This window comes from Magnolia sinica, chromosome 19 (genome assembly GCF_029962835.1).
Source record: "Magnolia sinica isolate HGM2019 chromosome 19, MsV1, whole genome shotgun sequence".
NCBI classification, from domain to species: domain Eukaryota; kingdom Viridiplantae; phylum Streptophyta; class Magnoliopsida; order Magnoliales; family Magnoliaceae; genus Magnolia; species Magnolia sinica.
Genome location: NC_080591.1, coordinates 16,088,515 through 16,160,603, shown reverse-complemented (window position 1 = coordinate 16,160,603; position 72,089 = coordinate 16,088,515). Strand labels below are relative to the sequence as shown.

At 41.1% G+C, this 72,089-nt stretch overlaps 1 protein-coding gene across 2 annotated transcripts; it reads right to left on the bottom strand.

The window, feature by feature from the left end:
• Positions 1-43,133: 43,133 nt before the first annotated feature.
• On the bottom strand, positions 43,134-46,749 carry LOC131234506 (transcription factor TCP8-like). Of its 2 annotated transcripts, none has more exons than XM_058231440.1 (2): positions 44,911-46,749; positions 43,134-43,407 (listed from the first exon to the last, which is right to left on the bottom strand). In XM_058231440.1, the coding sequence occupies exon 1, from the start codon at positions 46,427-46,429 to the stop codon at positions 44,927-44,929; it is 1,503 nt and encodes a 500-aa protein (XP_058087423.1). In that variant the 5' UTR covers positions 46,430-46,749; the 3' UTR covers positions 43,134-43,407; positions 44,911-44,926. The 2 variants fall into 2 exon arrangements, with proteins under 2 accessions (XP_058087423.1, XP_058087422.1); XM_058231439.1 differs by lacking the exon at positions 43,134-43,407 and adding an exon at positions 44,513-44,737.
• Positions 46,750-72,089: the final 25,340 nt, after the last annotated feature.

Below are 72,089 nucleotides of genomic sequence, written 5' to 3'. Positions count from 1 at the left end.
TTGCCTTTCTTTATGTATGCTTTCAATTACTCTTTTCATGTTTGATACACACTGGTAACCTGATTAACCACCAACTGCGAGTCGTTGAATACGTTGAGATGAGTAACACCTAGACTAGCTGCAAGTCGGAGGCCGAGTAATAAGGTTTCATATTTTACTGTATTGTTCGAGGCTTAGGATCCAAGTCCTAAGGTATATTGCATGTAGGTTTGATTGGGAGTTTTCAAGATGACTCCTGCCCCGTTTGCCTTAGAGTTGGATGACCCGTCGACATAAAGCTTCCAAGGGATTGGGTCGGGCGATGAATCGAGAGAAGTAGTCGTCGATTATTCGGTTCCAAGCTCGGAAAGTGAATCGGTTTGTGGAGTGACTTCGGCGATGAAGTCGACCACGGCTTGTCCTTTTATCGCCATTCTCGGCTGTAGTGAAAGTCGAATTCACTAAGCTCGATCGCCCACTTCGTTAGTTGCCTGGAAGCTTTTGGTTTCTGAAGGATCTGACATAGTGGGAGGTCGGTCATGACAACGATAGTATGAGCTTGAAAGTATGGACGAAGTTGTCACGAGGAGACGACTAGTACTAGGGCCACCTTCTCAAGAGACAGATATCTCTTTTCTGCTGGCAACAATGCTTTGCTGACGTAATACACCAACAATTGTTTTCCTTCATGTTCACGTATCAAAGCTGAGCTAACGGCTGTGTCAAAAACCGTCAGGTACAATAGCAAAGCTTCCCTAAGCTCGGGTTTCGATAAGACAGGTAGAGATCCAAGGTATGACTTTAATTGTTAGAACGCTGCTTCACACTCTTCCGTCCACTCTACCGTTTGTCAACCCTTAAGTTGTTTGAAGAACGGGAGGCACTTGTCGGTAGCTCGGGAGAGGAAGCGGTTGAGTGCGGCTACTCGTCCAGTCAGCCTTTGTATATCTTTGATTATTTTTGGGGATTCCATGTCTAGTAATGCTTTGGTTTTCTCTGGGTTCGCCTCAATTCCTCGCCGGCTGACCAGAAATTCGAGAAATTTACCCGAACCGACCCCAAAGGCACACTTGCTCAGATTTAACTTCATCTGGTATTTGCAAAGAATGAGAAACATCTCCTCTAGGTTGGCAATATGATCGGCCGCGTGTATACTTTTAATGAGCATGTCATCAATGTATACTTCCATGGTCCGGCTAATTTGCCGAGCAAACATTTTATTTACCAACCGTTGGTACGTCACTCTTGCATCATTTAGACCAAATGACATCACACGGTAACAGTAAAGTCCTTTGTCGGTGACAAAGGTAGTTTTAGATTTATCTGATTGATGCATTATAATTTGATTGTACCCAGAATAAGCATTCATAAAACTAAGAAGTTCATGTCTGCCGTGCTATTCACCAGTTGATCGATCCGTGGAAGAGGGAAGCTATCTTTTGGGTAGGCTTTGTTTAAGTCGATATAGTTAATACAAACTCGCCACTTCCCAATGGATTTCCTCACGAGGATGATATTGGCTACCCATTCTGGATAGTAGATCTCCTCGATGAATTTAGCCTTAAGGAGCTTGCTGACCTCTTCTTCAATGATGGCGTACCTTTCAGGGCCGAACGAACGTCACTTTTGTTTGATCGATCGGTAAGTCGGATTGATGTTGAGTCAGTGAGTCATCACCAAGGGATCGATCCCGGGCATATCTTCATGACTCCATGTAAATATGTCAACGTATCGTTGGAGTAGTGATATCAGCTTATCTTTTAGAGGCGACTTCAGAGACGATCCAATTTGTACTATTTTGGACTTATCTGTCCCGAACAAGAGTACTGGAATAAGATCTTCTAACGGTTGATCTCGCTCGTAGGTCTCGGCCCGAGGGTCCAACGATTCAATCGTGGTTAGCTCGGCCAGAGCTTTCACAGTTGTTGCGTAGCAACCCCGTGAATCCTGTGGATCGCCTTTTACGACTCCTACTCCTGACTCAGTCGGGAATTTCATAGAGAGATGGTACGTTGATACCATAGCTTGGAGAAGGCTAAGAGAGGGTCGGCCGTGTATAGCGTTGTAGACCGATGGTTGGTCGACTATCAGGAAGTCGACCATTACTGTTGTCTGGTACGGAGAGTTACCAGTAGTGAGTGGCAATGAGATGATTCCTTCGGAGAGTGTTCGTCCACCAGAGAAACCAATCAAGGGGGTGTGAACCAGCCGTAACGCTGATTGTTCCACACCAATTTTATCAAATGCCTGAGTGAACAATACATTGGCGGATGAGCCTGTATCAACGAGATTGCAAAATACCTTACGGTTCGCTATTGTGAGGGTGATGACCAATGCATCGTCGTGCGGATGATAGATACCCCGACCGTCTACATCAGTGAACATTATGCAATATTTCTCCCTTTTCTTTTTTCAAAGGCCAAGCTAATTTTAGGATCTCGGACTCGGGCCGACCGATGCTCCTGGTGTGGTTTTTCCAAGCATTGTTTAAGTCACCTTTACCTCGGAGACCACTGACAATGGTTTGAATTTCCTTCGTGGGTCAGTTGTCACCCGAGCGTTCTTCCGTGGTCCCGGTTCTCTCAACATGCTCTATGAGACGACCTTCTCAGATGAGTCGCTCGATTTCTTCTTTCAAGTGATAACAATCACTTGTGTTGTGCCCATGATCGCGATGATAATGATAGTACTTGTTCTTGCTCCATCAGTTCGGATTGCTTCGGAGTCTATCTGGCCAATTGATGAATCCTTTGCCCTTAATCTCCATCAAAACCTGCTCTTGCGGTTTGTTGAGCGAGGTGTACGTCGAAAACTTGCAGTCTGACCGTTTTCCCGACTTACGAGCATCTCACGTTCGATCATCTTTACGCTTCTTCTCACTGGTCGAGTCAACTTCTTTCTTTGCTGACTCTTTGGCTGGAGCTTTTGCGTTTTGGGCAGCTTCACGCATGATCCGAGTTTCATCAGCATCCGCGTACTTATCTGACCAGTCCACGAACTTGGCCAGAGTAGTAGGCGGGTTCTTGTCCAGAGATGCTAGAAATAGTTTGTTTCTAACGCCTTGCATGATTGAGTTGAGTGTCGTTTTGTCTGAATGTTTCCGAACCTGGAGCGACTCAAAATTAAAACGCTTGATGTAATCTTACAGCAACTCTCCCTCTTTTTGCACTATGTTGTTCAGGTATGTAGGAGGCTTCAACTTTTTCTTCCCACCGATGAAATTGGTGAGGAAGGCATCACTGAGCTTCATGAACAAGCTAATGGACTTTGGTTTCAACTGCTTGAACCAAAGTCGAGCTACGTCGGCTAAAGTGAAGGAGAAGGCTCGGCACATCACGACATCCGAGGCATCGTGCAACTCCATATATGTCCGAAAGGATTCGATGTGTTCGGTAGGATCGGTCTTGCCGGTGAAGGGCGTAATCTGTGGAAGACGGAACTGTTCCAGCAACCGAGCCTGCATTATCTCCTCTATGAACGGAGACGCTTTTACCTCGGGCCTCGTCTGATGTATATCACGACCCTGCTTCATATCTGCAATCTCTTCCCATACTTCTCTCCTAAAGTCTTGAAGGTCGGCTTTTTAGGGTTCGTCACTATCAGCCTTGCCCTCAACCGGAGGCCTGCTGCAACTCCTCCGATCTATTTCATGTCGTAGATCGGAGGCTGGCAACGGGGCGGTCACGAAATGAGCAGGCATAGGCTCGGCCGAACTCTGGTGCTGACTCAGCTGAGGGATAGATTGCGGAGCGGTAAGCTGAGGGTCAGCGAATTGTTACGGAGCATTCGCCCAGCCACTATCACATTGGGGCGGAACTTGCTGGCGATGGATCTACTCCAGCATCTGCTTCATATAGTTCAGATCGATCCTGAGTTCTTGGACTTCCCTATCTAGCCAACCATTTCCTCAGTTCCGTTGGTTTTGCCTGGTCGAAATAGAGGATACTGGACAGGGGGGCAGGGCCTTGTCGGTTGTCGGGTTGGGTCTGAGCCCCTTGGGCCTAATTCGTACCTGACGAACCTTCAAGTGCTGTTGGTCGAGTAACGACCTCAGCAGTCTCGTTTTGAGCAACTTTTCTAGTCTTTGCCATTGGAACTTGTTTGAAGCTAAAAGATAGAGCTTGGAAAACGACTTTTCGTATCGCTTCCCAAAGATGGCACCAATCTGTTGATGCAAAAAACTGGTGAGTCTTCCTTCGATCTATTTCACCTGCATAGGAATGACATAAAGGTGACCCTGGCTAGAGCTAGGGACTCTCCGATGCTAAAGTTAGTGATTGGACAGTATAGGAAGGGTTTTAAGAGAAGTTTTTTGCGTACCTTTCCTTCGTGGAGCTTTCCTTTATTTATAGGAATGGGAGGGTCCCGTCGTATAGGGATTATCTTCCTGATATCTTGGAGATTTGATTTCAATCCGTTTTGAGTCTCCATCCGATCCCGAGATCCTCGGGGTCAGGGATCTTTTATGAGATTTTCGGGACATTGTTTTCACTCACGCCGTCTTTTCCTTAGCCCAGTCCCGACCGACTCTAATAATGAGCTAGTCTGGGCCAGCTTTATGGATTAAGTTGGCTCGCCATCTGTCGGGCGAGATAGAACCGATCCGTAACCAACATCCTCTTATACTCCGATAGCCGACCTTATAACCGACTTAGTTGGGTCGGTTTTATGGTCGGTTAGATGGCTTCTAAGCTTCAGGCTTTAATCGACTTTTTAGATGTTGCTGCCTCGTCTTTCGAGTCAACTTCATGCATCTTATATCCTTTGCCTTTGGCTCGTGACTTTATAGATCTTAGGCGGTGTTTATTCCTTACGATCCGAGTTAAGTCTCTCCTTTAGACTTTTCACTTCTCTGACTCGGTTGAACTTAATGCCTCGAAATCCCGGGCAGTGTCAGTAGAGTTGGTCCATTCCATAACTGAGTCTTCGGACTTGTCATATTTTTTCCCAACAAAGGTCGAAGATCAAACCCACTTACTGGCAAGTTGGGTCAATTGGACCCTTTTACACTGATCATTGGAATCAATGGGGAATCGACGGTCTGAATTACGTGTGGCCCATCAAATGAGTGGCTACGGCCTATTTTTTCAGATGAGAGAGCGTATCGTTTGCATGGGAACATTGGACGTAGAGCATTACAATAGTACTTGCACACGTATGAGACTCGAACCTTCCCGATGAATGGGATTGCTACGTTTTTAGCCAGCATTAGTTAAGAGCGTCACCCTTAGATGGCATGGATCATCCACACGTGCCACAACGTGGAATCGTGTGTGTTGAATGCCTTCCACACGTGCATATGTACCCCAGACATTTTAGTTCGATTGGCACGGTTCATTTTTTGTAGCACATTTTAAAATAAGCTTGCAAAATGGATGGACGATTGGATTTCTCACAAACATTGCAATCGGCCCCAGCTAGCATCCCAGCACAGGAACTTCTTAGGAAAGGTTTTGGCAAGTAATCCGTGTCCATCAGCCAGATGAACCGTCTGGATCATTGCCTGGTGGGGCCTTTCGCTTGGGTAAGCTCGAGAGAGCCTCCCAGCAGAGAATCTAGAGTCAAGGTGAAAGAAATATAATCTCCGACCACCATCCGTCTAACTCACGTCTGACAACGTGTACGGATCAGATCAGTTGTACAGCGCATTACCCACGTGCAAAAAGCAGTACCTCACCTCTCTCTCTTGCAAGGAAAGAGGCGGGAAAGCAGGGAAAAGAAAAGAAAAGGGTGAGAGAAATACTTTTATACTCTAGCAAAGTGTGGTAGCTGATACACAGGCATTAAAAATTGCATACATGGAAAAAATAAAATTAAAAAAACCGTCCAAATTATGGGCAATAATTTAGATTTATCAAGAACTAAAAAATACTCTTATTTGATGATCAAAACATTAGATTAATGGATATTTATTAGACGGTTAAAATGTAAAACATCCAATGGTCTTATTTCGAGAATCAAGTGTTCATGAATCAGAGGTTAGGATTGTTTAACCAATCTGATTTTTAGATATTACTTTAGCCATAGTGGGTTCCAAAGTTTATTTGACTTAACTTTAGTTAATATGTTCCACGTGTATCATTTCTAAGCGCCTGTGTATTAAGCGTCATACGCAGCCCGAGCATCAAATAACTCCCAAAAAAATCGAATTTTTTGACCTGCTAGGCTGCAGTTAGGAACCGATATTCCTCATTCTTTCCGCTGGGTGGGAAGCCACGACCAATCATAGCCAGACACGTGTCACTAAAATCGAAGTGGGGAGCAGCAAAGCTGATGGATATGAAAATGAACATGAGAAACAAATGCTCCCATCTCGCTCGCGCGTCTGATCGAACGGTCAATTCGCGTCACATCTACCTACGTGGCATGCGTGTAATGGATCTTGACCATTAATCATGTAAATGCAAATTTCATTTATAAAAAGGGGGCCATCTTACTCATCATCTGACACAATGATGAACGCCACTGACCGTACTTTTCACATACATATGTCTTCTCTAATGAAAGGACCGTTTTGATTGGTGATTTATTGTACGATCCACAAGATGAATGGCTCGGATCTCGTGGATCGCGAGAGTATATTCTCGCGAGTAGCCACAGGAGGCTTGAAGGGTAAAATCGGAAAAGAAGGAACCTGTCACTGTTAGCTCCGTGATCCTCGAGGCCAACCTGTTCCACTCACCAACCACTGCATCATCTCGTGTCGTTTCCATAAAAGGAAAGGAGATTTGAAGGCAGTGACGAAAATACCCTCCCTATAAAATGATAGAAACTACACAAATTTCAAAAAGAGTTTTCATTTTTACGCTGGCGTCACGTGGCTTCGAAATTGTGGGGCCACCTCTCAGCTGTCCAGTTGTTTGAAATGGATTGGCTACTCCCCCTGCCACCAGCCAATGCCTGATGGTCAGTGCTCTGTGGGCCCCACTATGATGTATGTGTTTCATCCATGCCATCCATCTATTTTTTCAGATCATTTTATAGTATGAGACCAAAAATGATGTATATTACAATCTCAAATGGACCACATTATGGACAACAGTGTTGAATGAGCGTCGACCATTAAAAACCTTTTGGGAGCCATAAAAGTTTTGGATCAAGCTGATTTTTGTTTTTTCCCTTCATTTGGGCTTGTATGACCTAATCAAGGGATTGGATGTCAAATAAACAGTACATTGGGGCTTAGGAGGATTTTAACGCGGATATCCAATCACTATTTTTTTTTTCCTGTGGTGTGGTCCATATGAGATTTATATACCTCTCATTTTTAGTATCAAGTCTTAAAATTATCTGTAAAAATGGATGAACGGAATGGATGAAACTGATACATCATGGTGCGTGGGGCCCACAGAGAATCGACCACGCCCGTTTCCCCAGTTGTTGGCCATATTTTGGGAAACGGATTGGCTACTCTCCCTGCCACCCGCCAATGGCCGTTGGTTGGTGCTCTGTGACCCCTACCATGATGTATGTGTTTCATCCACCCTGTTCATCTATTTTTCTAAGATCATTTTATGGTATGCAACCAAAAATGAGAAATATCCCGATCTCAAGTGAACCATATTACAGGAAATAGTGTTGAATGAACGCTGACCATTAAAAACTTTTGGGGGGCATAAAAAGTTTTGGATCAAGTTGATCTTTGTTTTTTCCCTTCATCTGGGTCTGTATGACCTAATCAACAGATTGGATTTCAAATAAATAGTACAGTTGGCCTTAGGAGGATTTTAATGGTGGATATCCAATCATTATTGTTCCCGTGGTGTGGTCCACCTGAGACTTATATCCCTCTCATTTTTGGAATCAAGCCCTAAAATGATCTGTGAAATTGGATGAACGGAATGGATGAAACACATACATCATAGTGGGCCCACATAGCACCGACCATCAGCAACCGGGCTGCTGGTGGGGGAGTATCCAGGGGTGTACACGAACCGAGCTACCTCAGTTAGCTTGCTTGACTCAACTCGAAAAAGCTGATTTTTTGAGCTTGAAAATGAGCTCAAGCAAGCCCCAGCTCGAATCGACTCGGATCAAATCCAACTCAAATACAGCTTGAGTCGAACTCGGATTGAACCAGTTTGGTGACTCGGTTACTTTGCCATTGATGTTGCTCACCAATTGTTTGATAAAATGACTCAACGAAATGTGGCTGGTGGCAAGGAAGGCATGTACGTGAAACAAATACCAATTTTCTCTTTGTTTTTCTTGGTTTTTATATTGCTTAGAAGATATTTGATAAAATACCTGTAAAACCATTGCCTCTATTTGTGAAACAATGAGATTTTGAAGTTGCAGTTCAAGTGTTTGTGGAAATGCCTCAATGGCAAACTTGACTCGATCTTGGCTCAAAATGGGCCCGAGCTAGCCTGATCTGCTGAACAAACCGAGCTGAGCTGGCTAGACAGGCTCGAGGACCGAGCTGAGCTGAGTTCGAGTTGAGGTTAGCCAGTGGCCGAGCCATGTCGAGCCAAGGCCAGCTCGATGTGGTTCAACTCGTTCTACAACCCTAGGAGTATCCAATCCGTTTCCCATATTTTCGGTAGCGATTAATCCAAGAAGTACACTTCAATACTCTCTCGAAGGTACACTGGTATCTTAAACGATAATACGAATAATTCAATGGTCTGAATTCCTTGCAACCTAATATTAATAAAAATATTCATTTAATGATGAAATTTTAATATCTTATAATAAAATAAAATATTTCAGAGGTCAAGATGATGAATATGATTTGATGGCTTTACAATAAGAACACAAATGGTTTATATTCATCTATAGCGTTGTACAGGCAATTTTGGGTGTCCCATGTCTAATGAATGGCTCTGATCTCTTTGACATGTGTTCAGCTTCCTCACAAGAGGTGTGCTCCTCGTTGAATCATGACCCTTTATTTAACTTAGTGGTGTTTTGGAGGTATGGCCCATGGGAAGCGGGGTGCTTTGGACTTTTTACTAGGTGTGTGTTTGTGCCCATTGAATGCCGTATTCTACCTGCTAGGGTATCAAATTTTATTTTTATTAATTTTATTATTTTTTATTATTTTTTATTTTTTGTCAAATGGGTGGCTGAAGACACTTCATTGAGAATAAGAAAAGTGCCCACCTCTTCATGGTCCATGAAAAATGTCAAGGAAAGGGCATGGTTGTCATTTTTGGTTCAAGATGGAGGGTATGTTAGCTACCGTGACTGCCGCATGGACAAGGGTGGTTACTTTTGCTGAATTGGACAGAATAACTCTGTTGTGGCTAGATTTGTGGTAACATGTATAATTTGTCGGACATGGAATTTGTTGGGCATACCATTTGTTGCCGGACAATGGAGATATGGATAATATAAGGGTAATAGGCTGTCAACCCTTCAATTCTTAAGTTAGGTTGATAGACTTGAGTTAAGGATTAGAATATGAGTTTTGAGATTAGCTCCTTTTGTTTAGGGTAGTTGTGCTTATAGGGTCCTCAGAACTTCCGTGTCTTAATGAAATGAAATACGCTGGGGAGTCCCTATTCGAATAGAAAACTACTCCTGAAAATGTTGTCGAGTCTGCCCTAGTCGGTGTGATCTTTGATCGAGATTAGGTCTATCCCTCCTTTTCCAGATCTAGGGCGTAATCTCTTCCGGGTTACTCTTACCGTCTTAGCGGTACTCAGTCGGATCAGCTCAGAATGCAAAGGAGCTCGGATCTGAAGCTCCTTACCTTATGGGTCCTTTACCTGCATCATAAATGCTTTTGGTGAGATGAATCCTCTCCTACTGACCTCTGTCCTCAGCCCGCTCGGCTCGGGTGAGGTTTCATTCTATCTCCAAGCCCTGTGCTCTAACAACTTAAGTCGGAAACCCGTCTTGGACCTTCAATGGAGGCACTTCTCTCATGGTTAGGAAGCCGCTCTTCTCGTGTGAGGGACCAGTTCCCCACAACAGACTTCATACTTACGAGATCCACCCGTTCCAATATCAATGGACGATACATGGTTCCCCAAAAGTTTATGGACTTCTTGGTATCAGTCCAAATATTGCGACAGATAGCATTGCATTGATATATTGTTAATACGATGTGATATTTTCAAAATATCGTTGTTAAAAGATGCTTGACATCGACGGTACTTTCACTAGTATCTTCAGTACTGTTAACACCGACAATCCTTTTAAATTTGTTTAAAAGAAAATACTCAAAAACCTTCAAAATTCTCATTTTTTTAATCATAGTTTTTGTTTGTAATATGTTCTTGAAATAAGTCTGACCAACACTCTTTCATCATTTGGAGAAAGAATTAGATTTTCACGAAGAAATCAAAATTGAATAGGGAGTTGGCCTAATTTTTAAAGGTGAGAAAATTTCAATTTTAATTAAATTTTTAGCTATAAATTTTTTAGAATAATTAGAACTAAGATGAAAATTCATGATTTTTCATATTTTGCATGCTTAATCATATATTTAGACATATGTTTTTTTTTTTTTTTTTTTAAAATAAATTAAACTTTCTTTTTCATTTCGCCATTTAAATTACAATTAAAGTATAAAAAATGAAATTGGACATATTGGATGTTGATCTCTAAATTGATAGAGGTTTTTGAATTATTTAAAAAAAAATATTTTTTAATTTAAAATATTAGAAACTAATAAAAAATTAATAAAATAATAATAATATGATTGATCAAGTGTCATTTAACCTTAATTTACAAGTGTTTATGAATGTTGCTTGATTTTAATATTAGTTGTACTTTAATTTGCAAATTTAAATTTTTTAGCACGCTAGTTATATTAGTGAATATGAGTGTTTGCTAGGAAACTGCAGAAGCAAACCTTGAATTCGAATCACAAAAACAGAAGCAAACGAAAACAAATCACGCACAGGAACACACGATTTTACCTGAAAAATTCTTGTGGGAAAAAATCACAGTAAAAAGCGACAAGCAAATCTACTATGAAAACTAATTACAAGAGATAGATCAACTTACAGATGCGAGAACCCTTCTCAAAACCCCTGCCTTTCTTTAAAACAATCCCCTCGATGCCTTAATCCCATTTACACCTATATATATATATATATAGTGTTACAGCTAAAATAAGAAAAAAAATCGTGTAATTATGCAAAACTGCACGTGTCGTCGATCTAAGCTTCGATCGAGCAATCTTCGATTGATTAAGCCCCCACATGCTTAAGCAATCAAACATGCTCAAAAGTGTCTAAAGAGTTTACACGAATTTTCTAAATTTTATCGATCACTCGAACCTATAAGGTCGATCAATCAAACTTTTTCAAAACAATCTAGAGATGAATCTATCTAATCCGGGGTTCACTCAATCAATCGAGCATGTTATTCTGTTGATACAACTCCCCTGTTTATTAATAGATTAAAGACATCTAAACAATAATTTTCACCATGGCTTCAATCATTATGAACTATAGCTACAAGCTTTATCACTAATAATCTCCATTATATCTTCACAATCGTCGCTTCTCATGCACACTCTGTCTTCATCAAACTTTTGCTAAACCCAGAGAAGTCAAATAGAATTGAACTTCTCTATGGGAATCACCTTAGTAAGCATATTCTTCAGATTCACGCTTTTGTAGATTTTCTCAAGAGTAATACTACATTCTTCAAGTACCTATCGGATAAAATGATGACGAACATCAATATACTTAGTACGAGAATGATATGCCGAATTCTTTGCCGAATTAATTGCGCTGTTGCTGGGATAATTAATCAGCACGACTTCCTGCTGAAGCCTCAATTTATTCATTATTCCTCTCAACCAACACCTTCTTTGAATGCTTCCGTCATTACCATATACTCAGCTTCAGTTATGGAAAGAGCAACCATAGAAGGAAGCTTTGACATCTAAATGATTTCTCCACCCGCTAGCACAAACGAGTAATCAAAGTTGACCTATCGTCGTCCACATTCCCCGCGTAGTCCGAATCAACATAACTTACAAGTTTTTCCTTTGATTTCTCAAATGTTAAGACGTAGTCTTTTGTATCTCGTAGATAATGAAGTAGCCATTTCACTGCATCTGAATGTTACTTGTCTAGATTTGACATGTATCTTCTCACAACATCGATTACATGTGAAATATCCGATCTCGTAAAGACCATGACATACATCAAACTGCCAACTGCACTCGAATAAGGCATACGAGCAAACTGCTTTTCTTCATCTATGATGGGACATTACTTTGGAGAAAGATAAAAGTGAGTAGCATGGGGTGTGCTAACCAGTTTAGCCTTACCGATCCCAAACTTCAACAACACCTTCTTAAGGTATTCTGCCTAAGATAATTTTAACTTACTTCTCTCCCTATCTCTATATATATTAATGCCTAGAATCTACCTTGTGGTCCCCTGATCTTTCATTTTGAATGTCCCTTATAAGCATGTCATCAATATATAATACTAATACAATGAATTCTCCATCACTCGGTGCCTTGAAGTAAACACAATGATAATATTCACTTATGGTAAACCATTGACTCACCATAAAAGTATCAAGTTTCTTATACCACTACCCAAGCGACTATTTCAGGTTATACAATGAGATTTTCAAACCGCAAACCTTATTCTCTGACCCCTGTATCTTAAACCCTTTTGGTTGCTTCATGTAGATTTACTCTTCCAATTCCTCACTTTGGAAAGTAGTCTTTACATCTATTTGCTCGAGTTCCATATTGTATTGGGCAACCAACATCAACATAAACATGATAGATACCTTCTTGACCAAAGGCACATAAATCTCGCTGAAGTCAATATCCTCACTCTATGTATAACCCTTCGCTATTAATCTGACCTTGTTCCTATCTTGTTTCTTCCGATAAATTCAATTAGACCCAATTGCTTTCCATCCAACAAGAAGCTTCACCATCCCCCACGTCACATTCTTGTATAAACAGTCGATCTCGTCTTACATCATCACCATCAACTTATCGGCATCTATGTCATCTAGTGCTTCTCGTATGGTAGATGGATCTCCTTCATCCGTAATGAGAGTGAATGCAACATTCGAGTCATCTTTATATCTTGCCGGTAATTTATGATCTATTGGTGGATTTATACTCACAGGTGGAGCACTCCTGTACCTCTTCCTACAGCTCAGCTTAAAGCTGTGTCTCACCTTTTTCGATTTTAACATCAATTGACATTGACTTTTCTATTTCCGTATGTTCATCCTTATGGAACAAGGAGTCCTCTTCAAACCTAACATTAAGGCGTATCGTGATATTCTGTGTAACCTGATCATACAGCTTGTATCCCTTCACACCATCACCATAGCCTACAAGGGTACTCTTGTTCGCCCTTTAGTCTAGCTTATCTACATCAACTGATGATACATGAGAGTAAGCATCACAAACAAATACTTATAGTCTTGAGTAGTTTACATCATAATCGCTCCACACCTCATCTAGAATTTTACAGTCAATCAGCATAGATGGGGATCTATTCACTATGTAACAAGCCATATTGACGACCTGAGTCCATAACTCATTACCCAATGCAGCATTACTCAACATGCTCAGGTTTTTTCTAAGAGAGTCCGATTTATCTATTCTTCCATACCATTTTGCTCTGGTGTATGCGTTATTGTATTATGCCTTACAATCCTCTCATGTTTACAAAACTAATTGAATTTCTTAGAAGTGAATTTAACACCATTGTTTGTCCACAACACTTTCACCTTCTGCCTTATTTATTTTTCCATCATCACCTTCTACATCTTGAAAGTGGTGAAAATATTCTATTTATGCTTTATAAAGTAAACCTAAACTTTTATAGAGTAGTCATCTATGAATGACATAAAAAATGATGACCTCCTTACAAAAACAACGGGCGATAATACCCATACATCCGAATACACATAATCAAGCACACATTTATTTATATATATATATATATATATATATATATATATATATATATATATTTTAGACTTAAAAGATAATCGTGATTGTTTACCATATATACAATGCTCGTATATATATTAAAATTAACACTTTTAAATGCATGAATCAAACAACAATTAGAAAGTACCTTCACACCGGGCTCGCTCATGTGGCCTAGGCGCGTATGCTACAAATGTGTTGATGTGGACTCCATTACAGACACTGTAGCTCCACCTGATATGGTATTCCTAGTTAGCATATAAATGTTACCAGTCTGTTATGCCTTCATCACAATAAGTGCCCCTTTTGAAACTTTTAGGACACGATCAAAATCGATGAATTTACACCCAAGTGCTCGAGAGCTTCCAAAGATATCAGATTCTTCTTCAAATCCGGAACGTGTCTCACATCCATTAAGATACGCTCCATCTCATTAAACATTTTGATGCAAACAGATCCAATTTCAACCATTTTACAGGCATAATCATTGCCCATAATAACCAGATTACCATCACACTTATTGTATGTGGTGAACCAACTTCAATGAGGACACATGTGATACGATGCCTCTGTATCCAAAATTCACTCATTCTTATGTTCATCATATAAGTGTCCAATCTTGGACACCGACAACACATTACAACACTCATACCTACATCAGATTCTGATAAATTGTCCTCTCTTGTCTATTCATTTGATTTCTCTACTTTCCAGGCTTTAGGATTATGATAATCCTTCTTCATATGGCCCATCCTTCCATAGTTCCATCACTTCATCTTCCGTTTGCCCTTAGGCTTAGACATATATCACGAATCTTCCTTCTTCCGCTCAAAATTTCTTCTCCTAACTACTAATGCATCCGTAGAGGAACCCCCACCACTGTTCTTCTTTCTTAATTGCTTCAAATGAAGGGTCGAGACAACAATTTCGACATCAATGGTCTCCCTATCGTGGCATATAGTGTCTACTAGACTTGTAAGACCCGTGTCCTAGTCCGTACCGTTCCATTAGCTTCCGCGGTCCTTCCGGTCGAATTTCGGCAACCTTCGCACCGTATCTGACGTTTGTCGCGATCCTAAACCGGGTCCCGCATACCTAAATCGGTTCGAACCGAAACCTGTATCTTAGCGACCGCGTCGTCGCCGCGACTTGCGCACCGAACCGATACCCAGGCTAGAAGATGTAGGCCAGCTTTTGTTTTGAAGAAACACCGCGCGTTGCGAATATCGAGGGAATCTCTACGATATGTCCCATCAATCAATCAATCAATTAATCAATGTCAAGTACAACCATACCTCAAGTACATCAACCCATTCCTCCTTTTCCATAAGTCAACTCTCTCTCTCCCCTCACCATTCCTCTTTAACCAAAATTTCAACCCAACCCATACCTCTCCTTACAACCACCACTCCACCCATCCCTTCATCCATTAATTCTCCATTTTCCCTTATTTCTTAAAAACTCTCTCTCAAGCAACTCAAAGCCTCACACGTCCAAGCATTCCCAAGTTTTCCCAAAAACATCAAGTGTGGCCCACCCTCTCATCTCCCATCTCAACCATTCATCTTTCATCAACCACCATCAAAAGGCAAGGCAAGGAGCATAGAAGGCTAAGGGAGCAAGGAGGAGGCCTAGAGGTGGGTGATCCACCGTTAATCTCAAAATTTAGGGTCCACTTGTTGTGGGACCCACTTGATGCATGTGTTGTATCAATGGAGGGCCCATAGTGGCGGGGTCCCTCTCCATCACCGTCTCTCTTGTTTCTTTCTCTCTCTCTTTCTTTCTTTCCTGTCCCTAGAATGAAGTGGGCCCCACTAAATCATGTTAAATCCACTCCATTCATCAATGGTGTGGCCCACCACATTTTAGGCAACATCCACCGTCTGGTGGGAAGTCCCACTTGCAATATATATATATACAATATTTTATATTTATATTATGCTAATATATAAATATACATATATATATATATATATAGATGGTGGGCCACGTCCATGTGGGACCCACCACAATGCATGTGTTTATCCATGCCGTCCAGCGTCCCTGGACACTGGACGGGCGAGGCTAAGATGGAGTGTGCATACTGATGTGGGTGTGTACAAACAAAAAAATATATATAATTGCTTTTAAGGTGGGCCGCACATGCAAGCCCCACTTTGATGTATGTATACAATTCAAGCCGTTCATCCTTTTCCTAAGATCATTTTAGCTGTTGAGCCAAACTTTGAGACCAATCTGATAAATCAAGCGGGCCATACCATAGGAAATAGCGGTATTACCATTGAAACCCACTTTGATCCTTCTATTCGCTAAAAACATGTTGCATATTGGTCTCATTCCGTCGATCATGGGCCGTAGAATCCAATGGCTGGGTCGGATCAATCTGACGTGGACCCTACCCAGGAAAAACCATGGAAAAATAGTTTTTTTTTTAAATACAAACATTAGGCAGCAGCGACGTACGGCGTCCTGGGGGCGGACGGGCTGACGCTCACGGCCCATCTGTCGACCCCACCGTGATGCGTTTCGAACATCAACGCCATGCATTTGATGGGTCCCCTCGGACCAGGTGGCCGCCCCAAAAATCAGCTGTATACGGAACTCAGGTGGGCCACACCATTTAAAATCATGTGAAGACATGCCTAAACATATAAAAACACTTGGTGGGGCCTACCTGAAATTTGGATGCGGCTGAAACTTGGTCTGAACCCTCAGCCAAGTGGGACACACATAATGGGTGGGCTGGATTTGCGAACCACATCGCGGTGGGCCCCTGACTGTGACCTTATGGTCAGTTTGGATGGCAAATAAATATTACAGTGGACCATAGGTCCACGTGACCCTCAACAGGTTGGATGCAAATAAATATCACGGTGGGACCAAGGTCCACGTGACCTTATCAACATTCCAGTGGGCCCCCAGGTCCACGTGACCTTATGAATAGATTGGATGATAAATAAATATTACAGTGGGCCCTACCCTGGTCCACGTGACCTTATGAACAGTTGAATTGAAAATAAACATTATGTTGGGCCCTAGGTTGGGTGGAAAATAAACATTATGTTGGGCCCTAGGTTGGGTGGAAAATGAACATTACTGTGGGCCCCAGGTCTGAGTGACCTTATCAATGGGTTGGATGAGAAATAAACATTATGGTAAGCCCCACATGGGACCCACTTATGTATGTATTGTAATCCACACCCTCCGTTAGTGTGGGCTCCACCATGATGCATGTGTTTCATCCAAACCGTCCAACCATTTTGGAGATTATTTAAGGCCCATTGTTGAGGCCCACCTTGATGTATAGTGGTCCTTGTTGAGGCCCACTTTGATTTGTATAGAGCCCATATTATGAGGCCCATTGTGATGTATGCAAGGCCCATGTGACTAGGCCCATGTTGATACATTTGTGGCCCGTCATTGAGGACCACCTTGATATGTATATACGAGACCCATGTATGAGGCCCATTTGATGTACTGGAGGCCCATGGGTCAAGGCCTTATAGGACGTACATAAGACCCATTGTAGTGTGATTCCACCATGGTATATGTGTTGATTTTATAACGGGCTATACCTTGGGAGCAATGATGGTTTGATGTCCACATTGTAAGGATGATGTTGATTAAATGTCCGCATTATCACTCTCTCCCTAGGGCCCGTTAATAGGCCCATACCTGTAGCATATAGTCCGTCTAGGCCCATCTTTGTTTTGATCAGAACCCATCACCACATAACATGTATAGTATAAATTAATGATTCATGATCACACGCATCATATGTATGCCTGATATGAGAAGTGACTGATCATAGCACATGCCTTCGGGCAGATCGTTTACGGGCTCCCTGATAGGCGAAGTTGCCCCACATGAGCGCTCGGTACGCGCAAGATTGTTGCATGTCTAACAGCATGATTCATGCACTTGCATTAGTGTGATTGTGATTTCTGTAGTGACATCAAGGCCATAGCCTCAACAGACACATCGTGAGTGGCTGGATTAGATACCAAAAATATTATTACTAAGCATCGGGGCGTCATAGATGTCCCTAGGTGAAAATCCCTAAACCCGATGGTACCAGAGGATGACTCCAACATCGAAACTGAGTAGATATATGAGCATAAGAGGGCCGAATACCAGGAGGCCGCGTCTCCCACTGTGTCGTGGTCGGTTGGAAAGGGGTGTGGCCTTACTCGCCCGAGGGTAAGAGGCAATACTAGGCTGAGTTTGACCAGCTCGCGAATGGGTCCGCTATTGACGTACCGGATAGGTATTGGCAGACTATTGGCCAAGCGGATAGTGATGTTTCTTACGCTCACTTGGACTGTGCGGCTAGGAGAGCGACAGTGCCATTTGAAGTGTATTAAACCCCGGTGATTATCCAAAATGAGAACTGTACTGATACATGATGAAGATTGGCATGCTTGAGTTGCATCTCGCATCGCATGGCCGTGTTATGGCCGATAGCATTCATATCTTGCACCACATAGCCTTGGTATGACTGATTGCATTCATGTACTCATCGCCGTGATTTCGCATTACTCTGACCTTGCATTCTGAGCACGCTTATATTGCGCACACACTTACACCACCCTCTAAGCTTTCTATAAGCTTATGCATGATTGATGCGTGCAGGTGACGCCAGGACGCAGCCGTAGCATAGTAGCAGCAGGAGCGTGCAGACAAGCTTTTGGAGTTTCTGTCATCATCATTATCTTATATTTCCTTTCAGACGCATTGTACTTAAAAGTTTTTGATCATAGTGAATTTTGTGATGGTGTTCTTGTGGTTATTGTTCGTGGGTTATGCTTTTGGTTATGCTCATTATGAATTAAATTGATATTAGAAATCCTCCTTGTACGATCCCAGGATTGGAACCTGGTAAATGGGTACTAGGAGCCGAGAATGGGGTGTTACGGAGGCTGTCGGTGCTGAATTCAGCGATCGAAAATTTTGTGAGCCCGTTTTCTGAGTTCGGGGCGTGACAAGACTCTCGTACGACTCTAAAAGAGAATTCAACAGAATTAGGGCTTGATCTTCACCTCCACACTCGTCAACTTACAAAATAGTTGATTGAATATGTTGATGTGTCCATTAATATTAGACCCTTCTGCCATCTTCAAATTATAGCATTACTTCTTTAGATACAGATGATTTAATAGAGGTTTTGTCATGTATAAGCTTTATAACTTCGTTCAAAGCCCTGTGGTGGTCTTCTTATCAATGACATTATAAATAACATCATCTGCCAAACGTAATTGGATCAACATTTTTTCTCTCTTATCCAGTTCTTCCCACTCTTCATCACTCATAGTCGGAGGATGCTTCGCTACACTAAATTAAAGAATACCTCTCATTTTCACCTTTCATAGTTGAAAGCTATTTTTCCTAGTGAACTTCTCTATCTCATACTTCATGTTAGATCCCTTCATTGTCTTGTCTCAGATTCAAACTCAAATTTGAACGTATAACTTTGATACTACTTGTTGGAGAACCACAGAAGTAAACCTTGAATTCAAATCACATGATGAGAATCAAACATAAACAAAGCATGCACACAAACACACGATTTTATGTGAAAAATCCTTGTGAAAAAAATTATGACACAAAGCAACAAGAAAATTCACTATAAAAATGAATTACGAGAGATAAATTAACTTATAGATGTGAGAACCCTTATCAAACACCCTAACCTCTCTCTAGAACAAGCCCTACGATGCCCTAATATATATATATATATATATATATATATATATATATATATATATATATATATATATATATATATATATATAGTATTACACCCGGAATAGAAAATAAATCGCACAATTGCATAAAATTGTGAGTGTCGTTTCTAAGCATTGATCGATCGAGCTCCTACATGTTCAATCAATCGAACATGCTCAAAAGTGTCTAGAGAGTCTATAAGATTTTTGTCGAATTTTTTCAATCGCTCGAATCCATAAGGTAGATCGATCAAACCTATGTCCAGAGACCAATCTGTTTAATCTGGGGTTTATTCGATCGATCGAGCAGGCTGTAAAGTCAATCTAACTCCCATGTTTCTTAATAGATTCAAGACATCTAGAAAACAGTGTTAACACATCACAAGCAGATTTTTACTTCTCCTTTTGCTTTAGAATGTATTAATTGCATTTTCATATACGTGTTCTTAGATTTATAAAGGATATGAATTAATTTTGAATAATAAAAAATTAATAAAAAAAATATTTTTTCAAATCTATATTGATCAACAATTATTTAGCCTTAATCTACAAGTGTTAGCTGATTTTAATATTAGTTATACTTTAATTTGCAAATTTAGAAATTTTAAAGTTATGTTAGTGTATACGAGTGTTGAAACATCACATGCATATTTTTACTTCTTTAGATTTTGAATGCATTGATTGCATTTTCATACATGTGTTCGTAAATTTATAAAGGATATAAATTAATTTTTAATTAAGTTATAACATTTTTTTCTAAACAACACATAGTTTAAGACCCAAACAAAGGAAAATTAAGTTATAACACTTTTTCTAAACAATGCATAGTTTAAGATCCAAACAAAGGAAATTTATTATTTCATTCCATAAACTAACTTAAATGAGCTCACTATGCGCTCTAACGTGATGAATCCTCCAATGGATGGGGGATCTCCTTTTGTGCCATGTTAGGAATTCAACCCACAATGTTTCTAAAAAATCCACCTGTCAACCATTTTATTCCTCTCATTTTAGGGGGGGTGGGCCCAAATGCGATGTAGATCCAACACTCAGGTGAGCCACATGAAGTGGTATTGAACACCCACTATTGAAATTATGTTGCTTATCATGAGGCCCACCATAATGTTTCTAAGAAATCCACCCCATCCACTAATTTTCCAGTTTATTTTAATCAGTGGGCCCAAATATAATGAAGATCCAAAACTCAAGTTGGCCACATAACTTGGAACTATGTTATTAAACTCCTATAGTTGGAATAGAGCTAAAAAAATGGTATGTCCCACCATGGTGTTTTTCAGAAATTTACCTTGTCCACCATTTTATTTAGCGCATTTTAGGTTATGGGCCCAAATTTGAGGCACATCCAACACTCAAGTAGGTCACACTACTTGAATTAGTGGTATTAGACTTCCACTATTGAAATAATCACGAAGCTTACATTAATTTTTTGAAATATCTACCCCATCCATCAATTTCGTCATATGATCTTATGGGCGGGAATGACCTTATGGCTGGTATGGATGGGATATAATCAGCATGGTGGGTTCTGAAAGAATTCTAGGGTGGCCATTCAATCTCCATTGTTTCCTTCAATATGGCTGACTTAAACTTTGGATTTGCCACATTTTTGGGCCCACCCACTAACATGAGCTGGAAAAATGGATGGACGGAGTGGATTCTCAACATGCGTCATGGTAGGCGTACCTACATGATTGGGTCTAGCGAAGGTTCCAATGGTAGACATTGCCCTTCCTGTTGTTTTGTACCATATGACCCACTTGAGTTTCGGATTTGCCTCAATTTCGAGCCCACCTTCTAACATGATTTGTCAAAATGGATGGATAGGGTGGATTGCTAAAAAACATCATGGTGGGCCCTAGGTAGGTGGCTTCGAGTTCACCCTGTAGTCTTCTCTAGCAAGAGGAGAGAGGGAGCGACCGATTCAGTTAGGACTTGGGTAACAATATGCTCGGTCAGGCTGTGACCATTAGACCACCTTGGTGTATGTGTTGTATATCCATGTCGTTCATCTATTTGTCCAGCTCATTTTAGGTCATGAGCCTAAATATTAAGCAAATCCAAAATCTCATGTGGACCACACCATAGGAAACATGATGATTGAATGCACCACTATTTAAAAAGTTTTGGATCAAGCTTATATTTTTATTTTCCCTTCATCCCAATCTATCTGACCTTATCAATAAGTTAGATAGTGTGAACGATGAACATGCATGAGATGCGGTACGTCCTCACTTCCTTGACATTTTTCTACTTGTTTTGGTTGGTATAGTTTAGAGTGTAGTGTTGACTCACATATGGTAATGCGTTTGACTTGGAGTCACCATTGGCTAAATGAAGCTTTAAAATCTATAGCCACTTAGAAACCCTAGAATCGCTTAAGGGTTAGTGAATTGTGAGATTCTCTGGCTCAAGTGACTCATGCGGTTTATGTGATTGCAGATTCCAAGTAAGGGCATCAGTGACAGAAAGGGAAGAGATTAGACATCCTTTTCTGGTCGCATTTATGTGTTATCTCTACTTTACGGGATTTATCAATTATTAGGAGATTTAATAGAACTTCAGCAATGTCACATGTAGGTTAATTTGCAAGATTTGTGATATTGGTTGGGCAAAAAAAGAGAGGTGTAAATGAGAGAGAAGGATTACAAAAATAAATAAAAGAGTGAGTGCGTGTTGTTAGTGTTCTTGGAATGTGTGGAATTGAATGTAGATTTATTTGATATGTGAGAAGGAAAAGGGGAGACCAGACACCCTTTTCTACAAAAGGGATAACATGATATACCCGATTCCAACTCTACTCTTGTCTTTTAGTAGCTTCGATAATGGACGTCTCTTGAGTTGGATTGAACTTAGCTTCGTCGAGAATCTTTGAATACTCCAAAGCCTTGGGCATAGACTACACATACACCCTACATCCCCTAAACCCTAAAAAACCCATTCTATTGTGTTTTTTTTTTTTTTAATGTGTTTTTTATGCTCACAGCCCCACTCTCCTCTTAATTTTCATTTATTTCTACCTCTAGAATAATTGTTGTGATGTGGTTAATATAGAAGAAGTAAGCTGTCATTGAAGGATCTCCTATAGCCTTATAGGCTGCCATCGTATCTGCTGTTAGGATAGAACGCCTACATGTAGGACATATGAATGCGTAGCTTCAGAATTTAGGCGGTCATTGAATGACCGCTTGCTAGTTTTTGTCATATTTAGGCCCTAGTTACTACGTGAATAATTTCAAAACCTATCAATTTTTATCTTTTGGGGCCCCAGTTGCTATGTGAATAATTTTAGGATTGTGGGAGTTGTAGTATATGGTTGATATCTACCCCATTTGGTTTATTTTTAGGTCGATCAGATTCAATAGCTACATCTAATGGGCTCTAGGGATCCGATTGATTAACTTTCATCAAGCTTTGTCACTATGTATGACCTGATTTGGTGCTTTTATGGCCAATTTGTATGGATCATCGATCATTGTGATCTTAGGTCCACCGATCTAGATCACCGGTCACTCCTTGGTTAGGTTAAGGACCATTTCTATCTGATCCATCTCGATTTTAAAGGCCTTTTGGATCGATTAGAGATGGTTTTATCAGAGTGATGAGAGTTTCAAGTCTCTAGAAGGTCTAAGAAGTTTGATCAATGTTGGATTGGTAAGGCCCCTGATATGTCGATCTAGTCCGTTAATTATTCTTGTGACTAGCCAAGAGCATATTTTGTTAAACTCAAATGGTTTGAAAATGGACTATGAATCTTTCAAAGGTGTCTATATCGAAGCTTGGCTTAAAGCCGAAGAGTAGTTTAATCTTGTTTTGGATGGGGTGCCTAGACATGGCAAATAAACATTATGGTGGACCCTATGATTTTTAATGGTGGGCATTCAATCACCACTATTTTTCATGGTGTGGTCCATCTAAGATTGATTTTCTTCATTTTTTAACCAATACCCTAAAATAATATGCCAAAACGGATGGTTGAAGTGGATACATAAAACATACATTAAGGTGGGCCCCATGATGATGACATTACTTAACTGAGCGTTTCAACAAGGTAACCTCAAGACTTTTGTTGAGGTGTTTTAAAAACATTCTTACCAAACATGCTTTTCTAGTGGTTGATGTTGTACCTTAATTTTTTGACTGTTCCTAGAATATCTAATTAAGAAAGGACATGTGTCATTGCATGAGAAGTACATTGCATGCATAGGATTTGTGAGGATATTTAGATCATGTGTTGCGAAAATAATAGCTGGCATAGGTTAAGTAATACACATCATCCGACGATGGAACGTGGCCGAGCAATGAAAGACAGAAAGTGGTTGAATGAGGAGCGATTAACAGGACACGTGTTAAAGAAGAGTTTAAAAGGCTAGAGTGGTGCTGAAGCGGTTGCTGTAACCGTCAGACATGAGAAGATGCATCCAGATGATGTAGTCTATAAATAGCAAAGGAGCTTAACAAAGCAAAGCGTCTCATACCAACCCAATCAAACAAATCTATCCAATCAATTATCCTTTATGTTTCTTAGCATAATTTGTCATTTACGTCCCTTAGCATAACTAGTAGTTTAATCCTACATTATAAGTAGCAGTAATCCAGTAGTTGTAATCCTTAGTGGTAATCCAAGTCTATGCTCATACGCTGGATGGATCTCTATTTTAATACAAGCAGTTTTCTTTTAGAAAAGGGATTTGCAGTTATTCCTTGTGGTCAACTGTAAGTGTTTCCTTTTTTGCTTGCTTTTGTATCTAAAAGTCCTTTTGTACAGAAGGCAAGGTGTAACCCATTTTCAGAGGGTGAACCCTACCCTCCGATAATCGCCCGATCATCTTAAACAAATTATAAGGTTGAATAAGCGACCGTTCTTCTTAAATCCCGGTCATATACGGGCAAGTCTGATGGATCTTCATATCTTAGCGCTTGGGGTCAAAGTTGTTTAGTTGGAATATAGCCGCACAATCAGTTCTAACATGCTCGCACATATCACACGTGACTGAATTTTGAAACCGAGAGGCAAACATTTTTAACACGTACGGTGGGACACTTGGTTTGGTAAACAAACTAGTGTGACGTAATTTTAAGTAATTAATACAACTTCAGAAATATGACCCAAAAGGGTTATCTGAAACTCTTCTAGGGCTAATGAGCCCGCAACACCTTCTACACTGCCTCCACCTAGGGAAATGCAAGTGCAACCAGCACCAGAACTCCTATTTTCACCATCAAACCCAATGCTTAATTTTTCAAAATAGGATGGGGCATCCTCATCTCAGAGTGATCTTCTTAAGGTGATATCAGTTGGGCTGCGCAATATGAAGATGGGAATCCAACATATTATGGAGAAAGGGAGACCTCAAGTAGAGCAATCGCGAGCTCAGGAAGACACCTTCAACGGGTGGATGACCAGTCAGACCAAGAACTTGAACTAGAAGGTGGCTATCCTTACCGAGAGGGTGCTTAATGCACCTCAACAAAATGTTGAGGTCGGTTCTGTTGGTAACTTGGTGCCAGTTGAAATTGCGGGTAAACCGCTATTAGTGAAGTACAAAGTTATGTTCAAGTGTCCTACAGGGGAGTGAATAGGACTTTGTAAAGTTTTAATCTTACTTAAAACAAATACTAACTACTAAGCACTTATAAGACATGAGTAATTGAAAAGCAATTACAATTAAAAGCTAGGATAGTGAAACATATGAAAGCTGTATTTCATCAAGCATGTTGTGTGTAAAATTTAAGCATAGCATGAATCATCACAAACACAAGCAAAAGCATGCACCATAAACACAACGATATATAGTGGTTTAACTATGTGCCTACTCCACTCTCAGTGGACCCACTCAACCCATGAGTGTATTGTTGAGGGTCAAATATTGCATATTAGACCCCAATTATTACTTGATTTTACGTACATGATCGTAAGACTCATATCCTAGCCCATACTGTTTCGTAGGCTTCCGCGGTCCTCCCGGTCAAATTTCGGCGACCTGCGACCGATAATCGACGTTTGCGCGTGATCCTAAGTCATATCCTGTAGATTTGAGCCGGCTTAATCTGAGACTTGTACCATTGCGACCGCACCGTCGCTGCGGTTCCAACGCCGTGTCTTGCATACCAATCCGATACCCTGGCCTAGAGATGTGGGCCGCATTTATTTCGAAGAAAACACCGCGCGCTCGAAGAAAACACCGCGCGCTTGCAATCCCAAGAGAATCTTTACAACATGTTCCATCAATCAATCACTCAATCAATCAATCAATCAATCACCTCATGTCAAGTACAAGATCAACCTATGCTTCCTTTCTCCACAAGTCAAGCAATCTACCCCAAAAGTCAACAAGTCTCTTACCTCACCCATCACTCACCTCACATCCATCACCCATCATTCTCTCTCCTTACAACCCTCTCTCTCTCTCTCTCTCTCTTTCTCTTCACATTTTCCAAGCAACAAAGGAGAAGAAAAGTGGTAAACGTCCAAGCTCTTTCATGGGAGAAAAAGTGTTGTGTGTGGCCCACTTCCCACCCCAAAATCCTTCATCCTAGCCATTCGCTTCTCATCACCCTCCATCAAAGTGAGACACAAGGAAATCGACCTTACATCGAACCAAGAGGAGATCAGAGGTGGGTGCTTTATAGGCTAGATTTTCATGTTTTGATGATGGGCCAAGTGAGGCCTACCAATTGATGGTATGGATCTCACTTTGGACCCTAGGTGTGGCCAATGGCCCACCTTGATTCTCATGATCATTCTATAATGGGGCCATTTTTCATGGACCCCATCATGATGTTTATTTTCCTTGCATGAATAGGGTCATTTAGACCTTGCATTTCGGTGGGGAAAGAATCTCCACCGTTGATTTTGATTGGTGGGCCCATATGAAATGGGACCCACTTGATGTATGTTGTAAATCATACAAGGGAGGGCCCATAGTGTCGGGGTCTCTCCATCGCATGTGTCCCTTTCTCTCTCTCTCTCTCCCTCTCCTTTTCATTTGTTTTGTGTGTGATGATATGATTGTGTGGCCCACCCGGATGTACCCCACCATGATGTATGTTTTATCCAAACCATCCAAGTCATGTGGGTCCTACCTTATGGCGATGGGAAAACACAAGTATCAGATTGATTCAAATCAAGTGGGCCACGTCCACGTGGGACCCACCTTGATGACATATCCACGCCGTCTGTCCAGTGTCCAGGGACGCTGGACGTGGTTGCTGGAGTGTGAACGGACAGTGGGCTGTACTCACAACAGCAATAATAATAATAATAATAATGTGTTAGTTGATTCTTTTGGCTTTTTGGGTAGGCCACTTGTGTAGGCCCCACCTTGATGTATGGTTCTAATCCATGCCGTCCATCCCATTCCCCATTTCATTTTAGGCGTTGAGCCGAAAAGCGAAGCCAATCTAATTTTCTGGCGGGCCATTTCCTAGAAAACAGAGGTTTTTACCGTTAAAATCCACTCTCATATTTCTATACGCCAATACACATCGCATATTGGGCTTGTTTGGTCCATCTTGGGTCCTAGAATCCAGTGGTGGGGTTGGATTCACCTAATACGAGCCCCACATACGAAAAACCACGAAAAATTATATTTTTTTCAAAAAAAAAGCAAGTAACAGGCGCTGCTGCTACGTTTGTCGGAAGGGCCAGGGATCACGGGTCCCAACTATGGGCCCCACCGTGATGCGTGTGAACATCAAAACCGTGCATTTAGATGGGGCCCCTTGGGGCAGTGGGCCCCCCAAAAATCATCGGTATGTAAAGCTCAGGTGGCCCACATGGTAGGAAATAGTGTGGATTCAGCGTTTACCATTGGAACCCTTTTTGTGGCCACAAAAGTTTTGGATCATTATGAAATTTGTTTTTCTTCTTCATACAGGTCCCTGTGACCTTATTAACAGTTGGATGGAAGTTAACGTTATGGTGGGCCCCATGTGGGACCACACCTTGATGTATATGTTTAGTCCACACCGTCCAAATGGCTGGACGGTGGGCCGTACCATGAAGTACGTGTTTCATCTGCGCCTACCCCCCCTGTATGTGAGCTACGTCCGTGCAGCGAGGGACCCGCCTGATGTATTTGTTATATCCACACCATCCATACCTTGGACGGTGGGACCCACCATGGTGCATGCGTTGTATCTATGCTGTCCAACCATTTTGAGGTATCATTTTATGGCATGAGTTAAAGAATGAGTCAAATCTAAAGTTCAAGTGGACCCCACCATATATATGTTGTATGTGCAGGCCGTCCATCCATGGGACGGTGAGACCCATTAGACGTGTCTAGCTATGACCATCCAGATTTAGTAGGACCTGCCATGATATTTGTGTTGTTACGACACCGTTTAGCCATGGATGGTGGGCCTACCTATCGTGCAAATGCAGGGCCCACTTACTGTTGACCTGGGCCCACCTGAACTTTTCAGGCTCACTATGATGTGTATATTTTCTCCATGCCGTCCATCTAAGGCCCATTGTGCAGGGCTACCCTGATGAATATATGTGTTGCCCATCCATTTTGGCTGGACCATGGGTTGCCCCATCAGGTCCATTATTGTTTATAAGGCCCACCTGTTGTGTATGAGGCCATTATGATGTATGAGAGGCCCATTGTTGAGGCCCACCTGGATATATATGAGGCCCATGTGATGCGACCCATTTGATGTATTTGGGGCTTTGATGAGATCCGATGTAATGTATTTGGGGCCCATGGGTTGAGGCCCATTGTGATGTATTAGGGCCCGTGGATTGAGGCCCATGGTGATGCATTTGGAGCTCATGGGTAGAGGCCCATTGTGATGTATTCCTGGCCCATATGATGAGGCCTATTGAGATGTATTTTCGACCCATTTGGCAAGGCCCATTGTGATGTATTTAAAGCCCATGAGTGAGGCCCAATGCGATGTATGTATGACCCATTAAGTTGTGTATAAATCCCTTGTATGGGCCACTCCTTGGGAGCAATGTTGGTTAAATGGGCACATTGTTGGGCAATGATGGTTTAATGTCCACATTGTGACCTTCCCTTAGGCCTTGTTCGGCTGATTCCGATTATCGAGGTAGAATATTGAGGCCGATTCCGATCGTCGAGGCCGATTCTGATTGTCGGGGCCAAATATCAAGGCCGATTCTGATTTATCGAGGCCGAGTATCAAGGCCGATTCCGATTTGGTGAGGCCGATTGTATAGGCCGATTTCGATTTGTCGAGGCCGATTGTATAGGTCGATTCCGATTATCGAGGTCGAAAATCAAGGGCGATTCTGATTTATCGAGGCCGATTGTATAGGCCAATTCCGAGTGTTGATTCCGATTGTTGATGCCAACTTTGATTGTCGAGGCCGATTTCGATTGCCAAGGCCGATTGTCGAGACCTGTATGATGTACATGCGACCTGTAGTTGAGGCCCATTATGATAAGTATTAGGCCTATGATGCATGGCCCATTTGATGTATATAAGACCCATGTGTAGGGCCCACATGTCATGTATTTGAGGCCCATGGGCAAGGCCCATTGTGATATATTTGTGGCTTATGGGCAAGGCCTATTGTGATATGTATTAGGCCCAAGAATAGGGCCCACCTGTTGTGTATGTGTGGCCCTTGAGTAAGGTCCATTGTGTTATATATTAGGCCTTTGTGTGAGGCTATGAGCCCATTATATGTTTGGCTCTATGTGGGTCATTCCTTGGGGGCAATGTTGGTGGTTAAATGTCCACATTATCGAGGCCGATTGTCGATGCCGGTTATTGATACCGATTATGAGTATGTGACAGCATAACATCATGATACTGCTCATACGCATCATCTGCATGTTTATTGTGTGATTTAATTGACTCTTACATACACCATAGTACAGAGGGTTTATGAGACTCCCTTATAGGTGGCGTTATCCCACATGAGCACACGATATGCGCAGGATTGATACATGATTGGACTACATGATTCATGCATCTCGCATTTGTATGGCACGGTTATTATTCGCCCTAACGTCATCAGGGTCATAGCATCCACAGGCACATCGTGGATGGCCAAATTGGGACACCGAAAATGCTTGGTTCTAGCACTGTGGGCACGTAAGATGTCCTTGGGTGAAAGTCTCAGAACCTCCTTGGTACCAGGAGATGCTTCAATGCCGAAACCGAGTGAAAAATATGAGCATCGGTGCCTTTACCATTAGGTCGCGTCTCCCACTGTATCGTGGTCAGTTGGGAGGGGGTGTGGCCTTACCCACCTGAGTGAGGGGGCAATAACTAGGCTGAGTCTGACCAGCTCGTAAATGGGTCTACTCCATCGTGCCTTATTGGTGTTGGCTGTCCACAGGTGGGTAATGAGGTCTCTTACGCTCGCTGGGCTGTGCAGCTAGGAGAGCAGCAGTCAGCAGGTAGTGTATTTGACCCCGGTGACTCCCCAGAGAAGAACTGTACTGATATGTGGACTTAATATGAGGACTGACATGATATTATGAAACCTCATCACTGTTGCACATGTGGGTGGCCACACGTAGGCGGACGCTGATGTGGGCGGGGTTGAGGCTTGGGCGAGCTACTAGTGGTTGACAGGCTACTATGCTGGCAGGCTACTATGCAGGAGTTGCGTACTCAGCACTTGACTCATTCATTCATTCATCCACTATCCACTCAGGCTGGTGGTGCGCAACTATTTATTACATGTACCTTTGTAATGGTCACGATTTCGGTTAGAGGGCACGACTAACCTGAGATCAGGAGTTTACCACATTGTGTTTGACTATCCAAATTTAGGTATGAGACTGGTTTAGATAGAATTCCCTTGTGATGGACCCCGTAGCCTGCGATACTATGTACTATCATCCCGACTCCACTCCAGCTTGGTCATTTCATTTGTATCACATATTGCATTTCATCCACGGCACATGACATTTTGGATTGCTACGTTTCTACACTTATATAGCTTAGAAGGACTTGGCAGGATCTGTATATTGCATTGCATCCGCAGTATATGATATTTGGCTTATTATGATCTGCATTGCGTACTTTGATATTATATGACTCATGGACTTGTCAGTATTTCTGCTTATTCCCATGATGTGTGATTTATGGGCTTTATTGTATACTAGGCACTTACCTTATACACACTTTCACCACCCTATAAGCTTTCTATAAGCTTATGCACGATAGATGCGTGTAGGTGGCGTTAGGTCGTAGCAACGTTGAACTTAGAGCGTGCGGCGGACTTCTGGATCTTTGATTTTGATACATACGTATTTCCCTTTCAGCATTGTATTCAAATGTTTATATTAGTGGATATGTGGTGATGTTGTTTTGTGACTTGGTTATGCTTGTAGTTATGCTCCATTACAAAAATAAAAATAAAAATTCATACTGAAAATCCTCCTTGTAAGATCCCAGGATCGGAATCCGATGCATGCGCGTTGGAAGCTAGGAATGGGGTACTATAGAGGCTGTCGGCACTGGATTTATGTTCACTCCCCAAGTATAGGGTTGTGATGTAGTAATAAACTCGGTAAGACCGAGGTCGAATCCACAGGGACTGAAACTTGTACGTTTCCTAGAACTAGGTAGAAATAGAATTAGCCTAAGATGCAATCTAAATCAAATATAAATTGATGAATAATGGTGAGAGATTAATGTAAAACTTTAAGGAATTCAAAGGAAGGAAACTAGGGATTCAGAGGATCCACTTGTAGGGATCAGGGAAATCTTATGCCTGCATCAAGGATTATGGAATTCAAACTGAACTTTACTTGATCTGGTTTTCAAGAGATGAAAGGTATATGAATTAGAATGGATTCCATCATCTAACCATGCCCAAGAGACAAAGCAAACAACAGGATTAAACTAATTACCAACCAATCAACAATGTATGAAGATCAGGAAGGGTACTATCATCCTACCATGTCCATGGAACAATGATGAACAACAGGGCCTCCTGACGTCATAAACATCAAAAGATAAAGAAATATTCAAAGCCATTGCAAACCCATTGTAATTTCAGTCACAACAGACCATTAAAGACTGAAATAATATTCTTTTAATAATCAACTTAAAACCAAGTTCAGTTCAGAAATTCAAATTAAACGCATGAGATAGTGTCTCCTATCTCGCTACAGGCTTCACCTCTTAGCCCTAGCTAAGAGGTTTAGCCACACATGAATGGGCTAACTTCAAACATCAAAAACAGAAGAAGGAGAAAAGAAAGAGACAAGGAAAAACCTGGTCCAGGTCCAGCCCAAGCGACGTTGCCAGCACCTTCACGTTTCTTCCTTTTCTTCCTTTTCTTCCTTCCTTCAAAGCCAAGTTCCTCCTCCAGCCACGTCCAGCTTCTCCTTCCCGTGCTGCCAACAGCTTCCACCCACGCCCTGTAAAATCTCTCCAGCCGCAGAAAACCCAGCCGCTTTTTCCCAGCCGTGCACTCCACGTTCAGCAGCCAACGTCCAGCTCCCTTTCTCTCTCCCTCCTTACTGCCAGCCCAAGCTTTTCTCCTCTTATAGGCCAAGGTTGGCGTGCGAGAACCAGGCCTTCCGCAGAGTCTTCCACCTTCCGTATCTGGCTGGAGAAGAGTCAGTTTAGAGGACTGACTCTCTGTTACGCAGCAGAGCAAAAGACCTCCGTTTGAAACGGAATTTTCTGCAACAAAACTTGATCCAAGACGTTCAGTCGTCTTGGTTTTAATCAGACCCACCATGGACAGAATTTGGACGGTCCAGATAGAGAATTCGATCCTCCTCTTGATCACGGAACGGCCCGAAAATCCCGGTTGCGTGCAACAGAGCTTGGCGCTTCTTGCGCTGGGACGTTGGTGGAGGCCATGATCGAAATCGGTTGAGAAATCCCCACCGTCCATTGAAATCCTTGTGAAAAACCAGTCGGGGAGCAGTAGTTTTCGTAGGTTCTTGTGCGGCCCATTGTACTCACTCAATTCACCGTTCATCCTATGTTGTGCATCGATCTTCGTGTTTGCATCTGCATGGGGCCAAAAGGTCACCTAGATGAGGGTTATAGCTACCCTACTGGACGAATGAACGGTGTGGATCATCTAAATCCATGCTGATGGTGGCCCACTGTTACTTCCTGCGGTCGGTTGCGCGTGAAAGAAAAAACAGAGAAGGTTTCCTTCTCTGTTTGTGAAAGAGTTTGAGTCCAGGACGGTCAAACCGTCCTGGAGTTTCCGTGCACGCCTGGTGCGCCCATGCTGTACATGTGCGATGCACATGTAGGTCCCATGCTGATGTATATGAGAGATCAGCTCCGTCCATCCTGGTTGCCATATGATTTAAATGGTTGACACCAAAATTGAAGTATTTCAAGATATCAGGTGGGCCCCAGATTGATAAGTTGTGGGCTGATCTGTCCGTTGGGACATTTCCAAAGAGATCCAATGGCTGATTTTCGATGTGTACAGTTAATTTATGGTCCTCAGGCCATGTATGAAGTTTTGAACTGATCGAATGGTGAGAACTATGTGATCTTGCATTTTTCACCAATTTCGGGCCTCTTTAACGTGAATGGCTTGATTTCCTCGGATCCCTGGTGTGTAATTCCATCGATCTCGGTCCCCTGGAGTCCGTCCCTTGCCTTGGGTGTCATCAGAGCGTTAAATCCATGGTTTAAGCACCCTTTTTCAGTTCATGCTTGTAAATACACTCTGCATCACAAACACGATTAAATCAGGCTATTAAACGGTATCATGCTTGTAAATCCATGCAATAACTGGGTCTGATATGCAATATTTGACCCTCAACAATTTAGCGATCGAAAATTTTGTGAGTCCGGTTTCTGAGTTTGGGGCATGACAGAAGTCAATGTTTAACGCTCTGTTTTAATTGTGTTTCTGTTGCAAGGTGAATTTAAGAGCTTGGACTGAAAAAGGGTACTAAAAGCATGAATTTAACGTTCAGAAATCACCAAGGCAAGGGACGAATCTTAGGGGACTGAGATCGAAGAATTCACATGCCAAAGATCCGAGAAAACTAAGTGTTTGAAGTTAAAAAGGCCTGAAAAGCATCCTGAATGCAAGTTCACAAGGTTCCCATCATCCGTTTGGTTCGAAACTTTATATCTAGCCTGAGGATCACATACACGTCAAATTTCAATCATTGGATCCTTATGGAAATAGCCCAACGGACAGATCAGCCCATAAATCACTAATCTGGGGCCCACCTGATATTTGGATATGCTTCAATTTTGGTCTCAGCCCCTTAAATGAGGTGGCAAAATGGATGGACGGAGCAGATTTCTCACACTCATCACAGTGGACCCCACTTAAGGGTGTGTATGTGCACGCATCAGCTGTGCACCGAAATCACAAGGCTGGTCAGCGCACGTTGACTCGATATTTTTTTTTTTTAAAAAGGGAAACCCGCAAGCGTCCGAACGAACGATTTTAGTGGGCCACTATGATCATCCTGATGGACAATCAGGACCATTCATTCGCTCCAGGGGGTGGCCACGACCCTATCCATGGTGGTCGTTTGGTCCCATGCACGTGTATATACGCAGATCGCCATCAAATGTAGGATGAACGGTGAGGTGATTTGATATAATGGGCCGCACCAAAACTCGACCAAAACCACTCCTTTCCGATCGAAATTTTGCCAAGAATCTAATGAACGGGGTGGATTTCTTCGAAAATATCACTGTGGGGCACACCAAACACATTAGCGCAATGAATTTTGCATGATACGCATGGCCTTGAAATTCAGGACTTTCGAGGAGTTGTATGGCCCAGATGATGATCAGATCTTTGATCCGAACCATCTAAAAGCTCGGGAAGGGGGTTTTTACCCCAACCATGGAGCCAAAATCAGTTCTCGAAATGTCCACCGTCCGAAAATTCCGTTAGAACGCAACTCGGTTTGCATTTTCATGGCTTCGCACGCAAGGTGCTGCATAAATGCCCAACCGACCTTCCGCACTGACTCCAGTAGTATCTCCACTGCCCTACTTTGCTTATAAAAGGAGAGAAGAGAGAGAGCTTAAGGATATCTTGGGACGTGGAGAGAGAGAAAGAGGTGGAGCGGCCGACATAAGAGGAGTTTCCCTTCTCCTTTTCTTCTTTATTTTCTTCTTGTTTTAATGTTTTTTTTTCTTAGCTTGATCATGTTTATGATGAGCTAAACCTCTTAGCTAGGGTTAAGAGGTGAAGCTTGTAGTGTGATGGGAGACTTTTCTTTATGCCTTTAATTCATGTTTAAGTTGAAGTGATTTTGATTCTAGTTTGATTATAAGGAATGCTTTTAGTTTTCAATGGTTTATTGTGACTTAAATTACAATGGATCTGCGATAGCTTTGAGCATATTCTTTTCATTACTGTGATTATGAAGCCCTGTTGTTCACCATCGTCTCATGGGCATGGTTGGATGATGAAATCCTTCCTAACGTTCATAACTCTTTCAGATTAGTTGTGGATTGGTTAAATTTTATTGTTTGCTTTATCTCATGGGCATGGTTTTGTGATGGAATCACGTCTAATTCTCATACCTCTCATCTCTTGAAAACTAGATCAAAGGAAGTTCAGATTTGATTTTTAATGTTATATCCTCCAACTGCATGAAAATGAGACTCTAAATCCATTTGTGTTTATGAATCAAGCATAGATATTCCTGATCTCTACAAGTGGATCCTTGGAAACCCTAGTTTCCCATCTTTGAATTTTACAAGTTTTAGTTTAATATTTCACCATTATTCTCTTAAATTCTTTTAATTTAGATACATCTTCTTCTAATTCTAGTTCTAGTTTTAGTTACTTTCAGATTACGTATAAGGTTCAGTCCATGTGGATTCGACCTCGATCTTACCGAGATTATTATTACATCGCAACCCTACACCGGGGGTTGTGAACATATATCGGATTTCACTATCCAATGGTTTTAAATCAAGTTGACCATAAACCTTTGCAACATATACAAGGTTATCAAAAAGGTCTACACAAGACAATAAGTCCTATACAGGGATAATAGATCTTACCCAAGGACTCTACACGTACTCTTATGTCAGAGGCCTACGAAAGGACTTGAGAAGTTTGAAGATATCAAACTCTAAATCCTAATCCTACACAAGGAAAGACAAAATGAACTCTAATACTTACCTCTAAGTGAGTGAGCCCCATTTAGCACATGATGATGAAGATCTTCCAATTGATGAAGAATCTTTAACTCCCACACAATTTTTAGACCTTAATCCACAACAAGGATAATTAAAATCATGAAATAAATACGAAGCAAGCTATACCACAACAGGGTATGCCAATCGTATATACGTACGAATCATTATCAAGCAATTTATCTCACAACATAAATAATTTCTAAACTTACGAATTTCTTTCATTTAAGCTTTTCATCAAGCATGTTATCAACCAACAACAAACAACATTAGGGTTACAATAATAAAGCAAATCAAGAACGTATAACATATGGACTATTAACAGAAACATAAAATTACTATTCGAAACTATCAAGGGTTGATAAAAGAAAACCTATAAGGAATGATCAGTACCTTAGAAGGGTTTCACGCGATCTAATCACACCTAGGGTTATGATATTTAGAGGAAAATACCGATTCTTAAACACACAACAAGGGAATCTCATTAAGGGACAAGAATCTATGATTAGAAGGTTTAATCATAAGGTAAGGTGCATTTCTTACATTCGATCACAAGTGGAGGTGGATTCGGGGTAGGAAAATGGTAATACCTAGGGTTGGATTGAAGGAATTCCAGCAAGAAAAACTACTAAGATCACCCTCTCTCTCTCTCTCTCTCTCTCTCTCTCTCTCTCTCTCCTTCCCTCCCTCCCTCTAATTTCTAAGAAGAATTCATATGGATTAAAAGGGCTCCCTAAAATTGGCTTCTTATAGTACCAAAAATGGTTCAAATGGCCCTAATGGATAGGTACATAGTGTTATAATATCATGGAAGGTTGTTTTTAGCTATTGGGGGTCCATTAAGAGAGTCCCTCATGATGATCTATGTATGGTTACGATCGCCCCACAATTCCGATAGGACAATTGACAGATATAATCACAAGTCAGTTTGATGGGCTATAGGGATCGTTGCAAGATATTAATTTAGATTAGTGTCCATAATCTAGTCATGATCTAACAGTCCACAAGCCACAACTTTAGCAAAGTTCAAGTACTTACGAATAACTTAACTTCTTAACAGTTTCTAGGGGCATTCGCATATTTCATACACTCGTATTATGAGCCCAAGTTTAATAATTCGAGATGCAATTTCGGTTGTTCGTTCCACAATGGACGTCAAGCCCACTAAGACGAACACATTTCTATAATTTGGATTTTAGTAGCCACAAATGAGCGATTTGAAGCTTGTTTGGTTAATTCAAACATTTTTGGAATAAATTAAATAACGAGATTTTCTGTATGCGATAGTTAGAATTTATATTATCTAAATTCATGTTGTGACTTATTCATAATTAGCGAAAGTGGTGATTCGGTCTTAATCACCCTAAATCATTTATTTGAATGTCATAGGGTAATTTGGTTAATTCAATTTATGTGCATGGGACGATTAAGATCTAATCCATTAGTTATCTTGACTTTATGTAGATCTTTATTAAGTTACAATTATCTTGATCAATCAGCCGTGGGTTGTCTAAATTTGGGTTCTAAGTGAATATATCACAAGGTTAGGACCAAGATATAGGTGATTAAGCGTATTAATTTACTCTCTAAGGGCGTTTAATCGAATTAGTATGGTTCTCATGTTACAAGGGTAATTTAGTCAATTCGATTCATGGATTTAAGATAATCAAGATCTAAGTCAATTGTTATGTTAACATCGCATGGGTATTTACTTAGTCTTTAGTTGTTCCATTTAATCAGTCATTAGTTGTTCCATTTAATTGATTGTTGATTTCGTAGATCTCGACCCTCGATTCATAAATCTTTAGGCTAGGTCCAAGATTTGGGTGATTGAGTGGTGGATTGACACATTGGGTGTCATGGACCCAAATGATCGGTAGATCTAATGATCTAGGTCACTGAGTTTAATTACGAACGGTTTGATTAGCCTATCAAAGTAATCTATGAAGTTTTATTGAGTTTGGATTTCTAGAAACAAGGTTCCACACATACTTTCTAAGTGTTTTGAGTTTTAATTTGGATGTGGGTTATTAAATGTGAAATATTATATATTTTCTCCATTTATATCTTAGTTTTATAAACATGATAGTACTTAATAGATCTAATTATGCATATTTTCATGTGCGAGGTGATTTCGAGAGCTTAAGGTGAAATTGATGCTAAAAGGAATATTTATGCTCAAAAGATTACTGAATGAGGATTTGGAGATTTGAAAGTCATTAATGAAGAATTCACATGCCAAAGATCCAAGAAAACCAAGTAAGGAATGAAGAGAATCAAAGAGTTGAAATGAAGAAAAGAAATCCTGAAAATTGACTAGAAAAAACATATTCTGAAACTTCGAGTCTAAAAAATGAAAGTTCCTAAAGTCTATTTTGGAAACATGCGCAGAGTGCGTAAATTTGAGGCGGTTTGCAAATTTTTTCGAAGTTTGTCTGAAAGTTTGAATTGCAAAACTATTTAAAGGAGTCCTTAGGCTATTTCCAAATCATCTTTTAGGATTTGGAAAAGGAGAGAAGGCCTAGGTGGAGCGCCAATAACATTCTTACACTTCGATTTCTTCATAGATTCTAAGTATATCTTTTAGTTTTTCTTTTGTTTTTGAGTTAGCTATGACTAGCTAATCTCTTAGCTAGGGCTAAGAGCTGAAGTTGTAGTTTATTTTAATGTTTCCTTTGCTTTGATTCAAGTATATGCTGAATTCCTATTAATTTATAATTTGATTAAAGGAATATTTTCAGTTTTCTATGATTTATTGTGACCCAAATTACAATAGATGTTATGATAGCTTTGAATATCTTTTTAATTTGTTTTGAGAAGTGCGTGATCTATAAAATTTGTGATTCATCATAGTCCATGGCATGTTGGATGGTTGAATTCCTTGAGATTATCACATGAATGCTTCATGGGAGAACTATGTTGATGGAAAATTCATATTTTTGGGTTTTTACCGCTCTATCATGCAACTCGATAGGATATGACTCTAATTCCAGTTGTAGTTCTTTGAATGTAGTAAGGTAGCATCTTAATAGCTATATGTGGATCTTTAACGCCCTAGTTGTCTTTTTATTATTGATTGTTAAATAATTGATTTCTCAATTCTTCATATTATTACTTAAATTTAGTTCTAGTTTATTTCAGAAAAATGCACATATAAGTCCATGTGGATTTAACCTCGGTCTCACCGAGTTATTACTACAGCGTGACCCTGCACTCGAGGTTGTGAACATGGGCACATATGTTTAACTAATTAATCCGAAAAAATTTCTAGGGATGCCCAAGTACGTTTAATACCCGAGTGTTGAAAATTTCAGAATGTTACAACTGGTTGAGTAATGTACGTCATCCAAAGACGAAATGTGGCCGAGCAATGAAAGATGGAACGTGTCGAATGAGGAGCGGTTATCGGGAAATGTGTTAAAGAAGAGTATGGAGGGCCAAGTGGTGTTGAAGCAGTTGTTGTAATCGTCAGACTTAAGAAGATACATCTACATGGTGAAGTCTATAAATAACAAAGGAGCTTAACGAAGCAAAGTGTCTTAAACCAACCCAATTAAACAAATCTATCTTATTAATTATCATTTTATGTTTCTTAGCATTATCTGTCTTTTACATTCCTTAGCGTAAGCGATAGCTCAATCCTATATTAATAGTAACAATAATGCAGTCATTGCAATCCCTGGCAGTAATCAAAGTCTACAGTCACACGCTAGATAGATCTCTATTTTAATAAAACTAGTTCTTCTTTTAGAAATGAGCTTTGTAGTTACTCTTAAATGTTTTAATTTTACTTGCTTTTATAATGGGAGACAAAGTGCAAGTCATTTTTGGTGGATGAACCCTACCCTCCGATAAGTGCCTCATCATCTTAAATTAATTATAAGTGGCTGAATAGACAACCATTCTTCTCGGGTATCAATCATATATGGACAAGTCTAACATATCAACCTATCTTGGTGCCTAGGGTCAAAGTTGTTTGGTAGAAATAAAGTGGCACTGTCAATTTTGGCACGCCCACACATATCACACGTGGCTGAATTTTGAAACGAAGATGTAACAATTAAGTAAAAACCACGGTCAACTACTCCAGGGCATATATAAGTAGTTAATCAAAAGTAACGTACTATTCCAACCGGTTCAAAGCGTGTAATAACATCTAAGAAGTTTTCAAACTTCAACCTAATGCAATACAACTAATATTTTGCCGTGCGATGCGACATATTCATTAATTGGCAGTCTTTGGTATATGGCTAAAAATAAAAAAATAAAAAAAAAGCGGATTCAATACTAATTAGGTAAGCCATACCATCGGAAACCCTAGAGATGGTGAGTGCCAGCACTAGAATCGTCCAAATTATGTGTGGTCCACCATCGTTTTTATGTTCAATCCAGATAGTTCATCCGACGCTTGTGACATGAGGATGAATGTCATTCCCGAAAATAAGGAAAATTCCAAAACCTAAGGTGATCACAGCAAGTGAATTTAAGAGTTATTTTACACCGTTGTCTGTGGTGTGGCCCACATAAGCTATAGATTTGAATGATTTTTAAGATACACGGTGAAAATGTTAAGGAGCACCCGATGGATGGATTGGAACTGATTAATGATTGTCCACACATAGCAATCAGCTAGCACAAATCAGGCCATTCTCGTGCCTACGTCAGTCAGGACAGCCGCAGTCCTTTTGCACGCTAGTCTCGAGGCAGTCCACACCTCACACGTGTACGAGACACAGGCCGCTAATTATGAGCATAAAATAATCATGCCTGTTAGCTCATCAGGTGGGCCATACGGGCTGCAATGTGGTACGCTTGATCAGCATGCCAGTGGGCCCACTCAAACAAAAAGCTTATCCCGTCGTACGCCACGTGTCATGTGTGATTACCGTTGCATGCTCTGTACGTGAGCAAGGTGATCCGTTGCCTCGTATCATACACGTGTCAAGTGTGTGATGATTTGAACGTGGCGGACACCGTAATACTGTTTCCCTGACCGTGGAGCCCACCTTGAAGTATGTTTTCTATATCTAGGCCGTCCATCAGTTTTTCTAGCTCATTTTAGGGCATGGACCCTAAATGTAGCAGATCCAAATCTCAAGTGGACGACAAGGTAGGGATTGAATGTCCACCGTTAAAAACTTCCTGAGAGGGCCACGAAAGTTTTGGATCAAGCTTATATTTGTGTTTTCCATTATTCGTCTGTGTGACCTTATCAAGAGATTGGACGGCAAATAAACGTTAGGGTGGGCGCTAGGAAGTTTTTTAATGGTAGGCCTTTAATGACCACTGTTTCTTGTGGTATGGTCCACTTGAAATTTGAATCTGCTTCATTTTTTAGGCAATGCCCTAAAATGAGCTGGAAAAACTAATAATGGACGGCGTGGATATACAGCACATAGATCAAGGTGGGTCCACGGTCAGGGAACACCCACTAATCCACTCTCATTTGCCCACTAACCAAAAGCTCTTCTAAACTGGACTATCCTAGCCATCTTTAAAAAGGGGTAGGATTGTCCAAACAAGGAGGCCCACTGATTTTGTGGTCCAAGAGGCTACCAAACCAACTGTTGCAGATTTATGTGTTTTGGAATCTGATCGTGTGGAAAGCTAGAACTCACCGTCCATCCGCGCCAAGATGTTTGAGAAAAATCACCAGACGTCGCTTTAGGATCTTGGTGTGTGGGCCCCACTCGATCCTACCACCTGCTGAAAAGTCAAAACTCGAAAGAAACAGGAGGCCACTTCCACCCCTGCCATTATTGTCCGACGACAATGATAAGATTCACCCACGGTAAAACTTCGTTGCCTATCATTTCCCATATATCCCTTCCCTACATGCGGGTCTATACAAGTTTGTGTACCTCAATCCCCAACAGTCTTTTTGACCGTTAGATGGTGCCGGTCAAACCATGCTACGTAAAGGTGACATGTGATACACGGTCCAATAAACTGATTTTTGTTTTTTGGCCCCAGCGACTGTATTGAAGCTGAATTATTGGTGATCCAACGGTTCATCTTGTGGGGTCCATTTGTGGTGGGGCATGGCCCAAAGAGAAATTCACAACTAGGATCTTTATTGTCATCTGCAAAGGGACTTTATGCCAACTGTCCAAAAATTAAAAGCTGCCACAAGCTGTGTAGGTTAGATATTCCAGTGACATTTTTTATTTTTTTTTGGGGGCATGGCCCACCAGATGAACGGTCTCCATCAGGAAAGGTGGGGCTCACCGAACAAAGACGGTTTTCATTCGGCTAAGAAGATTATGAAAGAAAAGAAAAAGAATGGCATGTGGAGCACATGCCGAGCTGTCCAGTAGCTGGGACATACGAGCCCTTGTACAAGGTGGGCCCACCGACGTATGGCCTTCTTAAAATAATCAGCCGGCCACCAGGTCATCTGTACACGTGCCATGTGTTGCACGTGTGCCGCCTGTCAAGCTCTGCGTGGACAACTGTGCATGGTACACCAACAGGTTGTGCCGTACTACGAAGATCCGTACCACAAAAACGATGGGCCCACAAAAGAATCACCCATCTCGAATAAAGGAGGTGGGCCATACCCATGTGCTGCGTCAGCCTGTCAGTCGAGAGTCGGTTTCTGCAGTGACCCTCGTCGTTCCTAGAAAAGCTGTGGGCCCCACCGTGATGTATGTGATTTATCCACGTCTTGCCCCTGATTTTAGGGCATGAGCCCAAAGAGGAGGCAGATCCAGACCTCAGGTGAGTCCTGCTCTTGCTCCAGTGGTGAAATCCCACTAAGGCGTGAGTGTGTGGTGGTGTGTGTGTGGGTGTGTTTGAACAAAAAATAAATAAATAAATAAAAATTCAGGCCTCAGGTGGACCACGCTGTAGTAAACGGTGGTGATTGAATGCCTACCGTTAAAATAAATTTTGGGGTCCCTTCTTCCCGTTCTGTGTGACCTCATAAACATTACAGTGGGCCTCAAGAAGTTTTTACCGGTGGACATTCAATGACCACTCTTTCCTATGCTGTGGTCCACCTGAGGTATGGATCTGCCTTATTTTTTGGCTGACTCCCTAAAATGATCCGTAAAAATGAATGGACGGCGTGGATAAAACATATACATTATGGTGGGGCCCACAGATTTTTCCAGTACGGTACTGAATGCGTAAGTACGAACAAGTGTACCGGAGAGTTCAGTACGGAATCCGAGTCCCGTCAGTCGTCCACTGGTAGCAACGACCAGCCCGTGATCCTACAGTGGGGCCCACCGTTTCGATGGTACGGACGTCCCACGTGTAGATGATCAGTTCTCTTCTAGAAGCCCGAGCATTTTGCCGTAGAAGCCGGCAGTGGAGGACACTCTCTGAGTCAAATCCGACCGTTGAAAACAGCCGTGTGTCCGGGGTCTCGTCCAGTCATCAGGCAAATGACAGTGCAGTGAAAAAAAATAGGGAAATACAAATACATAGTAACTCGCGTCATTTTTTTTTTTTACCCATACGGAAAAGGTATGTTTTCCTATTTTCGGCAAAAAAGAGAAAGACATAACAACAGATTCCTCCTCATTTTACGACATTGAAACTGGAAACCACCAGCAAATCCAAAAAAAAACCTGCCTTAATATCAGGAGCTGATGCTGCCCCACTTCAGATGTGGCAGAATCCTGGCCTTTCAACCACAGACCATCGCTGTCCGCCACGGACGCCAATTGCTTCTGCCCTTCCCAACTGAAGTTCCTGTAGGCGTGATGCGCGCCGATATGTAAGAAATCCAATCCGTCCATCAGTTTCCCCAACACCCAAAATCCAAATGGACCACACGACAGCCCAACCGTTGAAACTTTCTAGGGGCCGGCCACCATGATGTTTATATGCCATTCAAACCGTTCGTAAGGTTATTTCTGTCATGTGGCCCACTTGAGCATTGGATCTAGCACGTACATCACAGTGGGCCCCACAGCTTACGTCTCCAGAAACTTCTTGTTGGCCTCTCCACCAAGAAGGATACATGCATGAACAGTTTTTTACGATTGTATTGACATTTACACCCTCCCTTTCCCATGCATGCATCCCCTTTCACCCCTCCTTGGCATTAGGGCAATCCAACTAATATATTAATAGCTCACTATCATTTTAAAAATGGTGGTGACTCATCCAGGTCATCCAAATATTAACCGTCTAATTAATAGCTATCAAATGGATGGTTGAAATTAAAGTGATGGGTGACAGATGGTTACTTTTCATCTCTTCGATCTACAGCTGAGTCAGCAATTTCTATGGCATGGGTTGTCATACAGCAATTTTTAAAGTGGTGGTAAACTATCAGGACTAAGAATTCTAACCCGTTGGTATTCTAGAACAGGGAGTATTATTTCATCATCTACAGCCAGCCTAGCTTACGCTACTAACTGTTGCATATGCCGACGTGGCACGTGCGTACCCCACCATGAAGATCGCCGGGTGCAAAAATAAGGGCAGTCCAATCATCAGGTGGGCCACTCTACCCCAAAACAATGGATTGTTCACATGACTGCGGTTGTCTGATTCAACGTACAAACGTGGCCCAACCGATGATTGAAGTCGCGTGATTTCCGGAAGATGTGATCTTTCAAGTGGGCCCCACCCTTTTCATGGTCTGGATGATATGAATACTTCAGAATTTTGCACGTGTGAGCATGAAAGAAAAGCCAAATAGTGTAAGTATCTTTTTCATTAATTTCATTTTCAAATATTATAAAAAATAAAATAAAATAAAATAAAGAAGATATTTCCCAATTTTTTTCAAATTGAATTTCATAAAAAAATAATTTTTTTTCCTCAGCATAAATTAACATGCAAGAAATGGCACAAACAAAGAATTATTACTACTAACAAACAAATTCCCCTATACAATAATCTGTCTCTTTTGGTCCTTTGGACCAATAAATATGAACTTTCAACCCCCAAAAACTGACAAAAATTTAAAAAAAGACACACATACAAAAAAGAAAAAGAAAAATAGTAGAACACTAAATTGAAAGGTCTTCTTCTTGCATTATCTGAAAGGGGGATTTTAGGCACTCAACTCCTGCAACTCAATCACAAAGCAACAAACTGGACTGACTACTTAAAAAAGTGGGGGGCTAAAATTCAAAAAGGAAGGGTTGGAAAAACAATCACTCTTGGAAGAAAATCCCCAGTAACAAAAGGTTGGAAAATGTAAATAAATAAAGTAAGAAAGGAAAGAAAGTGATGGACTACCTTAATTTTCAGTCATCTACTGAGAATTGGTTTGGTGATCCTCTCCACTATCTGCTCCTCCTTGCTGCTGATGGGAATGATCCAACGGTTGATTTTGCTCTGAGCTCATATTCAATCCCCCTCTGTTGTAAGCATTGAGGGCGGCCAGCATTCCAAGATTCGTCTCGGAGATGCCTGATATCCCCAGCCCTAGGTGTTGAGGGGCTGCTGCTGCAGCAGCGGCGGCAACCGTCGGCTGCTGCAGTAGCATCGAGGTGAGTGGAACGGTCCCGACGCGGCCGCCCTGGAATTCGACTCCGGTCGGTATGTTGATTCTCTGCATGAATTGCAGAGGGGCTTGCAACGTGCTTCCTGCTGCGGTTTGGATTGATGTACGGTACTGCCCAGCCGCAGTTGGGAACGTCCAGATCGGTGGCTCAGATGGCCCAGCAGCGGCGGCGGCAACTGTTGGAGCGGTGGCGCCTGCGGTGACAGGCAACATCCAAAAAGTACCGCCGCCTCCGCTGCTTGGAGCTGGGGCTGCAACAGCCCACATCGCTGCTGCAGGCATCATGTTCGATGGACGGAGTAGACCTGCAGCGGCGAGGGGTTCTTGCTGCGGTTGTCGCTGTTGCTGCTGCAGCTGCAGTCCAGTTATTAAGGGTTTTGTAGCGGAGGGAGAAGATGCGGGACCTCCGCTGCCTTCTGCTTGATTCAGCTGTGGCTGTTCTTCTTTGAAGAGATCTTCTCTGAAGCGTTTCCTCATATAGTTGTCGGCAGATTCCGCTCCCTCTCCTTGGGCTGAAAGCCCTCCCATCTGATCTGCGGAAAGGATCAGATGGTGGTGAGGGTGCGGATGCCCTTGCTGAAACCCTAACATAGCGGAATCGAGGCTCGTCATCAACCTCCGGCCGGCCTCGCCTCTGTGATCATCATAGTCCGTACGAGTATGGTGGGGAGCGAGGGCGAGGGCGGCGCCATGGAAGGTATGAGGCGCTACCTTCGAATGCGGCGCCGAGAGGCTGGACCCACTACTTCGGAGAGAGACGTTGAGAGAGGAGAAATTGGCAGGGATGGTTCCAGTTCCGGTAGCCGCGATGATGGCCGGCTCTGATTGTTGAAGCAGCCATTCGATCGTCTCTCCGTCGGATTTATGACCTAATTCCCGCGTAAGCTGGAAGACTCGAGCCGCGCAGGTGGCCGGCATACGGATGCGACGCCCACGGCCATCTACCTTCGTATGGCGGTCCTTTGATGATCTCTTGGTGGCGACAGCTAGCTTACGGTTCGCATCTGATTTTGTGGCGATTGCGAGGCTTGCGTCTACGGATGGCTGGATGGAGCCCATGAATGGGCCAGGTCCAGATATCTCTTTGGTGAAAGGGACCAGCTGGGAAGAAGATGGGCCAGGGCCACTACCCACATCCTGCTGGTCTGAAGAAGAGGAATTACTCTTGCTGCTCTGATTACTCTTGCTATTGTTGTTGTTGTTGATGTTTGGTGAAATTCCTCCTCTTCCATGTTGCTCTGTCTGTTCCATCTCCCCCTTTGAAGAAATATTTTCAGTCTCCTTTTCTTGTTTTCATCACCCCATTTTCTCAGAAAAAAAAGATAGATTTTTTGAGAAATTGAGAGAGCTTAGAAGGAAAAAAAAAAGAAAAAAAAAAAAAATGAAAAGAAAAAATGAAAATGAAAAATCTCTTTTGGGTTTTTCGTCCACACACGTGCAAGCAGACCTGATGGTGGGGATTGTCTTCTGATTGACTGCTGTTGTCTCTCTGAGTGTGAGAGAGGGGAGGGGATGTAGGGAAGGGAAGGAGTTGTGGTGGGGTGGAGTGCGTAGGTTTATGTCCTCTTTTCCTCGGGTCCGAATGGTGGGGCCTGTAAAAGCTAGCAGTAGCCCGCTCGTGGGGCCTCGGAAGGAATGTTAAACGGTCCTCCCTTTGCATTTTTTTGCATAAGCAAAAAGAAAATTAAAGAAGTTTCCCGTTTCACCCTCTCTTGTTTTTTTACCACTTTCACTTTTACTGCGAGTTAGGTGTGAGTACTGTGACTAAAATGTCTCTTAACAAAGGCCGTTGAGTTTGTGGTCCCGACTGTTTATTTGTTCCTCTGTGAGTGTTTTCCTTACTAGCCGTCCATTCTCTAGGCGCCAACTGAGATGTTTGATCAATCCGTAACTGTGATAGGGTCGAGCCATATACTATCTAGGGTGAGATATGTGATTTGAATGGTCTAGATTGACTTGTGTTTCTAATAGGTGGGGTATGCATGAGTACAAAGATATATACTTTCGAGGAGTACTTTATAATTCTTTCTCTCCTTCTCGATATTGATGATGACGATAATCAAGTGCAACCACCCATCTCTCTCCCTTGGCTGCAGTGAAAACAGACAACCGATTTTACAGTTGCAGACAAAAGAAAAGTGCAGAAAACAAGCTCTTAATTTGCTTGGGTACACATGCATGCACACACGGTCATTGCACGTGTTCGCATAGTAAAACGCAAATCCAACCGTTCAAATTCTAGGTACCACTTTGGATTAAAACCCCAAACAGAATCAGATCGATTGGATAATCCTAACCTTAATTTAAAATAAACATGTCATCGTCCATTTGATGTTCGTCCATCTTTCCAAATAAATTTCTTTTATTATTAATCATCCACAGCCTTCCCTACGAACTCAACGGTACAGATCGATTTAAATCTATGATACATGAAAATTACTCACATACAACCTTATGTAAATCCATACTCCCTCATCTTACAAAACCACACCCTACAGACCTTAAAACTCACACAGCTCCTTGTTTTCAAAACCTATCTTTTATAGAAGCTCACCCATGAATTGCAATCAGCCAAGCCAATCAAAGGTGCCTGTGAAACCCTAAAACACATCAAAGAAAGAGTCCTGAAAGATCCATACACCTCTATTTCTTTGACTCTCTCTCCCTCTCTCTCAGACATCAGAAACCACCGCACCGGTAATAGTAAAAGAGAAGAACAGTGCTACCATTCCAGAGAGGTGTAAGCAGCCAGACAATGCAGGTAAGGGTCAGATAAGCATCTAATGCAGTGGACAGCTCATCCCAACACACCATTTTAAAATAAAAATATATATATTATTGAGAAAATAATAATATAATAATTCAATATTCATCGGCCAGTCAACTCCACCTAGCCCCACTTTCTCTTTTATATTATCACCATGTATATGAAATCCTCTCCAACCCACACCTTTATCTACCAATAATCAAATAGGAGTGGGTCCAATGATCCGCGGGACATTGAAGATTTGTAGCCCGCGGGCCACCCAAGAATTTTTGGTGTGTTCTGCAGTGGATGGTCCAATGTGCATAATCATATAGGATGAGCTGTTAAAAAATTAAGAAATTGGGTGAAATCTTATTGATGATGCCTAGGCATTTAGAAATTACTTAGAAATTGCATGGGTGTCGTATAAGTAATCAAATCAAACCATCAAAATTATGGTACAAAGCATAGGTGTCACATGGACAAAAAATATAGCTTATTTGATTATCTAATTATTGGGCGAAAGTAAAAAATATTCAATTATTCTATTTTGACAAATAAGTGCCCATGAATGATAGGTTAGGATTGTTTGTCCAGTTGCGTCCTCTCAACATATCCTCGTGCAATACTAATGGAAAGCCGATTTTCTTGAGTGCGTGGTGCATCAGGAACCTAGATCATGTACATATATAGAAGGAGAGGTCTCCCCATCATTCAGTATCTCTCTCTGTTTCCAACATGTCTACACTCCTTTCTAAGGTGGAAACCTTAGGTCTTGTTTGGGAGCATGGATTTGGAACCCCTTGGATTCAGTACCCCCTGGATTTGAAACTCTCTCGGTTACTTTAGCGTGCCAAACATACCAGGAGATTTGAAATCCTCTCATGGATAATACTTTTAATAATTCGGTTCACTGAGATTATCACAATGGGACCAATTTTTGAAGTAAAGTAGTACCAGGCATGATCATTAAATACAAGTACTCCTGATGACATGTATAGTCATACCCTGAGTATGTAGTATGAAAATTATATGCCAATTACGGTCATGATGCTAATTTCCAACAATACCTTTAATAATTTAGTCTATTGAGATTCTTAAAATGAGACTATTTGTCGGAGTGGCATCGGGCATGATCATCAAATACAAGTACTTCCAATGATATGGATCGTCATATCATGGGAATGTAGTATGGAAATTACCTGCCAATTATGGTCATACATGCTAATTTTCAAGTGGTCCTTGCATCTTTTCCAAGAGATACCTTATGCCTCAAATGAAATTCAAACTATTCTATTCATTCACTTTATGCATGCATATTGAATGAAAATGATAAACAAAAAATACAAAGTCGTAAAACCAAATATATCAATTAAACTTCAACAAAATTAAAATGTGTGAACAATTGTAATGTCTTTTTATATAAACTCCCACTAATGCAATACCCTATAAGAGGTAATACTTTTATTAATGGGTCCATAGTGACAACAAATACCCTAACAATTTTGAATCCTTTCTTTTGCAACAAAGAACTTTAAATACTCTTTGAGTTAGATGAAACTTTGTTGTTATTAAGAATAATTATATCGTAATATTTGCCTAACACTTCGCTTTGTAGTAGGCGATCACTTTTACTCTCATGATGGATAAAGTCCTAATCATCTGCATTGCACCCCTCCATTGCATCCCTCCTACCCAATAGTTTTCATGGTCAAACATGAAAAAAAATATGATGTGGACGTAATACTAATGAGGCGTATAACATAGGCTGAATTTGTATATCCAATTCGTTTCAACTAACTAGTTTATAAGCATGCATAGGCTCTTTAGGTCTTTATGAATACCATATCACATTCTTTATCAACCTTTATGAATTTTATTTGTATTCATCATATATCTTCCAAGCATTTTTATTATTTTTATTATTAGGCTAGGCTAAGTGCAGGCTTAAACTATCATTTACATACAACAACAGAAAACTGACTCCCACTGATTTATATAAACTTTTGAAGGTATTTTCTTTATAATTGAGCGAAGAGATTTCCTTATTAAACTTAGTACCACTGATGCGACAGTTATACTAAATTGTAGGACTTCTTTGCATGTCAAATATTTAAACCATTTGGTTATGAAACCTTTAGTTACACCCAATTCATTCTCATTTAACCTCTTGTTGATCTCATACTTTCCATCATTGATTAATCGAGGAATGGGCAAATTTTCTTGTGTGACTAGCATGAAGAAAGTCATATTTTTTCATCTTAGGAGTTTCTAGGTTGTATGTCACCATAACTTTTTCCATCATTTAGATGTTTCGCATTCTCTATTTCGACTATCGTATACTCTATGAAGAATAATATAATATAATTCCATTTGATTGTTTTGACGCAGTTGATAAAATTGTCCCTAATGATTTTAGGTTTTACCATGAATGCTTCCATATTCTTAAGTGTCTTGTTTAATTTGTTTATGGACTTCATCATTTTTTATATAGAAACTACTGAATGACAATACCATACTATTGTATAGATATTTTGTTTGCCTTTCCATAAATTAAGTATGGAGTAGGAATAACCATCTGGAACAGTAATGTTTTTTCTTTTGCCTGGTCTATAAATATTTGTACATCACGTCTAAGAATCGAAAATACCAAGAGACACAGGTTTGTTTATTCTCTTAATGCCATTTTTATATCTATATTCACATACATAAATTTAGAGCATCAAGGCTTAATTGATACAAGTTATGTTATCAATGATTCAATACTAATAACATTTGAACAAAATATAACACTATCTTTTCATTTTTAAAAGAAATGTATAAATATCATCATAATAAAACCAATATGTCTTTTAAGATAAGTGAAGTTGTTAATGAAGTATAAATGTAAAACTTACTTTATCTTTATCTTATAAAATATTTTAGACCTAAACTCTATTTCAATGTCGTCTCGTATAAGGACGCAGCACTCTACATCATTAAATCTCTGAATCTTTTAGAAATCTATGCATTAAATTTGAAATATGAATAGTGGCCCTTGAATCGATTCACCATGAATAATCAAGTGTATCAATTAAGCTTAATCTTAAATAAGTAAGAATTTTACCTTTATTTTTCAGCTTTGCTAATCAAGCCTTATATTCATAACATTTGTTGTGGGGAAAACTAAATTGGTCCTTCACATGGTAAGAACGACAACCTAACTACGAGAGAAGTTCCTCCAAACTAGGGTAATCAGAGGTCCAAGCAGAAGGACCATCGACGGGTATCTAAGCCAAACTATCAGAGCATAGGGCTCAAAGACAGAATGAGCAGTTCCCCCGATGCAGAGATAATCCCCCAAGCTGAGCTGTTCGAGGACAGAGCTTAGTGGGGGAAGGTTTATCTTACCAGGAGCATCTACAACACATGCAAAGGACTTATAAGGCAAGGGGCTCAAGATCTGAGCTTCCCCACATTCCAAGATGACCCAACTATCCACTGCCAAGGCGGTACGAGTAGCCTAGAGGGGATCACACTCCAAATCTAGAAAAGAAACGCCTGACTTGATATCGGCTGAAGATTATGCCGACCGAGGTAGGCTTGGCGACATTTTCAAGAGCCATTTCCCATTTGAACAGGGACTCTCCAACATAATCAATTAAGACACGATGGTTTCAAAATTATTCAAGGACTCTATAAATACAGCCACCCAAAACGAAAGAAGGTAAGCTCAAAACCCAAACTCTAGCCTTTGATCCAAGGCTACCAGCCTAACTTACGCATCGGAGGGTCCACAACCGCCACCGGCACCCCACATTATCTGCATCTTCCTTATTATTTGTGGGTCCATTGGTGGGGTGTACCTCCATGATTAATTATATATATTAGCCAAAATCTAACGATAACGAATTAGTGTCATCTATGGGAACTAACAGTAAAGTCAAGTTCTCACCATCTCCAACTTAACCCACCACCGGTCCTTCCCCGTGATGGTTAAAAGAAAAGGAAACGATCTGGTTATAGTTGAGTCCGTCTGGTGAGGCTGAGGCCTTGCAGTTAGTATCTCAATCTCAACTACTTTCATAGGCGGTAGTGCATAAGTCTAAAAACTAAGGTGGGCGACTCATCTCCCTCGAAAAACAAGTGGGAGCCTTGACTGGTAACATAGACCGCATCATGAGGCTACTAGAAAAATAATAGGAGTCATCGGCTAACTAACGCGAAGAGGCAAGAGTGGTGACCTAGTAGTCCTTGCCTGATACAGTTGAGCCCCGAGCTGCAACAGAGGCAAGCCCGACTTGGGGAAAGGCTCATTGACCCAATGCAAATCCTGAAAACTATCGAACTCGCTGAGTTAGATTTGAACTAGACTCTGGACTAGAGACAACATGCTTGAGGAAAGGCCCCAAAAATTATGAAGAAAAGTGAAGTCCCTTAGGGGGAAAAAATTAGAGAGATCCGGGACCAACTTGGTAACGTACAACATAGTTACCGAGTAAAGGCCTCGACATCTGTGGATGCCCTCCTAGATCAGATAAAGCCACCATTTACAGAAAACATCATGCAAGCTCAGCTATCGCCTAGGTTTCGGATGCCTTAAATATCACTTTACTCGGGTTTAGGTGACCCGATAGAGCACTTGGAATCATTCAGAGCATGGATGGAGATTCACAGTGCTTCCAAACCTATGATGTGCAAGGCGTCTTCCCTGACACGGACTGGGGCAGCTCGGAAGTGCTATAGAAACCTGGAACCGAAATCCATTAGCTCGGTAAGGTCTTTGTCACCCAATGCATTGAAGGTAAGGATATAAGGAAGTCGACAACCCACCCCCTCACGATAACCCAAAAGGAGGACGATCCATTAAAAGAATGCATCATCCAATTTAATGCTGAGGCCATCCAGGTAGACAACTATTTCGACTAAGTAGCCCTTACAACAATGATGGCAAGAAAAGTTCCTCTTTTCGCTATGCAATAACCCTCCCCCCCCCCCCCCCCCCAAAACGACTTTTACTAACCTCCTTAATTAAGCTCAGAAATATACTAATGTCAAGGAATTGTTTAGCGCCTATAAGGACTTATGGGCTGAGAGCAGATCGGTAAAAGACAGCAAGAGAAATGAGACTAAGGAGGAACCCGACACAAGAAAAGAGATGACAACCAAGGTGGTGCTCCCCGAGGTAATCAAGTTCCAAACAGTTGGTTTCACTGGTACACTCCATTGAACACTACGCTAAAGTAGGTGTTTATGGAGATTAAAGAATCTTATGGTGATAAATAATAATAATAATAATAATAATAAAAGATAAGGGCTAACTCAAAGAAGAGGGAAATGATGAAATAATGCCACTACCATCGTGACTATGACCATAATACAATCGACTACTTCGATCTTAAGGAGGAGATCAAGTCTCCACAACACAGCTGATTGCTTTGATCTTAAGGAGGAGATCAAGTCTCTCATTTAGAGGGGATACCTATGAGAATTTATTGCTAGGCATAAAGAGGACCGACTAGCTCCCCAATGAGAGCAGTGCGAGGAGTAAAAAGACAATGAGCCGGTCGAGAAAATTCTCACTACGGCAAACCTATGCAGGTGATGACTTAAATTGAGCACACCGAGCCCAAGGTCAGAGTGTGAGGCTCACTAACAAGGTCCATCAAGTAAACCTCACAGACTACCCTGGGAAAAAATCCAAGGTAGCCTCATGCACCATCACCTTCATAGAGGGGGATGCTAGGGGGATCCAACACCCTCACAATGATGCATTGGTGGTCGCCATGACTATAACCAACCACAAGGTGCACTAGATGTTGGTCAACACGGGCAACTCGATGGATATCTTGTCCATAGCCACTTTCAATATGATAGGGATAGGGAAGTTGAGATTATGGGTTGTGCTTTACTCGGCTTCGAGGGAGAAAGCGTGACCTTAGAAGGAAGCATCTTTCTATTAGTGACAATAGGAGAAGGCTCCAACCAGGCTAGCATTATGGTAGATTTTCTCATGTTGGATTGCCCCTCGGTGTATAACACAATTCTAGGCATACCATCCCTGAACGCTATGTTGGCCATGGTCTCCACCTATCACCTTGCCATGAAGTTCCCAACCAAGCATGGGGTGGGTAACGTCTAAGGTGACCAGCATGAGGCCTGACAATGTTACTTGACAACTCTCCAAGGTAGACCACTACAGCCGCATGCAATGCAGGTCACCTCCCTTGATCCCAAAGAGGCAACAACATAGAGAGGATCGCCTATGGAAGACCTCATCCTAGTACAACTTTTCGAGATCAACCTAGCTCGAACAGTCCAAATCGGATCGTTGCTCAAACGCTGACTCCAAGCAAAAAATAACAGACCTCCTGAGAGAGCATGTCATCATATTTGTGTGGTAACATCAGGACATGCCTGGGATTGATTCAAGAGTCGCAGTCCACCGACTAAACGAAGATCCCAACCACAAACATATTTAACAGAAGAGAGGGACATTTGACGTAAAATGATATGCTGCAATCAATGAAGAGGTCGGCAAGCTCCTTCAAGGCAGTTTCATCGAAGAGGTATACTACCCCGACTGGCTGGCTAATGTGGTGCTCGTAAAAAAGGGCAGTGAGAAATGGCAAGTCCGTGTGAACTATACCAACCTTATTAAAAGCCTGCCTAAAAGACAGTTTCCCGATACTAAGAATCGATTAGCTGGTAGATGCCACTTATGAGGACGTACTCCTCAGTTTCATGAATGTGTACTCAGTGTACAACGAGATTAGCATGCATGGGCACGACAAGAAGAAGACTACCTTCATAATTAACAGAGGACTATACTGCTACAATGTTATGCCGTTGGGGGTTAAAGAACGTCAGAGCAACGTATCAAAGGTTGGTAAACATAATGTTCACCAAGAAGATTAGGAAACTATGGAAGTCTACATTGATGACATGCTCGTTAAGAGCGCAAAGGCTGAAGACCACATGGATGACCCGAGAGAGATGTTTGGTATCTTGAGGAGATACCAGATGAAACTCAACCTGAGCAAATGCGCCTTTGGTGTCAGCTCAGGCAAATTTTTGGGTTTCGTGGTCCACCAGAAAGGGATTGAGGCAAAACCCAATAAAATTTGAGCTCTTACAGAAATGAGTACCCCCAGGTTGGCAAAAGAGATTCAGCGCCTTACGGGCAGAGTGGTGGCACTGAACAATTCATTTCCGGCCTATAAATAAGTACTTTCTCTTCTTTAAACAACTAGGACGAAGTTAGAAGATAACTTGGATAGGAAAATGAGAGCAGGCATTTTAACAGCTCAAGGCTTACTTAGGGTCTCCACCCCTACTCTCAAAACTTGTGCAAGGAGAAGAGCTACTGTTGTAACTAGCTGCCTCACTAATAGCAGTCAGCTCAGCCCTAGTCAAGGAGGATGGGGGTGCCTAATGACTTGTCTACTATGTAAGTAGGGCAATGGTCAATGTCGAGACGCACTACCCAAAGTGAGCGATTGAGCTCCATGAATTTGATGTCAGGTATCGACCTCAGACAACCATTAAAGGACAGGTCGTCTTTGACTTCATCATAACATTCACCCATTCTATATACCTACCACCTATAGAATAGATGAATGAGTAGAATGCAGTACCACTGACATGAACCCTCTATGTAGATGGGTCCTTAAACGCACAAGTGAGCAGAGTGGGGCTGATCTTGACCTTTCTCTTCCAAGTCAAGGTCAAGTACACCCTATGATTCGGCTTTTGAACTTTCAACAACGAGGCATAATTTGAGGCACTCCTAATGGGTCTACGATTATCCAAAGCAATTGAAGCCAAAAAGCTGAAAATCTATAGCAACTTGCAGTTAGTGGTTAACCAAGTGACCACTGAATACCAAGCCAATGGGGAAAAAATGAACACCTATCTGGGTAGGGTTTGCGAATTGCTCGAGGACTTTATGGGTTACGAGATCACACGGGTCTCGAGTTTCGAGAACGCCAACATGGACTCCTTGGTTAGACTGGCCTTAACCATCAACACTGACCTTGCCAGAATCGTCCTGATTACATTCTTGCCAAAGCCAAGCATCTACTGATTCAACCAGAGAATGGCCCATCCAGTTGGCCACACCCCATGGTAGATGGACCTAATCATATACTATTTATAATAGGGCGAACTACCCAAAGATAAGCTAGAAGCATGAAAGATTAGGTACCGATCAACTCGGTATACAATATTGGGAGATGTCCTGTATAAGAAAGAGTTCTCATTACCTTACTTGAGATGCTTACGACCAGAAGAGGTTAAGTATGTCTTAAGAAAAATCCATGAAGGTTTCTATGAAAACCATTCTGGTGAGAGAACCTTGGCACATAAAGCAGTCCGCCAGGGATACTATTGGCCCACTTTATTCGATCTTGACCAATAAATGCTCTGATTGAGGCATGTTAATGTTGTATGATGGATCAAATCCATATATCGATCACACTTTATTCGTTCTTGACCATCAAATGCTTTAATTGAGGCATTCCGACGCTATATGGCAGGTCAGATCTGCATATCAATCACCCATACATGCATTACATTTCAAAAGGATCCTTGATATTGACCTATGGAGCCCCTTGGACGTCGAATGACGGATAAGGTTCATACCATTTCATTCATGCATACATTAATTTAATCACAAATATTTGATCTTGACCATCTAATGCTCTAATCAAGGCATTTGGATGTTGTATGACGGATCGAATCACCCATGGATCACACACATCCGATCTTGACCGTTTAATGCACTAATTGAGGCATTTGGACATTGTATGATGGATTGGATCCGCACAGTGATCACACATCATTCGATCTTGACCATCAAATGCTCTGATTAAGGCATTCTGACACTGTATGATGGAACAGGTTTGCATATCGATCACATATCACGCATTCCCATACATCATGCATTTGCATTTCATGCATTTTATACGTGGGATTACATGGTCTTAACCATCCCACATCCACTTAAAGACCTCTATACGTGGGATTATAGATAAGATCCATTCTATTTCATTCCATGGATTTATTATTTATTTATTTTATTCTACATCCCTAGCGGATATCTGATCTTGACTGTCTCACAACCCACTAAGAGCCTTTTGAACGCCGGATGACGGATCAAATCTATTCCGATGCATTATATCATGACCGTCATTTCATCATACCATCATTTCAATAAGGGAACATTGATTCTAACAGTCTAAATTTCTAAAAAGGACCTTTTGGACATCAGGTGGAAAATTAGGTCCGTTCCATTTCATCCAGCATCTCCAATCTTATCCATCCAAAGCTTTGATGGAGGCCATTAGACGGTGTATGATAGATCAGATCCGCGTCATTCCACATCGATCAAACCTTGATTCTAACCATCCAAAATTTCTAAATAGACCTTTGTGACCTCAGATTACAAATAAGGTCTATTCCATTTCATTCAACATTATTCGATCCTAATTGTCTAAAGCTTTGATTAAATCATTTATACACTGGATAACGGATCAGATCGACACATATTGATCATCCTAATCTTAACCGCCCAAAGTTCCCATCGGAACCTATTGGATGCCATATGATGGATCAAATCTATCCCGAGCCATATCACATTCTGTACACACCACGCCTATAAGAGTGTCAGAATGAAGGTATGTTTGTTAAATGAAAAATCCACAAAAAACCAAAAAATAAATTAAAAATTAAAAACTTCCAAAAAATCCAACGCGTTTGATATCTTATAAACTGATCAATTTCACATACTCCTCATTGGATGCCAACACAATAATAAATTTGATTTCGGTTTAATCCCAAGTGGATTTCACCCCAAAGATTTTTAAAAAAAAAAAACAGACGTAGGATGATCGCCCTGACCTCATAATGTTAGTTTGATTATTTTGGGAAAAGGATGGGTTTAAAATACTTGATTTTAAAATACTCTATTTTGGTTCCTGGAGTAGTAGAACCACACGACCACTAGTGAAAAGAACTTCTATAAACTACAGTGACAAAATCCAGAACTCGAATAAGCTAAAAGCCTAATTCAGACAACTCTAGTCCAAGACACCTGCAAAACTATTGCATACTAATGCGGGAGATCCGTAAAATGACAAAACGCATAGGCAACTGCCCATTACAAACAATATGCTTCCAAACGATCTTAAAGGATTTTACAACATCGAAAAAACTAATCTTCTAGATCTAACGTGTGTTATACTCATAAGGTCGCACGTATGCAAGGGCTCTAACCACTCAAACATCCTACCCAAAACATTTCTTTAATGCATACGCCAATCAATGGCGTGAAAGGGTTGTAATAAGATACTGCAACGTTTTTTCCACTCTTATGAATTGGCTGAGTTAAGCCTCTAACCAAGCAAACTTCTTGATCAGGACACTCTGACAAGTAAAAGATCCAATCACATCTTCATCTACTTCAGGTGGGGTGTCCACTTGCTTTGGTATTCGATCACACCCAGCAACACTTGTAGACACCCTAACACTAAAATGGTGGGGCCCCCACCGTATTCACATGAAAACAGTTGTGACCCAGCTATTTTAATGCTAATATGGTTGAAGCCCAACCATTTGTGGGTTATAGCTGCAGACGCGCTGGACCAATATCAAGTTTACACGTCAGCGCTATACCCACCCTTTTGCTTACGCCTTGGCACATTTCACACGAGCGCCCAAGGCTCTGCTTGGTGATCATTATGCCCATCCATGACCCATGTGAGGATCGATTCACACAAGCGCTCAATGCTATTTTAGTCAACGATCCAAGCCACTATCCATACCATCATCAATACCCATCCATGACCCATGTGAGGATCAACTCACACGAGCGCTCAAGCTATGTTGGTCAACGATCCATGCCACGTTCCATACCATCATCAATACCCATCCATGACTCATGAGATGACATGGTTCATACAAACCTAACCTTACATCCAAACCCATGAGAGCTTCCAACCTACCCTCTTCACATGCCTATAAAAAGGGTGCTCGCCTTCAAAGCAAGGGGGAGAGGGAAAAAATGAAGAGGGCCGTCAAAGGCATAGCATCTGCTTAGGATGTTGAGCCAAAAAGAGAGTTATAGAGAGAGCTAGAGACAACGACAGAGACAGAGACTCTGAGTCTCTGTTCTCTCAATCTCTTCTAATACTTTAATCTTCATGTATTCTATTTTAACTTCAAAGCTAATGTCGTATTTTCAATCTATCATTTTCTAATTTATACATTCCAACCCCTTTGCTTTGAACACTTGAAGTAGTAGGCTTTGTTTTAACATCAAGTATGCTCTACAGTTACTTCTCTTGAAGATCTTTTATATCAAAAAATATGATTTAAAGGAGTAATTGAAAACTTTGTATTTTTTTTTCTTTTCTATACTTTTATTAGAAAAACTTTATTCTACCATTTTCCTTTTATTTTCAGTTTATCTTTTATAGTTTAGACATATAAATCTTAGTATTTTATTGAAAGTTCTTTTAATCCCCTTTGAAAGCATACAATTTGGCAAATTAGAGACAGTGTTTGGCAAAGTAGAGATAGTGTTTGGCATCTGTCGTTAAAGGTAGCCTAACCTCTTTCTTTTCTATAACCAAGGCCCTTAACCGAAATTCGCAGCGTATATCTATCAAAGACTCACTTGAGTCGGGAATTCTTCAATTTTCCCAATATCTAGGTGATTTCATAGATTCTAGCCAATCGTGAACTCTAGAGCTTTCATTTTGGCTAGCGGCGACTATTATCAATACATAGACATGAGTGTATTGCATGAGGTTTACGAATAGTATACATATAATCATTAAGCTTCTCTTCTCATCCCCTCCACAAGGTTTGAGTATGGGGATCTTAGCTATGGCTTGCATTGGATTTGGATAAACTTTGGATCTGGACCTTCATATGCTATCGCCTGTATCAACTAAGCATCTAAGAAATTATACCCTCTTCTTAACCCCTCCGTAAGGTTTAGGTATGGAGGTCTTACCTATGAGTTTTATTAGATCTGGTTAAACTACAGATCTGAGCCTTCATATCTATCACCTATATCAACCAAGCATATGGTATATTTTAGGTTTATGAAAGACGTACGCTCTGTGACTTTCCGAGCATTCGAATCCTGTCACATTAAAAATCTAAGCAAACTCTAGTTTTATATTTATCACCACACACACACACACACACACACACACACACACACACACCGTTCAACTAATGCAACCATTAGACAGTCCAACTTCAAATACCTAATGGGGCAACCCAGGGGAAAATCACCCGCCAGCATCCGCAGGTCTCTAAGCTACGAATGCTCTGGCGTGGACGACTCACGACAGCAACGGTTCTACCGGTGTCGGCCAAGGAAAATTAGGGAAAACCTAATCCTAGCATCATAACTTGCAGTTAGATCAAAATTTAACCCAAATTAGAACTAGTATGACAATCATTCTACTTAATTACCAAAATTGGCTAGCTATGGTGACGCGATACCCAAAATTGGGCCCTAATTGGACGATCGGACACCACTACACTCTTGCGCAGCACGCACATGTGGTTGGGTTGCATCTCTGGACAACCAGAAAACTGAAATCATACATGTATGAGTCTTAGAGTTAGGATTTTTAAAAATCTAAGGAATCGGCGAGGAATTCATAGTGATAACCGTTGAATAGAGGAGAATAAAGGGAGAAAACTTAAATACAAGGGCTGGAAGACTCACTACCGGCTAGGACAAGGTCTATACAGCCTAGACATGAGGATTTTTACGGCAGAAGGAACCGGGGTGGCCTACGAAAACTGAAGACAGGCTAGATGTGAACGTTGATTGGCAGAATGAGCTCCAAGCTCTCTCTCTCTCTCTCTCTCTCTCTCTCTCTCTCTCTCTCAGCTGAATAATGAGCAAAATAAAATGGAGATCGAAGTTAAGGGCTTTTATTGCCCCAAGGGTTCGGTTGGACACTCACTCGAGTACTTACTATGATAGAAACACATCTCAACGGTCGACCGGTGGAAATTGATAAAACTACCGGTCGAATCAAGTAAATGTGAAATCTAAGGTTTCCTAAGCTTCTCAAATAGGTTGAACCGATGAGCCAATCGGTTGGGCCGGTAGAACCTGAAGTCTAATCGTTAAGGGGGTTCTTCAGTGTGCTAATATTTAGGGAATGGTTCACTAAGGTTTCCTAGGTTGACCTAGAGTTCAAGTGCAAGGTTTGGCGCGACCTCCCACGCACGAGTATCTACAGAATAGGCCAGATAGAGTTGGCAGGTTACACAGGAACTTAGGGTTCAGTTAGATGACTTTTGGTACAGGTTAGGCTATCTGCGTGTAGGGTCCCAGAAGCCGGGATCTGATAATCTGGGTCGACCCATAGTCGGTAACGGAGAGTTTAGTTAATTGCCAAGGGACACAGCTGGATCTCCGGAGAACTTGCTAGGATTATAGGGTTTCACGGTTTGAGTTTGCTCAGGGTTTTTAGGTCATTCTAGCCCACTAGGTCAACTATACTCTCAGATTTCTAGAGGTCAAGGTTCCGCTAATCCCCTGGATTTTTAATCCCAAGCAAATGGGAGGCATAATAAATCAAAAAAATCTACTGATAATGGTCCATGACATTTAATACTCAAGTATTAGAGGACCGGGTGTCACATCCCTAGCATGTACACTTCAAATAAATGACAGAATTTGAGCCAAACACCTGTAACCCTCTGAAAATTAACGAGGACTTTGTATTTATTTACATGATTGGAAGGATTTTCCTAACATATCCTTGTAAGTAAGCCTAAAGTGCTGTGCATGGGCCGATTGGAGTGTGTTTATGGCATCCAAGTACAAGATTTTCGTACTGTGAAAGGCCGTTAAGTTAGGCTGATCCAACTCTCATGTGGCCCAATGTATGAATCTAGAGATTATTGGATGGTTGTTCATTCACTTTACGGTGTGACTCACCTAATGATTATATAATCCTAATTTTATTAATTTTATGAATAATACATTGTCACCATAGAATCAATGGACAGATGGTATATGCATAAGACAATAGGCCAATTATAGAAAACAGTATAAACCATCCATAAATCATGTGGTGGTTCAAAGAAGGAATGGATGAAGCTGCTTCTCAGTGTTCAACATCCACAGTAGAACAACCTTCCGGACAGGTTGGATTCCATGCACACGCCCTGTTGGCCCAGGCACATCACTTGTAGGATAAACTTGTTCTCCAAGGACACATGAGAAGAACTCCCCTAGTGAATGGAAACGGATTGACTACTGGTCGGTGCTCTGTGGGCCCCACGATGATGTGTGTGTTTCATCAATTCTGTTCATCCATTTTTACAGATAATTTTAGATTTGATATCAAAAATGAGAGGGATATAAATCTCAGGTGGATCACACAACAGGAAAACAATAGTGATTGGATATCCACCACTAAAATCCTCCTAAGGCCCACTGCACTGTTTATTTGACATCCAATCTGTTGATTAGGTCATACAGACCCAGATGAAGGGAAAAAAAACCAAATATCAGCTTGATCGAAAAATTTTATGGCCTCCAAAAAGTTTTTTATGGTTGACGTTCATTCAACACTATTTCCTGTAATGTGGTCCATTAAGATTGGGAAATAATTCGTTTTTGGTCTCATGGATGATTTAGAAAAATAGATGGACGGAATGGATGAAACACATACATATGGTGGGGCCCACAGAGCACCGACCATCAGCCATTGGCTGTTGGCAGGGGGAGTAGCCAATCCGTTTCCCTGGTGAATGGGTGGTTTTTAAGTTTTAATCATTGAATTTAAAGGCTGTATTGGGAGTGCCGGATCACTTAAACCGTCTGATGTCATGCTGGATCAAAAGGATGAACGGTCACCGTAGTGGAGTGTGGGCCCATTTATAGTGGAGGGCTCCATGACTAATGCTACCATGGGTAATTAATTAATCTTTTTCCAATGATTACAAGCAAAAAAAAACATTTGATCCTCAGGTAGAATGACTAATCATGTGCATGCATGTAGCTAGGACACGTGGTAAACATTGAATTCAATCCAAACCGTCCAAATGATAACCCTGCATTAGATGGGACATTTACCAAAATCATATTGATTAGACTTATGGACAGATCTTGCTTAATTTGGACTGCCATCGAATTTCGATTTTGTGGCAACAAATTGGAAGGTTCAGGTCATTTGATTAGTGTAATTGTTGGATTACACACCTATTCACTAGAAGGGCACAATTTGAACGGTTTAGATTGTTGCCTATATATCAAATGTTTACAGAAGCCATATGCATGAGTATGGAATACTGTACTCTGTCTGCTTATCAAAATGACTATTGTGATTTATTTAAAAAAAAAACAAAAAAGGGCAAAACAACACGCTAAATGGATCCTAGCCATTGATCCAATCCAAGTTGGAATGGTCTAGTCATCCGTATTTTTTTATTCAACGGGCCTACCGTCTATCTATCACGCCGAGAAATGGCTCACATTCAACAACAAAGGCCACATACTGGATGGGATGGATCTTCCAACCTGGGAGGGCACTTTTTTATCAGAGTCATCTACATTGGAGCTTATCAGACCAATGATCTGGATCATTTTTGGGAACCGTTCATCTCGATTGAGGCAATCAGATCCACGGTCTGGATCAAAGTAATTCGTTCCTTATTGAAAATTAAAGTTGGGTGGTAGGTCATAGTTCATTAAGATGGTTAAGATTGCGTAAATTTCACTCTATGCTCCATCCACAGTCGGCCCCACAATCTGACCGTCTAGATTGACACCCCTAGCTGCCACAATCTTAATACAGCGGAGCAGATAGTTGATTCCAGCTCTTCTCCTGGAGGACTGGGTGCGAGCTACAATTTCAGGTACTCCTGCGAGCTACCAGCGACCAGCGCTTATATATATATAAGGGGGGGAGTTTGCCGGTCCAGAGGACTACCGGAAATTTTATTCCATAGGCACCATCCATGCGGTGGAACCATTCATTGGTGGGGCCCATCCAACAATCCCTTGTGGGTCATGACGGGGCTCATCTGACCATCCAATTCCCTGGAATTACGCAGTGTAGGGCATCCGTTCTAGGGCCCACCGAACGAATGGTTTTCATATGCGAGGGTGAAGCCCACGTACGCATTGGTGGACCCCATGTTTGGTCTTGGGTCCTATCAGTAGAGATTAACGCTGTCGGTTGAAAAATCCATTCGTTTGGTTGACTACCGTTCGTCCTAAGTCAAACATATCTTACAAAATAAGATTGGAATTTAACCGTTAAATTCGATATCTTGACTATTTATGCTTTTGTGATGAGATGGGCACTTTCAGGTGGGCCATGGAGGTGGGTGTCCGTATCAATGAGGCAAGATGGTCGATCCCAACAAACGAGTCAACCTCATCCACTCATCCGAGTGAGCTGCACATCCAAGCCACACGTTTATAACGGTGGGACCCACCTAATTTAAGCCCATGGGAGACCAGGGAAACCACTACGGGAGTCTCATGAGTCTGATAGGTGCACTCAAGCGAGAGCACTTTGTCGGCACACGTACAAGAAAGTTCACCACTGTTCCATCTACTACGTCCGTGTATTGCGTCAGCCCATTTTAGGAAGTGCCCTAAAAAATCATACAGTCAAAATTCAAATTGACCGCAACCCAAAAACTAGTGGGGATTAAAGGCCCCACCATTGAAATCTTTTTTTTTTTTTAGGGCTACTGAAGTCCTGATCAAGATTATATTTGTGTTTTCCCTTCATCACACGATGTAAATCACCTTTTACAGTTTGGATATCACATGAACAACTTGGTGGGCCCCACGGCAGCTTCAATAGTGGAAGTTTTCATCCTCACCATTTCCTGTGATGGGACCCAGTTGAGGTTTTTTTTTTTTTTTTTTTTTTTTTTAATGTCAACCCATTTTAGTAAGTGGTCTCAGATATTAATCAGATTCAAAACTCAAGTGGACTGCACTACAGGAAATAATTGCGATTGAAGGACAACCATTGAAATCTTTTTTGCAGCCACTGGAATTTTTCATCAGTCTTGTATTTGTGTTCTTCAACATCACGATGGAAATCACTTTATTAATGGGTTGGATGTCACATTAAAATCATAGTAGGTCCCAGGATGGCTTCAATGATGGGTGTTACTATTCCTACTATCTCTTGTGTTGTGATCCACTTGAATTTTGGATGTCTCAGTTTTGGCCTATCTACTCAAATGAACTTGCGAATTTGGATGCCTCACCCTGGGAAATCCGGACCATTCCACTTTTGGGTTACTTATCTTACAAGTTAAGTTTTTACCTTCTAAATGGATTTTACCCTTCCCAATCCCCAAGTATGATCTGATCACCATATGGGCCACCATATTTTCAATCCCCACCGCAGGTCAATATCTCTCAACGTTCCATATATTTCTTACGTGTGTGACCCACCTAATGATCAAATCATGGCATGATACAGACGTCGCTGGCCATGAACATTCCATCCCACGAGCTACGCCGGTCCACTCATAGACGGGTAACACGCTTATTAAATCAGGCCATTGGTGATTTCATTTCCAACAGTGTGGCCCACTTGTTGAGTGGAATGGCCTGGCTCTCTCTGTCTCCTTTTATATCTTGTGTCCCAAGCAAAGGTAGACTTTTCCCGAATTGAAAAGATGATGATACAAATAATAACTTGTATTATTATATCACTATCAGCTAACTAAAGACAGTGTTATTACTGTTGATGCATCACTCTCTTTGTTGGGTTCTCCATATCAGGATTCTTGATTGCGACTCCTCCCCTTTTCATCTTTTCCTCTTGAGAAAAACTTTGATACTAATGTAATGGATGATAGGTAGGCATGTGGGGCCCATTTGGTTACCATCAAGTTTTTGTTCGGATAAAACTTTTTAAACGCATCAAAGTTCGTTTGGATAGGCTTGTTTAAAGTGACTATTTTTCTACATGAACTGTTGTTTGTCAAACATTCTATTTGAACAAGCATATATGACTTTAGTATATATCAAGCGAGCCGTGGATGTATCTCACACTTGTAAATTATCAGCGGTGAATATGGGGTTACTTGAAAATGTATGATAACATATATCGACCGCTAAACATGCACTATGACACATGTTATATATATATATATATATATATATATATATAGAGCATGTGTGCACTATTTGGACGTGGAATGCAACACATGTAGAGTGCTTAAAGATAGATGGTTACAGTTATAATATATTCGTATGCTTATTTGATGAATTACATTGCACACAAATATAACTAATTATTTATATATTTTATAGAAAAATATTTTAAATAAATTTTGTGCCAAGCTAGTGGTTATATTCTGAACAATTTTATTTTTAGTTTTATTAGAAGTTATTTTATTTTCTAAATGATGGTTGTTGACAAACAATAAACATATGATCCATCTAAACACGTTTGTCTGAATGTAACTTTTTATATGATTATATGTTTGGTTTGTCTAATACATACTACGTAGGCCCCACAACCTTCCATAAATAGGTAATAATATTTGTTTACTTATGTAATTACCACAACATTTCCATTACAACGTTGACAGCTGAATGCTAAAATTGAGGATGTGCAAAATAAATGTGGGGCCCACTGTATGTTTGTGACTTATCTACGTCATCCATCTGTTATGCCGGCCAAATTTAGGGAATCGGCCCAAAAATAGGCAGATCCAAGGCTCAAGTGGACCACACAATTAGAAACTGTGAGAATTGAAAACTTCCTGGCCCTAGAAGTTTTGGATCAAGCTGATATTTGTGTTTCCCCTTACCCATGTCTTTGTGACCTTATGAATAGGTTAGATGACAAATAAACATCAACAAGAGCCCTATGAAGGAAACAACTTTTAATGGTGGACATTTTAAGACCACTATTTCTTGTGGTGTGGGCCACTTAAGCTTTAGATCTGTCTCATTGTTCAGCTCATGCCCTAAAATGTTTTGGTAAAATGGATGGACATCATGGATATCTCACATAAATCATGGTGGAGCTCACAAATTTAAGTTAACCATTTTGGACCAGTTTTTGAGGCTGGAATACTCACCCACTTTCAAACAGCCATAAAAAGTGATAATGAATTGCGAGAGGAAATGAAAGCTAAACAGCCCCTAAAATAAATAATATCTAGTGGTCCTTTCTCCACAAACAAGTATCCAAAAATCAGAGGTTAGGATTGTTTAAACAACTTCTTTTGATGATTATAACTGATTACAGTAATTTACATACATATATAATTTCAGTGTGCCTGCTTATAATTAAGAATTATAGGCTGTCAAAGTATCAAATAACTCCCCTTTCCTATTTTAGATCCCATGCCACCTCTCACCATAAATTTAGTAAATTTCCACCAACAAGCATCCAAATGGAGGATATGTGCCCAATTGAATATTAATACTGTTGCATCTATGGGTGATCCTAACTAGGTATGACCCACCAGGGATACGCCATATGCCAGCAAAATACCACTCATTATAGACTATCATAACCATCTTTGCCTTTGGGTAGGTGTTTTTAAGGTCAAATTGGTAAAATTTTGATAATCGGGTTTGTGATGGACACCAACTCGATCTCAGGAGCATTTGGATGGGAGTAAATGTAAGTAAATGTAGAAAATTGGAAGTAAATTAAAGTTGATGGCATTTGAGGTGTGTTTGGAGGAGAGTAAATGAGCTTGTAAATGAATTCCTCTCTCCATATAAGATAGGATTTAGAATTATATGGGGCCGAATTACATTTTTGAACTTCCTTGGAGAGTTGCACCAATAAACAAAGGTGCAGCTATGCACATGTCCACTATACGCGTGACATGTTGATAATAATCCGGAACAGTTCAATTATCGATTGCATCACTAAAATTAATCACTCCAATGGAATTATCCAAATCGTCCAAAGGTTCGCCATCAGCGATTAAATACTTAGGCAAGTTGCTTGTTTCTGGTCCTTACACTTGTGGCCCACCTGAGGCTCGAAATTTCCTCATTTATGGGTAAGTATATATTTCAATAGGCTTGTCACTCTTAGATACAATATGCATATGATGATATGGGTTATTATATATGTTCTTATGAATATATTGAAATTTTTCAACGTATTCTAATTCCTCCCATTCACTCCCATCCAAACACAATTAACTAAGCCTGTAACTCTCAATTCAGTTACCTCTAATTTCATTTTTCATGTACCTCTATTTAATTAAGCCTTTCATCCTTTTACAATAAAACTACATTCATCGCAAAATGTCTAATTTGATATTTTGCAATGACTTTAACTACTCTTCAAAAAAAACCTGTGGAAAAAATTCTAATTTTGTATTTTCGCAACGAGCTTAACCAGTCGTTGCTAAAGCCACTATTTGCGGTAACTTTTTTATTGTCATAAAAACTTTTTTTTCGACGATACTTTATTTATCACAAAAAATGGTTATTAGTGATGACTAGTTAAGCTCGTTACGAAACTCTTTCCTAACACATAATTTTTTCCAAAAAATTATACGGCAAGTTTTCGTGACAAGTTTTGCAACAATAATTGAAGCTCATCGCAAAAAATATATATATATTATTAACGACGATTTAAAATACCATCGTAAATAGTTAATTTTTTGTGACGACTTGAAATGTCGTTATATATAAAAAATTTGACTTATTGCAATGAAGCTAGACTCGTCATTAAAAGAAGTCTGTTGCAAAAGTCTATATTGTTACAGTGGTAGGACTTAGATTAGTATTGACGTGACAGAGTTTTGTTGGGCCCACCATGATGTATGAGTTATATCCACACCGTTCATCCATTTTGCAAGTTCGGCATGAATCCAAATAAAAGATAAATCCACACCATGGAGTCCAATGGAGACAATAACGCCCACCTTTGAAACCTTCCTAGGCCCACCATAATGATTATTTGCCACCCAATGTGTCCATAAGTTAACACACATACCTTTGCTAAGGGAAAACACAAATATCAGCCCAATGCGAAACTTCTATAGCGAGTGTAAAGTTTTCAACGGTAGTCGTCCGATTCCCTGCTTTTTGTAACGTGGTCTACTTAGATTTGGATCTAGCCCGCACATCGAAGCTGTAGTGTACATGTACAAGTTAAAGAGAACTAAAATGGCCAGCCAATGGTAGCTTTTGAAAGGTTCCAATCACCGTACACGTGGTCCAATCGTGTGGAGTAAAATTTCAGTCTGCAGTGGAGGTACATGTATTATGGCCAGAACTCTTAACAAAAACTCGTCCGTGTATTCATTTCACTCAGTTTCGGCCCTTTTGAGGTGTTATACAATGGTCGGCCCCAAAAGGCTGAGCTGTACTCTTGGCTTTCCAGTCTGTACAATTCGGCGTATGTGGGGACCAGAACCCCTCTCCACCAATTGTGGGTAAAACCTTCAAGCGTGTGGGGCCCACCATGTTGTAAATGTAAATTTTACTTTATTCATCAGGGCCAATAATAATTAGATTTGAAGAAATTGGATTTTATAGCGAGATGGTTGATAGCGAGTGGATATTTGACAATCTATTCATTGTTGGACTGGATTTTGTGGTTGAGATGGTCGCAAATAAGCATGTGTAACCTTTCTAGTCGAGTGCTTTGGTGGTGTCAGATCGAGTGTAAAAAAAATCCACAATCCTGGTGGGCCATACCACATTAAACTAGGGAGATGGTACGTTGACTATAGGTTTCTCATGTAGGGCCACCACAGCGTGTATCTTTCATCAATCCATTAATTAGGTGTAGGGCTGTACATAAGTCAAGCTAGCTCGAAAAGGTCGCTTGACTCGGCTCATGTCAACTCAGATTGACTCGGTTTGAATGGCCAACTCGAGTCGAGTCAAACTAAATTTCTGAAGCTCGAGTTGAGTTCAAGCCGAGTTTGAGCACGTGCATTTCAACTCGAACTCGAGCTCAGCTCGGCTCGAGTAAATTTTTTAATATCACACACACACACACACACACACACACACATATTATTAAAAAAACAAAAAAACAAAAAAACAAAACAAAAACAAACCAAACAAACAAACAAACCCTACTCCACTGCACCCATACCCGTTACTTCCCTCTCTTTTTTTTTTATTTCCCCCAAAACCAACCTAGCCGCTGCCCGCACAACCCCACCCAACCGCTGCCCGCCCGCCGATCACCGCCGGCCTGTCCTCTACTCTCTCATTCTCCAACTCGGCTCGCTCAGCAGTCAGTCCATTCAGCTACCATCCAAGCATTCCCAAACAAAGGTAAGTTTATTTTTTATTTAATACAATAATTATATAATTTTAGTTTTTTTTTTTTTTTCAAATAATAATAAGATTGGGTCAGGTTAGCCGGCTAGGCTTTGGGCGATGGGTTGGGTCGGGTTGGGGTTTGGGTCAGGTTGGGGGGGCTGGGTTGGGTGGGGTTGGGGTTTGAGTCGGGTTAACATATAAACAAGCTCGAGCTCGACTCGAGGTAAACTCGACTCGACTCGAACCACTAGCTCCACTCGAACTCGACTGGACAGCTTTGGCAAACAAGCCAAGCTTCAATGTTGAGCTCGTGGGCGAGCTCGAACTCGAGTATAGCATGGACGAGTCAAGCCGATCTTGGCCCACCTCGACTCGACTCGGCTCGATGTACAACCCTAATTAGGTGTAACTCATAAGGTAGAAGAGAATATATAAAAATGTCTTAGTTTTTAATTGGACTTATCTTTGGTACTTATAGTTCAAATAATAGTTCTCACCTGGTCTGTGAAGTGGAATTTCCATACATAATACGGTGGACCCCACAACGCTTGGTGTTGTATGCCTTGCTAGAGTAGGTGTTGTAGACTTCTGGTTAGCAAATTGGGTCTCTGGTTAATTGATTCAGTAACAACCTCGTGGACCAAAAATCCTCCTGCATGCGAGAATCCAGTGGGCCATCTACAATGATGACATTGATATCAACGGTTTGGATCACTGAACCAAGTCACTTGTACAGTTGTACAAACTTAAAACTGGAAGCAGATTTACGTCACCAAGTTCTGTGTGCTCCACCCTAATGCATATATTATATCCACACTTCATCCCCAGGATGATATCATTTTAGGGCATGAGCTCAAAAATGAGGTAGATCCAAAGCTTAGGTGAACCAAACCATAGAAAGCAGTGAGGATATAATAATGATCACGGTTAAAACCTTGGACCCATCATAATGTTTATTTGCCATCCAACCTGTTCGTAAGGTCATACAAACATGGGTGAAGTGTATATATATTATATCCACACTTCATTCATTGGACAATATCATTTTAGGGCATGAGCTCAAAACTAAGGCAGATCCAAAGCTCATGTGAACCAAACCACGTTAATCGATGGGGATACAATAATGACCACACTAAAAACCTTCTTTGGACCCACCATTATGCTTATTTGTCATCCAACTTGTTCATAAGGTCATGTAGACATGGGTGAAGTGTGTATATATTATATCCACACTTCATCCATTGGACGATATCATTTTAGGGCATAAGCTCCAACCCAGGCAGATCCAAAGCTCAAGTGAACCAAACCACATAAATCCATGGGGACACAATAATGATCACCTTAAAACCTTCCTTGGACCCACCATAATGTTTATTCATCATCTATTTATTTGCCATCCAACTTGTTCATAAGGTCATATATAAGTGAGTGAAGCGAAAAAGCAAATATCAGTTTGATCAAAATCTTGGAAGGCTTGGTCTCTACCACATTATACGGCATGGTCTACTTGAGCTTCGGATCTGCCTTAGTTTTGGGCTCATCTGTAAAAAATGATATCAGCGTATGGATCAACCGTGCACACCACGAAATCTCCTTCCAAACCTTAAAAACCGAACAGCACCGTACAACGTTTCCGCCCGAACATTGCATTATTACTGTTAGCACCTGCAGCCTTTCAGCTTCACCCTCTCCTTCTCCTCGTTTTACTTTTTCTAGCACACTGTACACTTACACAATCTCTACACGCAGCTTTTACACGCAGCTCATGACCGCGGATTAGCTGCGACCCTGACTGTCGGTCCACTTCCATGAATGCGTCGTATATTCACGCTGTCCATCTGTTTTTCCACCTTATTTTAAAGATATGTAAATAAAAAATAAAAAAATGAAGCAGATAC

Excerpts from the sequence above, each read along its gene's own strand:
- LOC131234506 (XM_058231440.1), bottom strand. The coding sequence starts at position 46,429 with ATGGAACAGACAGAGCAACATGGAAGAGGAGGAATTTCACCAAACATC.